The sequence below is a fragment of the Budorcas taxicolor genome, chromosome 2 (assembly GCF_023091745.1).
Source record: "Budorcas taxicolor isolate Tak-1 chromosome 2, Takin1.1, whole genome shotgun sequence".
NCBI classification, from domain to species: domain Eukaryota; kingdom Metazoa; phylum Chordata; class Mammalia; order Artiodactyla; family Bovidae; genus Budorcas; species Budorcas taxicolor.
Window position 1 is genome coordinate 179823871 of NC_068911.1, and position 67133 is coordinate 179891003.

General features: G+C 55.2%; 1 protein-coding gene across 2 annotated transcripts; it reads left to right on the top strand.

Moving 5' to 3' along the window:
- Positions 1 to 4284: 4284 nt before the first annotated feature.
- On the top strand, positions 4285 to 59238 carry PADI2 (peptidyl arginine deiminase 2). Of its 2 annotated transcripts, XM_052636368.1 has the most exons (16): positions 4285 to 4444; positions 21190 to 21373; positions 22415 to 22487; positions 30533 to 30594; positions 37129 to 37246; positions 38105 to 38230; positions 43431 to 43609; positions 45712 to 45815; positions 46568 to 46679; positions 47179 to 47286; positions 49447 to 49598; positions 50989 to 51133; positions 51883 to 51976; positions 53594 to 53679; positions 55455 to 55583; positions 56208 to 59238. In XM_052636368.1, the coding sequence occupies exons 1-16, from the start codon at positions 4353 to 4355 to the stop codon at positions 56439 to 56441; spliced, it is 1998 nt and encodes a 665-aa protein (XP_052492328.1). In that variant the 5' UTR covers positions 4285 to 4352; the 3' UTR covers positions 56442 to 59238. The 2 variants fall into 2 exon arrangements, with proteins under 2 accessions (XP_052492328.1, XP_052492329.1); XM_052636369.1 differs by lacking the exon at positions 53594 to 53679.
- The last annotated feature ends 7895 nt before the right edge of the window (positions 59239 to 67133 follow it).

Here is a 67133-nt window from a genome sequence, read left to right on the forward strand (position 1 = left end):
GTTGTCCTGGTGAAGGGCGAGTCCAGCTACTCGTCAGTTGTTGTCAGTTGTCGTTGTCGTTGTCTTAGTCGCTGCTGTTGTTATTGTCACTGTTGTTTAGTCACTAAGTCGTGTCCAGCTCTCTGTGACCCCATGGACTGTAGCCTGCCCGGCTTCTCTGTTCATGAGATTCCCCAGGCAGAAATACTGGAGTGAGTTACCTTTTCCTTCAAGGGATCTTCCCAAGCAGGCATCGAACCTGGGGGCTTCTTTACTGCTGAGCCACCAGAGAAGCCCAAAGAATAACCAAGGTTGCTTACCGCTCCCGGGCCTGTTGCTGTTGTTTGCCTAGCCTGTTCATCATTTCCCTGTTTTCCTTGTTTATTAGAAAAGAAGGGCTTCCCAGGGGGCTCAGTGGTAAGAAATCCACCTGCAATGGAGGACATGCGGGCTTGATACAATGCATTAGATCCCTGGGTCTGGAAAATTCTGTGATGAAGGAAATGGCAACCCACTCCAATATTCTTGCCTGGGAAATCCCATCGACTGGGGGAGCTGGGCAGACTACAGTCCATGGCGTTGGAAAAGAGTCAGCAACCTAGCGACTAAACAAAGTCAGAAAAGTTTCATTTTTGTTTAAGAAAAGTCACACTTCTGTGTTTGCTGCAACAGAATGAATGCATGCTGTGATGCGCTGCAGAGGTTTTCAAAGTGTGTAATTAAATAACATGTACAGCTCGAAGCCAGTTTTTATAAGAACTTAACTATGTACAGGCGTAGAAAATAATTGCCATCTACTGAAACTTGAGTCTGTGGTCCTGATGTGCTAAGCATTTTGCTCGGTATCAGCTGGTTATTCCTCACAACCCTGGGGGCTGGGTCCTGTACAGAGGAAGAAACCGAGGCCCAGAGAGGCCCCCCAGCTACTGAGGCACTGAGCTGGACTTGACCCCAGGTTTGCCAAGTCCAAAAGCCACGCATGCTTTCACCTCCAGGCTGATTGGTGCCTCTGTGCAAATTAGGGATATTATTAGCTCCCAGCTCATAGGGTTGTTGCGAGGATTAAATGAGCTAAGAGGTGTCAAGCCCTTAGAGAAGTTCCTGGCACAGCCTGAGGTCTCAGTAACGGTGATTGCATACAGCAGCATCGCACTGCCTCTGTGTGGGCCCTGTGAGATCACCCCTCAAAATGTTCACAGCAGTCATCCCTGTCCTGGGGTCATGGGGGACCTTTTACAAAACTTTTTTGCAAAATGATCAGGTAGGAGAATTCCCTGGCAGTCCAGCGGTTAGAACTGCGAGCTTCCAGGGCAGGGGGCACCAGTTCAATCCCTGGTTGGGAAACTAAGATCCTCAAAGTGGCAAGGCATAGTCAAAGAAATATTTGACTGAGGCATATAATAAGAAATATGTATTATGTGTTTCTTTCTAAATTCTTGCCTGCGTGATGCCCTAAGTGAACTTGAGGACAAGGCAGGCCTGTGAAATATCTGGGTCATCTCCCAGCTCCTCTCAAGGCCTGGCACACATCGCCCCCCGTGTAGGGTCCCAGCAGGGAGCAGCTCAGACGGGCTTCTCCCAGCCCAGCCTCTCCGGCCACTTGTGCGGCAGGAGCCAGTGAGTCGGGGGTGTGGGGTGCAGGTCGGAGCCAGAACTGGCCCCAGCTAAGCCTGCCCTTCGCTGGCCTTCCCCAAAAGGCACAACGAGGTGCCCCGTGGCTCTTCCTGGCCCCAGGGGAGCAGGGTGGTGGGTGAGACCTCCGGCCCTGAATCCACCAACAGCTGTGGCCACTTCAGCTATTTTAAACCCTTGGGCACCCGGAGGCTCCTGTTCCACCAACCACGCGCTCTGACCCAGCATCACAGGCCCCCAGCCAGGAATGGGAGCCCTGAACGTGGGTCTGCCAGGCCTGGGTGGGATTTTTTTTTTTAAGAGGGAATTTGATTTCTTGAGCACTCGCCTTGTACCAGAGACTGTGCTGATGTTTTCTGTACATTGCCTCATGTCAAGCCATCCTTATCTAGGCTGAGAGATCACTTTGTTCACAGATCAGGTAAATGAGGAAAATGAGGTCCCAGGTCCCACAGAGGCACGACTGGGGTTAGAACTTGGGCTTCCCCACCCCCCAGGCAGCGGACAGCATCCCTCCCTGCTCTCACCCGCTTTGCCCCGACCCCCACCTCACCCCCACACACCCGCGCAAGCTCCTCTCCTGTGCTCTTAGCCGCTATGAGACCAACCAAGGGCAAACACTTGACCGTTTCTGTGGCTCGGTTTCTTCATCTGTAAAGGGCGGGGTGATTGGGAGGGTATAATGATCTCATCCTAACACATGAAAAGTGCCGCCGGAGCAGCGCCCAGCACGCAGGAGCACGCTCAGGGCCCGCTGTCCCCCGTCTCCTGGCAGCCGCCCCCTTTGCCTGGTTTTCTCTCTCCCCTGCACCTGTGATGACCCGTCCAGCCTCGGTGGGGGTGCAGTACTTCCCCCCCATTCTGGGCCCCAGCAGGTGACGTGAGGGTGCTGGATCCCATGGTCCCCAGGAAGGTGGGTCCCCTGGCATATGCCCCATATCTGCCACATAGTAGGGGGTCGAAACTAATTTTGGTAAAGGAATGCCCAGACAAGAGTCCCCCCTGGGGGCCTCGGGGTTAGTTCTGAGCTGCACGAATACTCCGCCATTTTGGCAGGTGGCCACCCTGCCTTCTGACTGGACGGTGCACTCAGCAACTGTGGGAGCCTATCAGAAGTTACCAGGTCTTCCTAGGTGTGTGCACCTTGGGGGCAGAGGCACCCCCCACCCAGCCCGACTCAGGCCTTCCCCCTTCCCCAGCTGCGTGCCTCCTCCATCTCAGCTACCCAGGAGCAGCTGGGCTCTTGGCCGTCTCCTAATGTGGGCTCCCTCAAGGAGGCCGCTGGGGTCAGGCATCTGGGTGTGTCTCCACTCTGAGCAGTTGTGAGCCTGAACCCTCTTAGTCAGACTCACCCCGTCCCACGGCTCCCATCCCCCAGCAGATTTACCCATTTCCCGTGTAAGCATCCCCTCCAGCCTGCAACCTCTGCCCTCTCAGAAATGCCTCACTTCTGGCCCCTTCTACCAAGGGCCAATCGGCCCTTTGTGAATTATCTGGCTTGGCTTCAGAGCTGGAAGGGTCTGGGATGGGGATCCCACCCAATGCCATCCTGCACCTCCAACGGGCCCACAAGTCACAGGCTGAGCTCTGCAGGGGCACCCTCTTTTGCCCAGGGCCCCAGTGATCCCTCACTGTCCTTTGCATGGGAACATCAATATTTCAGTCCACAAACACTGGTCAGATAATCCCCTTCTCTTCAGAGCTCTCAGCAGCCCACTGGGGGTCTTCATCGACCCTGCCCAGGACACCTCCTGGCATCCATCCAGGACAGCCAGAAGGGCTTCCTTCAATTCCACCCCCAGCCACTCCTCACTCTACCCGTGCCAGGGCTCATTGCCCACCCATCAGTCAACACCTTTCTTGACATTCCAGCCCCACTGCCACCCCCCTCCCCACTTCCCCTCTGTAATATTGACCTGATTGTTGGGGGCTTTAGGGGGGCAGTTAGGCTGTATCTGGCTTCCCGGTTTGGTCAGGAAGCTCCCTCTCTGCCCTTCCCCTCAGTCTGCAAACCCCTCTTTTTTTTTTTAGTTATTTATCTTAATTGGAGGATAATCACTTTAAATACTGTGATGGATTTTGCCATACATGAGTATGAATCGGCCATAGGTGCGCGCGAGTCCCCTCCACCCTGAGCCCCCTCCCGCGTCCCTCCTCACCCTGCTCCTCCAGGTCGTCACGGAGTATGGGCTTTGGTGCCCTGCTCCGCACAGCAAACTTGCCCTGGTTCGGGCAGAAGACCTGAACAGACGTTTCTCCAAAGAAGACACACAGATGGCTAAGAAACAAGAACAGATGCTCAACGTCGCTCGTTATTCGAGAAATGCAAACCCCTCCTTTAAGAAGGCTCACCCCCCAGCCCGGACTGGGTCAGCGCATCCACTCGCTCTGTCCCCGCCCCTGTGGTTTGCATTATCTGCCCGCGGGGCTAGGGGCGCCCAGAGGGGCGGCTGGCCCTGCGTCCTGGCGCCGGGCAGCTGGGGGCCGGCGGAAAGTCTGTTGAATGAAAGAATGACCAACTCAACTGCTGACGTCACCCAGACCAAGCGGGGGCGTGGCCACGCTTGACGGGCGGGCCCGCGGCCCACTGCGCGAGGAGGCCGCGGGCTGCCCCGCCCACCGGCGGCCCGATAAAGGCGGGGCGCGGGCCGCGGGCGGACGGCTGCGAGGGGCTCACCTGCGGCAGGTGCCACGCGGAGCGGCCGGGCGAGGACGCGCACGGGGCCGGGCGCTGCGCGAGGATGCTGCGCGAGCGGACGGTGCGGCTGCAGTACGGCAGCCGCGTCGAGGCGGTGTACGTGCTGGGCACGCACCTCTGGACCGACGTCTACAGGTGAGCCGGGCCGCCGTTCCCCTCCGCCTGCGGGCTGGGCCCGAAATCTGGGCCCAGAAAACCCGAGATCCTCGCCGGACTCGGGGAAACGAATAGGCTGCCTCCAGCCCGAGTCGCCCCTTGTCCGAGGCCCCCGCCCCCAGAAATCCTGAGAACCAGCACCCAAACCTTGTGTCAGACTCCCCCACATCCATAGACCCCCCAGATATGCAGACACAGCATGGGCACCTCCACTATCCCTTACCAAGAACCCCCGCCGCTTCTCCCCAGCCTTCCCGCCCCCGACCCTCTCCAGCACCTCCCCCGGGAAGACCTGGGCACCCCTCGGCTTCCCCAGCCTCTTCTCTTTCCTCTCCCTGCTCTGCCCTCAGCAGCTCCCTGAAGCCCCCAGACTCTCTGGCTCACCTCCCACAGCAGCCCAGACCCTCCCCGGACTCCCAGACCAGCTGAACTTCCCCCTGGATCCGCCTGGGGCATAGCCAGTGGGAATCTGGCCAAGGGGTGGCCTAGGCTCCAATTTCGCCCTGTGGGGGCTCTGGGTGATTGTCTGTCCCCAAGCACTGGCCAGGAGCACCCTGTTCCCAAATGCCTTCCCCTGACTTCACCCTGGGGTCAGGGAGGAGCCTTGTTCCACCAGAGGGAGGGTGTGGACGTGGGGGTCTTTGTCAGAAGAGCTCTCCTCGTTCAGAACCCTGTTCCCATTGGCCCCGTCCTCCCGTCCTCAAACTCTGGTGGAGTGCAGGATTTCTGAGACCGCAGGCCGTGGGATGCGGGAATGGAAGTAAGCACCCTACCGCTCCCGCCCAGGAAGCGGCCAAGTCCCAGACTGGTGCGGAGGAAGCGGTGGAGAGTCCCAGGTGGGACCCTGCAGCCCCCTGCTCCAGGTCCTTGAAGTGCCAGCATTGCTGGCACGGGAGGGGTTGGTGCTGAGAAGAGGGAGCGTGGAGGACTCAGGGTGGGGCCCCCATGCTGATGCCCATGGACAAGTCCCCCCACCTGCTCTGTGCCTTGAGTGGCTGACTGCTCCCAAATCACTCTGTCATCAGGCACCCTGCCTCTCCCAGCCCCTCCGACACTCCATCCCTGTGTCTTCCCCTACACTCTCCCAGCCCATTCCCTGTGTCACCTCCAGTGGCCCCACCAGCCCTGCCAGGCCAGTACCCTGCCCCCTTACTCCTCAGCAGGCACTGGCCGACCCTGAGGGCAAAGAGCCGGTCACCGTGCAGACCGGGAGCCCTGTCCACCCGCGGCCCCTGCCTTCAGTTTCCGTGTGTGAACCTCAGGGTCACAACTCAGAAGTACAGTGTGGCCCAGGCCTCAGTGGCCCTGGGGGCGCTCCCCTCCCTTCCCCACCCCCGTCCTAACTGGGCACTGCCAGCAAGTGGGCCGGGAGCCAGGATGCTCAGGCCTCTAAGCCTCAGCTGTCACCAGACCCGCCTGTTTGTCACTGGGGCGCTCAGTGCAGCCTGAGAGGCTGGCACGATGCCTCTGTTGGGGGGTGGGGAGTCGAGAAGGGGTCAGGCTCAGGCCCACCCTCTGTCCTGACAGAGGCGGAGGGAAGGGGGACTCATCCCCCCTCTAGCAGAGCGCAGAGGTGCAACAGTCCCCTCTGTCCTTTCTCAAGAAGCCAGTCACAGCCCCTGCGACCCTCACCTCCTACCTGCATTTGGCCTAAGACCCTCTCACACCCCCCGCAGAGAAGCAGTACACTCCAGACCCCTGCTGTCCAGTGGAAATAGAGTGCAAGCCACAAAGAGAGCCTTAAGGTTAAAATAGGCAGGTAAAATTAATTATAATAATACATGCGTGCGTGTTAAGTCCCTTCAATCTTGTCTGACTCTCTGCGACCCCATGAATTGCAGCACTCCAGGCCTCCCTGTCCATCACCAACTCCCGGAGTTTACTCAGACTCACGTCCATCGAGTCGGTGATGCCATCCAGCCATCTCATTCTCTGTCGTCCCCTTCTTCTCCTGCCCCCAGTCCCTCCTGGCATCAGGGTCTTTTCCAATGAGTCAGCTCTTCCCATCTGGTGACCAAAGTACTGGAGTTTCAGCTTTAGCATCATTCCTTCCAAAGAACACCCAGGGCTGATCTCCTTTAGGATGGACTGGTTGAATCTCCTTGCAGTCCAAGGGACTCTCAAGAGTCTTCTCCAACACCACAGTTCAAAAGCATCAATTCTTCGGCGCTCAGCCTTCTTCATAGTCCAACTCTCACATCCATACATGACCACTGGAAAAACCATAGCCTTGACTAGACGGACCTTAGTCGGCAAAGTAATGTCTCTGCTTTTGAATATGCTATCTAGGTTGGTCATCACTTTCCTTCCAAGGAGTAAGCGTGTTTTAATTTCATGGTTGCAATCACCATCTGCAGTGGTTTTGGAGCCCCAAAAAATAAAGTCTGCCACTGTTTCCACTGTTTCCCATCTATTTCCCATGAAGTGATGGGACCGGATGCCATGATCTTTGTCTTCTGAATGTTGAGTTTTAAGCCAACTTTTTCACTCTCCTCTTTCACTCTCATCAAGAGGCTTTTTAGTTCCTCTTCACTCTCTGCCATAAGGGTGGTGTCATCTGCATATCTAAGGTTATTGATATTTCTCCCGGAAATCTTGATTCCAGCTTGTGTTTCTTCCAGCCCAGCGTTTCTCATGATGTACTCTGCATAGAAGTTAAATAAGCAGGGTGACAATATACAGCCTTGTCATACTCCTTTTCCTATTTGGAACCAGTCTATTGTTCCATGTCCAGTTGCAACCCCCAACTGTGACACCTAGAAATGTCTCCAGATAACCCAGCTGTCCCTGGTGGGCCGAGTCGCCTCCAGCTAAGAACCACTGGTCCAGTGGAAGGAAGCCCCTCCCGATACTAAGACTGAGCTGCTGTCAGTCCTGATAGCTGTAATGATAAGAACATCTGTCAACACGGCAGAGGATACGATGCCCAGATAGCACCACCAGCTCAAGGGCCCTGAATCTGAGCAAACTGGGGGAGATAGTGGAGGCCAGAGGAGTCTGGTGTGCTGCAGCCCATGGGGTCGCAAAGAGTCGGACACCACTTAGTGACCAAACAACAACGTGCCAAGTGCGCTACCTCCTTTTTCCCTCCCCGCAGACCTTGGAGACTGTGCTTGGATCATCTCATTTTGTAGGTGAGGAAAGTGAGGCTCGGGGAGGTGAGGCCATTTGCCTGATGTCACACAGGACTCAGGTCTAGCCCTGTCTGGCTCAGAACTCATGCCCTTAATCTCCTCTCTAAGCTCTGTGTCCTCAGCCACTTCAGTTGTGTACGACTCTCTGCAACCCCGTGGGCTGTAGCTCGCCAGGCTCCTCTGTTCATGGAATTCTCCAGGCAAGAATACTGGAGTGGGTAGCCATTCCCTTCTCCAGGGGGTTTTCTGAACCCAGGGATAAAACGCGCATCTCTTGGGTCTCCTGCACTGCAGGCAGATTCTTTATCACTGAGCCTCTGGGGAGGCTCCTCTAACCTCCAGTCCAGAAAGAATTAGATGACTCTCTTAGCCTGTGTCCCTCCCAGCCCCCTCCAGGGCCATGAGACACTGCCCCCGGAGACTTCACCCGCCCCCAGCTGACCTTCCGTTTCCCTCCCCACCCAGACACAAGTCCTGACTCGACCCCCACGTGATGCCCCCGGGTCTCCAGTCTCCAAGGAGACACTGAGGGGCAAGGTGGTGGGCCTTAGGCCCAGTCAGTGAGGGAGTGGTGTCTTGACCCCTCAGTCCTGAATCACAAAGATGAGTGAGCAGACCACGACACCCACCCGCTTCCCCACGGGCTCTGGGTCCCCTCTCCTGAGACGTGCACAGACCTCCTTCACCTCCAGACACAAGGCAGGGGCCTCGCCTGCCCCTTCCTCGGCTGGTCCTGAGGGTCACCCACCCTCTCCCAGCAAAACCGGTCCTTTGGGGATGATGACCTGAGCCAGTGACATTCTGAAGGCTGGCCTGCAGCAAGCTAAACAGATGCACAGAAAGAAGGAAGTAGGAAATGTTTCTGTAGAGATTTACTTCGGGATCCTTGTTAAAGATACTTGCTGTTTCCTCTCCCCTCCCTGCCTCCCACGCAGCGCGCTAATCTGAGGTCTGGCGCGCGGGCCTCCTCTGCGCACGGGCCTCGTCTTCGCGGTTTCCACCAACGGTCCCTTCAACCCACAGCTGCTGCTTCGGTGGGCTGGCCTGAGTCCACATCTGATTCTGACTTCTTGTTGGAGAGAAAGCGCTGAGTGAGTGGCACCCCCATGTTAAATTCATCCTGCCGCTCTCCTCCGCCAGATCCCCTGGGAGCCTGGGGAACGAGCAGCCTTGGGATAAGGCGACAGGGTAGTTGCGCTCTGCCTGACTCGCCCCCTGACCCACAAGCCCTGGGTTCATGCATCTGACCGGGAGGGGAAGAGTTCTTGACTGGGTTGCGAGCTCTCTCCATATCCGTTTCCTGAGGTCTGCAGGAGCTTCAGGGCAGAGATAATGTTATCTATCGGTCACCTCTTGCCTCTGTAGGGCTTTCTCCTGGCTGCATTTGACCTCATGATGAGCCCGTGAGGTTGGAAGTAGAGGTGATCTATGCAGCTTCCTCTGATTCCCCAAGGCAGAGGCTGGCCAGCCATTTCTCCAGGAGGGCCTGGCCCATCACCCTCCGACAGAAGATAGGAACGGGGGTGCCAGGAAGGGGTCCCAGGCATCAGCGCAGTGAGACACCGGGCAAGCAGGGCACAGGCCGTCGCGCACCCTGCCTGGGGGCCCTGCGCGCTCAGTCGCTCAGGTGGGTCCAACTCTGTGTGACCCCACGGACTGCAACCCGCCAGGCCCCTCTGTCCCTGGGGTTCTCCAAGCAGGAATACTGGGGTGGGCTGCCATGCCCTCCTCCAGGGGGTCTTCCCAGAGACAGAACCCGCGTCTCCTGCACTGGCAGGCGGATTCTTTACCGCCGAGCCACCTGGGAAGCCCCCAGCCTTGGAGGAGAGCCTGCCAAATCTGAATTCAACCCCACATCACTCCCTCAACTCAACTCAGATCGCCCTCTCTGACTCTTTGTTGGTGTGAGTGTTTTACAAAGTATCCTTAGGATCCGATCGAAGTGCTAGGGCCTACGGTGCCTGAGCGCCCTGCCACCGGGTGTCAGGCCCCCACCTCCTGCTGACCCACCTGCACCCACTGCAGCCTGGCTGGTTTTGTGGACACTGCTCTTGGCCCCTGACCGCTCCTCCTCCTCCCTGCTTCGGGACCCCTGCAGGTGCTGTGCCCTTTGTCTGGCACGTGGCCCCCAGACCTCTGCAAGCCTGGCAAGTCTCAGCTCCTATCACTGCCTCCAAGCAGCTTTCTGAACTCCTCCCCACCCACCCCGCATTCCACAGTGCCGACCCCAAGCCCCAGGCGCTCCCCACCTCAGGACTGTTGCTTTTCTTTGTACATCTTATTATTCACTTAACATTGCTAGCTAACTTACTCTGTACCAGGCAGCCTTATGGGCACTTCGTATACTCATGACATATGTGTTTAATAATTTGAGTTCAGTTGCTTAGTCGTGTCTGGTTTTTGCAGCCTCATAGACTCTGCCCAGGCAGAAATACTGGAGTGGGGTGCCATTTCCTACTCCAGGGATTTGATAATTTATTTGTGTTTAAACCTCACAGCCGGCTTCCCAGGTAGCTCAGTGGTAAAGAATCCACCTGCCAATGCTGGAGACACAGGTTGGATGCCTGGGTTGGGAAGATTCCCCTGGAGAAGGAAGTGGCAACCCACTCCTGTATTCTTGCCCGGGAGGTCCCATGGACAGAGGAGCCTGGCGGCGACAGTCCCTGGGGTCGCGAAGAGTCGAGATGACTTAGTGACTAAAAGCAACTTCGAAACTGGCAACAGCTTAGTGAGTCGGCACCGTTACGGGGAAGTGCGTGGGGGAGCTGGCGCTTAGTGAGCAGGCGCTGTTATGGGGAAGCGCGTGGGGGAGCTTGCCCACGATGGCGCGGCTGCTAGATGGTGGCGCTTAGTGAGTAGGTCCTGTTACGGGGAAGCGTGTGGGGGAGCTTGCCCACAGTGGCGCGGCTGCTAGATGGTGGTGCTTAGTGAGTAGGTCCTGTTACGGGGAAGCGCGTGGGGAGCTTGCCCACGGTGGCGCAGCCGCTAGATGGTGGTGTTGCGGAGCCACCTTTGGCCGCCCTGCCAAGCCGTCTTCTGGGGCGGGTGTTGTAGGTGTGTCCTCCCCCTGCCCGATGTCTTCCTCGTTCCCGTGAGCCCCCTGCCCTCGGGTCACTGATGTCTCCTTGGTTGGCTGGCTGGATGGATGGATGTGGCCAGGGACTGGATTGTCACCAGGCTCCACCACCAGCCTCAGGGATGGGCACCGCTGGACAGAACGGCGGAAGGCCAAGGGCGTGTGGCCGAGCTTGGCCAGGGCAGCGTTGCCCCTGAGGGAATGACAGAGGTGGAATTCAGGCCAGGCCAGGTGGCCTCATAAATTAGAACAACACCCAGGACCCTCAACTCTTAAAAACAAGGAAAGGCTCTGGTGCCAGGCTAGTCCCCGTGGAGTGGCAGCTCCCTGTGGTCGAGCCCACCGCCCCCTGCACAGCTGGGGTCCCCCAGATCTTCTGTCCCGACCCACAGGGCCTGAGTCGGGTGGGAGCACAGCGGCAAGGGCTCACCCCAGTGCCCACCCCCAGCTGGACAGGCACGTGGTTCAGCTTCGCGGGAGGCCAGTTTTTGGCGGCAGCTCTGTTTTGCCCAGCCATGCCCAGCCCCATGCGCAGGACACTGACGGCTTGTCTTGGTCACTTATCCGAAGACCCAGGATAGGATGCCAGCCTTTGGTGTCCCCTCTCTGGACTGATGCCCACCTGCAAAATAAGTGGGGGCTTCTTGTTTGATCCTTTCCTGACCCAGGCCTGGACTCCCCCTCCTTCACCAGGTGTCCCTACCCAGAGGATCTTTAGGGAGGACTGGAACCCCTGGATCCCTCCCAGGACAGGAGAGCCAGGCTTGGAGCTCAGAGAGCTTCAGTTTCCCCCACATCCTGCCTGTCTCGGTCTATCCATGAGACTCAGAGCAAATGCTTGCCCTCTGTGGGCCTCAGCGTGCACCTCTGTAAATTAGGATGACATTAACACGAGCCTCGTGGGGTCATCAAAAGGATAGACTGAGATTACATGGGCTTAGGACTTGAAACAGTATCCCGCACATAGTCAGTCAGTAGTTTTCGTGAATTAGTATTGGGTTTTGTGCGTGCTGAATCGCTTCAGTCGTGTCCGACTCTTTGTGACCCTGTGGACTGCAGCCCACCAGGCTCCTCTGGCCATGGCATTCTTCAGGCAAGAACACTGGAGGGGGTCGCTGTGTCCTCCTCCAGGGGGTCTTCCCCACCCAGGGACGGAACCTGTATCTCCTGTGTCTGCAGCGTTGGCAGGCAGGTTCTTACCACTGCCGCCGCCTTGGAAGCCCACTGGGTTTATTATAAGATTATTAAGACAGGTAATAATGGACTGTGGCCTCAAACAGTTTAGCATGTTCACAGGAGAGAAATGTTGACGATGCGTTAAGTACTGTTTCAAGCACCAGCACCGGGAGGGGGAGGGGTCCTGGCGGATAAGATCTGGGAAGACTTCCTGGAGAGGGTGGCAACCCAGCTGGAGGGTGGACGGGGGTTCACAGTGTGACCCGGACAGGCCATGGGGGAGCAAGGTGCCTGGCAGGAAGGTAGGGGCACTGGGGGGCAGAAAGGGCATAGTTTCTGTAGCCTGGAGTGTAAGCCTAGAGAGTGGATTCGCTTAAACCTGGGCTTTGAACGCTGGGATCAGGCATTAAACTTTGTTCTGCAGGGAGTCGTTGCAGGTGTCTGGGGAGGGAGTGATCGTGGATTAGATTGTTTCTTCCCTAAGGAGAGGGCCCCTGGCAACTGGAGGCCCCAGTGCCTAGTGAGAGAGGCTGCTGAGCCCACCAGGCACAGAAGAGGGCTGGCTAAGAGCAAGAGGCGCGGTCTGTCTTCACGGAGCCCAGTCCAGACCAGCTGCCCACTGCCGGGCTCCAGCTGCCTCCCCTCCAGAAGGCTCCGGGAGGGGGCTCGCCGTGGGCTGCACACCAGGCTGGCACCCACAGACCCCCTCAGATCCCTGCAAAGACCTGGGGACAGGATGTCACACCCAGGCTGCCAGGAGCTGGGTTCACAGTGGAGTCAGCCCCACTGGTGTTAACGAGGCCCAGGGCAGGTGGACAAGCCAGGAAAGCCAGTTGCCAGTGAGCCGCAGGCACGTCCTGCCCTCAAGTCTGGGGCGGAGGGAGTGTCCCAGCCCTGCGAGGTCAAGCTGGCCCTCCCCACTGACTAAGGGAGGACCGGAGAGGCTGATGGCTCCCTCGAGGTCACACAGCATCTGTGGGGCTGAGCAGATGCTAGGCTGCAGCACCCAGAATCCCCTTGGGCCAGGCACAGTGAGCACGCCTCTCCTACACCTGACACTGCTTTCCAGTCCTGCTCCAAGTTCCTTTGTCTGATGCCTGCTGACTGGCCGTGTCCCTCCATTTCCCCAGCCGACACCCCGCCCCGCGCCACCACCACCGCTCCCGTGGACAGCTGCGGCCACCTTCCCACTGGTCCCCCGCCCACCCCTCTCCTGACTCTGCCTCCCACCCTGCGCCCTAGAGGAGCTGTCTGCAGGCAAGGCGCTCGCGTTTCCCTGCGCAGCGGCCTCGGGGCCTGCAGGGGAGCGGCCAGCCCCTCACCGTGGCCTGGGTCCTCCCCCCACTGCTCTCCCCCGTCGTGCTCACAGACCCCAGCCTCGTTAACCTCCTTCCAGCTTCTCAAACATGCTGGGCTCACGTCCGCCTCCGGCCAGCACCCACGCTGTCCTTGCTGCTTGGAAATCTCTGCTCCTCTTCCTCTCGTCGCTTTGGGCAAATTCAGCGGTTCCCACGCTGGTCCCTGGACCAGCAGCTTCACCTGGGAGTTTGTTAGCAATGTAGTTGCCTCTCACAGTGTATGTGTATCACATCTTCCGTTTATACTCTTTAAATGTATGCAATTCTATCTGTCAGTTCTCCAATAAAGTTGCGGGGAAGAAATGCACGTTCCCAGGCACCTTCCCCAATCTGCTGAGTCAGAAACTCGGGGGGTAGCCTGACAATCTGTATTTTAACAGGCCTTTCATGTGGGGCCAGTGCGATTCAAATGTAAGAACCACTGATCTAACAAACTCTAAGCTATAATTTAGAGTGTAAAATTAAAACTTCAACTCAAATGCCACGTCTTCCAGGAATCCTTTCTCGACCTCCAGACCAGGACCTCGTGGAACCCCATACTTTTCCTTCAGAGCAGCTTTCACAGCTCTCATCATAACTGTGCAATCCGTCAAGAGCCTTTTTCTTTTCCACTAGAGTATTTGCTCCATGGCCCCAGGACCACATTTTCTATTTTGCTCTATCCCAGGACCTAGCACACGCCTGACACATAAAAAGTCCTCAATAAATACTGTCACGTGAATGGCCACATACGCAAGTCCCCTCTTCCAGCCCTTCCTGGGGCGAACAGTCCCTTCCCGTGCACCTGTGCTAAGCTAGGTGCTGAAAGTGAAAGAAAATACACTCTCTGCCTCCAAGAAGGTGAGCTGCCACCAGGGAAAATAAACATGGATGGAGCCAAATCAGTTGAGTTGAGTCATCCAGGAAGGCTGAGTGGCCAGGCGGAGGAGTCGGGGGAGAGGATTACGGGTAGAAGGACCAGTATGAGCAAAGCGCGTAGTGAGATGAGACAGTGCCGGGAGTCGGGGCGGTGGGGACGTTGCAGGCAGTGAGGCGGGGAGTCAGTGTGAGACGCGGTGGCTGAGTACCACTGGATGAGTACCAGGCACTGGAGTTTGAATTTTGCTGTTTGGTGGTCATTGAAGAGCCACTGAGTATTTTCTAGCAGACAAGTAACCTGATTTCTTTCCCTTTTTTTAAATCACTCTGATAATACAATTTGGAAAACCAAGAAGGGTGGGTCCATTCATTCATTTACTCCTGAAATATATACATCGAGCGTGGCCGTAACCTGGGTGCTGGGATATGGTGGGCAGTGCCGACGTGGCCCCCGCCTGTCCTTCTGTCCACGTGGCTTTAGCCTCTTTCCCGTAAGCCAGAGGGCATGGCCACCGCGACCCCTGCTCTGGCCCCTCCATAACCCCCGCGCCCCGCCCTGCAGCCTCCAGGGAGAAGTGACATGCCCACAGCCCCTGGCTCTTGGGTTTCTGCAGGGGATTCTAAGAGGTTCTTCCTGGGGAGGGAGGCAGCCAGCAGGCTCCACAAGGAACAATGGGTGCCTTTGTTGCTTCTGCCAGGGCCACTCCAAGAATAGCTGTTTGCTCAGCTCAGAACAGGGCTGGGACGGGAGGGTGTGGGGCTCTAGAGCTCCAGCGTAGGTGGGGTATTAACCCCCAAGCCTCTGGGGCCTCCTCTAGTTTCTCACCGGCTCAGACGGATGAAGGAGGTGGGGAGCATCACTCAGAGCAACCATCGTCAGAATTGGGCCCTAAAAAATCATCCTGCCCTGTGAGTTTACAGAGCAATTTTTCTATAGAGCTGTATGCAGAAACCCAATATATAGGACAAGATGAAATAATAGTGGCTCAGGTTAAAGGGGGTGGGTGTCTAGCAGAGAGACCCCCGGCTAGTCAGCACCTCCCTCGCCACCCCTTTGTCCAGGCCTGCCCCTCTGCGCTCCCCAGACTCCAGCCACCCTTGTCCTGGTCCCATTCTTTCACGTTACTCTTGATGAAACAGAGAGGACAAGCGCTTCACCCAAGGCCACCCAGCAGGTCTATGGTCAAACCCAGGGCTTGCGCTAGGGTGATATTTGCTAGACCTGAGTGCACAGCTCCCCAGACTCCCATGATTTTTACCAAAAGCATATTCTAACTCTCGTATCACTGACTTAAAATTTATCTTTAAACCATCTCATATTTTTCTTATAACTTTAAGTGGAGATCTTATATCATTACCATAAATGCCAAGCCTTTATCAGTTTCCGTAAAAGATAGCACGTTAAATGAATACCTGTCTTTTAAATTATGCATCCATGTGCCATCTAAAAGTATCTCATGGGTACCCACACCTCCTTTTGGGATTTCCAGCCTGGCACATCTAAAAGGTTCACTGCTCAGAATGTGTGAAAATGCTAGTCACTCAGTCACGTCCAACTTGTTGTGACCCCATGGACTGTAGCCCACCAGGTTCCTCTCTCCATGGAATTTTCCAGGCAAGGATACTGGAGAGGGTTGCCATTTCCTTTGCCAGGGGATCTTCCTGACCCAGGGATCAAACCCAGGTCTCCTGCATTGCAGGCGGATTCTTTACTGTCTGAGTGACCAGGGAACTGTGTCCTGCTCAGCTCCACCCCCTCTGCTGAGTGGGTGTGATGTGCTCAGCCCTGTGCTAGGCTCCGGAGGAGAGCAGACCTTGCCCTCGGGGTTTTACAAACCAGAGGAGACAGACATCCCGTGGCAACGGGAGACGCACCCCGCCCCGAGGAGGGAAAGACAGGCCTGTGGGACAGGAGGGATGGGTGGTCATCCTTCATCTTATGGGTTGACAAGTGGATGCTCAGAAGGTGCAAGGGACACACTCAAGTCCCCCTCAGCACGTCACTGGCAAAAGGGGTTGAACCCAGATTTTTGGCACATATCCCCCCAAGCCAGGGTTTCTGCCTTCTGCCCAGACTCTGTGCCGCAGCAGACCACAGCCAAGTGTCCCCATGATGGGCTGAGTGGTTTGGAAGAAGACAGACAAGAAACAGTGATTCTGGAACTTTTTCTCACTCTCTCCTTTCCCAGCCCTGGGCATGGGGCTGCCCAGCCCTTGGTGCTCTCTCCTGACAGTGCCCGGGATCACAGTAGTCTTCGCCGGTAACTCTCACGGCCTGCGGCCTGGCTCAGCGAGGCCCTGCCTGGTGGTCTCTGCAAACTCCCACTCACGGCCTTGCACCCTGCCCCCGGACCCTAAGCGCCAGAGTGCACTGCTGCACATCTAGACCAGTGGTTCTGGAGCTGTGGTCCGTGGACCAGCAGTGCCAGCAGCTCCTAGAAACATGATGAAATGCAGATTCTCAGGCCCCACTTCAGGCGTCGAAGCCCTGCGATCTCCTGGGCTGCAGCACGATGTACTTCTCTGTCCTTCGCTACCTCCCAGAATTTGCTCAAATTCCACTGAGTCAGTGCTACAATCTACCTATCTCATCCTCTGTCGTCCCCTTCTCCTTCCACCTTCAATCTTTCCCAGCATCAGGGTCTTTTCCAATCAGTCAGCTCTTCGCATCAGGTGGCCAAAGTACTGGAATTTCAGCTTCAGCATCAGTCCCTCCAGTGAATATTCAGGATTGATTTCCTTTAGGATGGACTGGTTTGATCTCCTTGCTGCCCAAGGGACTCTCAAGAGTCTTCTCCAGCAACATAGCTCAAAAGCATCAATCCTTCAGCACTCAGCTTTCTTTATGGTCCAGCTCTCACATCCATACATGACTACTGGAAAAACCATAGCCTTGACTAGACAGACCTTTGTCAGCAAAGTGATATCTCTGGTTTAATATGCTGTCTAGGTTCATCATAGCCTTTCTTCCCAGAAGCAAGCATCTTTGAATTTCATGGCTGCAGTCACCATCTACAGTGATTTGGGGGCCCAGAAAATAAAATCTGTCCTGTCATCCACTTTTTCTTCTTCTATTTGCCATGAAGTGATGGAACCAGGTGCCATGATCTTCATTTTTTGAATGTTGAGTTTTAAGCCAGCCTTTTCACTCTCCTCTTTCACCCTCATCAAGAGGCTCTTTAGTTCCTCTTCACTTTTTGCAGTTAGAGTGGTATCATCTGCATATCTGAGGTTGTTGGTATTTCTCCCTGTAATCTTGATTCCAGCTTGTGCTTCATCCAATCTGGCATTTTGCATGACGTACTCTGCATATAAGTTAAATATGCAGAGTAACAGTGTAGAGGCTTCTTTCCCAATTTTGAACCAATTAGTTGTTCCATGTCCAGTTCTACCTGTTGCTTCTTGACCTGCATACAGGTTTCTCAGGAGACAGATAGGGTGGGCTGGCATTCCCATCTTTTTAAGAATTTCCCACAGTTTACTGTGAGCCAGGCAGGTAAAGGCTTTCATGTAGTCAGTGAGGCAGATGTAGATGTTTTTCTGGAAATTCCTTGCTTTCTCCATGATCCAGTGAATGTTGGCAATTTGATCTCTGGTTCCTCTGCCTCTTTGAAAACCAGAATCGGAAGTGCTGAGAAGGGGCCAGACACCCCATGCTCTGACGAGCCCTCCAGGTAAAGGCTCTGCTGCTGCAGCTGCTGCTCCTGAACGCGGAGGACCGCTGTTCCGAAGCTCTCATTCATCCCTGGCCACTGTCCCAGGCGCACTTCCGTCATGCCAGGTGGACTCTCTGAGAATGGCACCCACAAATCTGTAGCCGTTAAAAAAAAGAAAGCAAAGGTTTAAACAGTACCCGCTGATGATTCTGATGCCCGATCATAGTGGAGAACTCTTTGGGAGCCTGAGAGCACCAGGCCTTCGAGACAGCAGCTGTGCCTCTGAGGCAGACACTTGCACCTCTATCTTCATCCTGAACCCCACGAGAATCCGCTTAAATCCCTCTGAGCCCTCTTGAGCTTTTGGGAACCTTCAGACCGTGGGCTGGAGATTTAGCAAAACCGTCAGCCCTGGGCGCCTTCCTCCTCTGTCTCCCAGTCCTTCCTGTTATCGCCCTGTAGGTCTGAGTCTTAATCTGCTTGAGCTGCTGAAACAAAATACCATGGGCTCAGCGGCTTAAAAACAAACGTTTATCTCTCCCAGGTCCACAAAATGCCATGGGCTCAGTGGCTTAAAAACAAACGTTTCTCTCTCCCAGGCTCCTCGGCTCGAGTCTGAGATCAGAGCACCAGCCTGGCTGTCACCCAGGTCTGCACCGAGGGCCTTCCAGCTGTGGGCTCACGCGGCCCATCCTCGGTGCCCGCAAAGGGAGACCGCACTCTCTCTGCCTCTTCTTACGAGGAGACAAACCCTATCGCTTAGACCTTGCTCTCCTGGCTTCATCTAATGTTCAACAACAATCACATTGGGGGTTAGGGCTTAAGACTCAAATATTTAGTCCACAGCAACCAGCTCAAACCAGTTATTTTCCCACCTTGAAACCTTGATGGCTTCTCAAGAATTCTAAGACTATTTCCCATTCAGTAGAAAACTCCTCCAGAACCCCAAGCAATGACTCTCAAAGAGAATTCCAAGCTGTGAAAGCTGTGGCGAAAAGGAGGCGTCTTTGTGAAGAGCCCACCCCTGCCCGGTAAGCTCCTGGTTCACGGCTCCGTCTGTGTGCACACCCAGCACCTGGAAGCCTGCCTCCTCACTGGCAGCCGAGCTCCCCTGGTCTTCAGCTCAGACACTGAACAGGGCTTGGGAGACGAGAGTTCTAGGCCCAGCAAACTCTGTCTTTGCTGCAAACTCGGTCTTCTGTCTGAGCCTCAGACCTCTACCCTTACAGTAGCAGGTGGCTTCCAAGCTGGTTGCCCATCAGAAATACAAGGAATCTTGTTAAGGATTCAGGTCCCCAGGAGGGATGACTAGGTGGAGCACAGGGGATTTTTAAGGCGGAGAAACTATTTTGTACTACACTATGAACGTGCATACTTGACACTGTGCATTTGACAAAGCTCGTAAGACTGCAACACAGAGTAAACTATGGACTCTAGTTAATAACAGTACATCAACATTGCTTCATTAACTGTAGCAAATGTATCACAGGAATGCAAGATAGTCATAATATGGGGACTACATAGAGGAGAAGGGGCATATGGGAGCTCTCTATATTATGCGGTCAACTGTTCTGTAAACCTGATACTGCTTTAAAAGCAAAGCCTACTATTTTAAAAAATAAAAGCAGGTTCCCCAGGCCCCAACCGGGAACATTCTGAGTCAGTGGGTGCAAGATTAGCCCAGGGAATCTGTATGTTTCTTTTCACTCATTTATCTTTGGCAGTGGCGGGTCCTCGCTGCGGCTTGGGCTCTTCTCTGGCTGCGGCGAGTGGGGCCATGCTCCGCCGAGGCGCGTGGGCTTCTCGCAGTGGTGCTCCTGCCGTGGAGCGCGGGACCTGGGCGCGAGGGCTCGGGAGCTTGGCTCCCGGTTCTGGAGCCTGGGCTCAGCAGCCGCGGTGCACGGCCTTAGTTCCTCCTTGGCACGTGAGGTCTTCCCAGATCAGGGGTCGAGTCCACGTCTCCTGCCCTGGAAGGTGGACTCGTCACCACTAGCACCACCTGGGAAGCCATATACACGTACACTCTTTTTCAGATTCTTTTCCATTCAGTCCAGTCGCTCAGTCGTGTCCGGCTCTGCGACCCCATGAATTGCAGCACGCCAGGCCTCCCTGTCCATCACCAACTCCTGGAGTCTACCCAAACCCAAGTCCATTGAGTTGGTGATGCCATCCAACCATCTCATCCTCTGTCGTCCCCTTCTCCTCCTGCCCTCAATCTTTCCCAGCATCAGGGTCTTTTCCAATGAGTCAGCACTTCGCATCAGGTGGCCAAAATACTGGAGTTTAAGCTTCTGCATCAGTCCCTCCAATGAATATTCAGGACTGATTTCCTTTAGGATGGACTGGTTGGATCTCCTTGCAGTCCGAGGGAGTCTCAAGAGTCTTCTCCAACACCACAGTTCAAAAGCATCAATTCTTCGGCGCTCAGCTTTCTTCACAGTCCAACTCTCACATCCATACATGACCACTGGAAAAACCATAGCCTTGACTAGACGGACCTTTGTTGACAAAATAATGTCTCTGCTTTTCAATATGCTGTCTAGGTTCATAACTTTCCTTCCAAGGAGTAAGCGTCTTTTAATTTCATGGCTGATCACCATCTGCAGTGATTTTGGAGCCCAGAAAAATAAAGTCAGCCACTGTTTCCACTGTTTCCCCATCTATTTCCCATGAAGTGATGGGACCAGATGCCATGATCTTCGTTTTCTGAATGTTGAGCTTTAAGCCAACTTTTTCACTCTCCTCTTTCACTTTCATCAAGAGGCTTGTTAGTTCCTCTTCACTTTCTGCCATAAGGGTGGTGTCATCTGCATATCTGAGGTTATTGATATTTCTCCTGGCCATCTTGATTCCAGCTTGTGTTTCTTCCAGCCCAGTGTTTCTCATGATGTACTCTGCATATAAGTTAAATAACCAGGGTGACAATATACAGCCTTGACGTACTCCTTTTCCTATTTGGAACCAGTCTGTTGTTCCATGTCCAGTTCTAACTGTTGCTTCCTGACCTGCATATAGGTTTCTCAAGAGGCAGGTCAGGTGGTCTGGTATTCCCATCTCTTGCAGAATTTTCCACAGTTTATTGTGATCCACACAGTCAAAGGCTTTGGCATAGTCAATAAAGCAGAAATGGATGTTTTCCTGGAACTCTCTTGCCTTTTCCATGATCCAGCGGGTGTTGGGTTTCCGTTATAGGTTATTATTGTCCCCTGTGCTCTTCAGTAGGTCCTTGTTGCTTATCTGTTTGATGTGTAGTAGTCTGCATCGGTTCATCCCAACCTCCTAATTTATCCCTCCCACACTGAAGGAATCTGTATTTTTAGCCAGTGCCCTCTTCACTGCTGGGTGATCACCGGGCAGCTGAGTCCTCTGGGAGCCCTGCAGCCTTGCCCCCCAGGGGTCTCTTCCTGAAGGCCCTCGTCCCGCCCACCCAGGAGTCCCTGTGACTCGGCCTCCTCTCTCCCTGCAGCGCGGCCCCTGCGGGGGCCCAGACCTTCAGCCTGAAGCACTCAGACCGCGTGCGGGTGGAGGTGGTGCGCGATGGGCAGGCTGAGGAGGTGGCCACCAATGGCAAGCAGCGCTGGCCCCTGTCGCCCAGCACCACGCTGCGGCTCACCATGAGCCAGGCGAGCCCCGAGGCCAGCAGCGACAAGGTACCGTGCACGGGCCTGGGGGCCGGGGGCCAGGCCGGTATCAGGACCGGCCGGATCCGCGTGGGCAGGAAAAGCCAAGCGTGGGCCACCCACGCAGTTTCCATTTTTCCACAACCACATTAAAAGAGTGAAAAGCGAGACCTGCCCGGTGGGCCAGTGGTTAGGACTCCACACGGTCTCTGCAGGCTCATGGGTGCGATCCCTCGTCAGGGAACTGTTAATAAGGTTCCCCTATACTGGGTGGCATGGCCGATAAGTAAGTAAATAAAAGAGCAAAAAGAAATAGATGGACTTAATTTTGATGATATTTTTTACTTAACTCCATATATCCAGATACTGTCATTTCAACGTGATATCAGTGTAAAAAACAAGACCAAGGTTTTTTCCACGCCGAGTCTAAATCTTCGGTGCGTTTCACAGCTGTAGCCCATCTCAGTTCAAACTAACCACTTTTCACGTGCTCCGTAAATCGGCTCATGGCTGCAGCCACAGAAGGGGGAATTCATGGCAGGCTAACGTCTCGGGACTCTTAGCACAGACTCTTAGACTCCTGGACGCGATGGCCACGAACGTCCTTGGTTTCATCGTGTATCAGATGGGATGCCGGGCGCCCAGGCGCAAGAGGTAGAGCCGAGACTAGGCCCTTTCTCCCTGGGCTCTCTTCTTATTAACATGAACGTCACGTGTGTCCTGTGTCAGTGACGGCACTGGGCGTTGTCCAGTGAGGACAGCCTAAGCCCCATCGTTGCCGAGTGGGAGCTAGATACACACCGTGGTAGAAGTGGGGACCGGCAGCAGGACTCACCGGGGGGCAAGTAGCAGATGACACCCTGGATACCCTCTGAGAGAAGGGAGCCCCCTGTCTAGTTGGATACTCTGAGAGAGCCAACCAAGCCAAGAGCACTTCCTGGAGGAGAGGGTTCATCTGGTTAGAGCCGATCGGCTTGACAGACTGTGAGGTGGTCCCTGCAGGTCTTCCTGCCTGTGACCTGTGACTTCTGTTCTCTCCCTCCCCGTGTGCCACCCCCCACCCCCGTCAAGGTCACCGTCAGCTACTATGAGGAGGAGGGGATCACGCCCGTCGACCAGGCTGGGCTCTTCCTCACGGCCATCGGTGAGTCTGCGTGGCTCCGGCCTGGGTGCCTTTGTTCCCCTGGGGCTGGCACTGCTGCTCTTCCCAGGCGCTTGGGCTGTTCTCGGTGCTGCCCGCCTGGCACTCGGAGCTTCCTCTAATAATGCAGGTCTGGGGGGTGCTGCGGGGGGAGGCATGCCTTGGTCCTTCAGCAACTCAGCTGGCTGTCACAGTCCCCGTCGCAGGCTCTGTGGACCGTGGGGAGAAAGAGCTGAGGCTGCTCCTCCCCCATCTGCCCTGCAGCCCAGAGAAGAGCTCGCTTGTAGAAAGGAGAATGGCCTGTCTACAAAGCCTGCACTGTCCTTCCCAGCCCCAGCTACACCCCTGCCTTCCCCAGACCCAGCCCCTCAGAGTGCAAAGATGCAGCCTGGGTCCTTAATCCACCTTGTCCTAGCCCAGACATTGAGGCCCAGAGAGGCTGGGGACCTGGTTCAAAGTCACACAGCAACGCAGTGCCGGTTGGGTCCAGAGCTCAGGCTCATTCCTGTGCGGGTTCTTCCCGTCTGCGCCGCACTGCCCTCCCCCGGCTGCCAGGGCGCGTGGGGTGCGAGGTTCTGGGGCTGCACTCCCTGGGCCTTCTGCAGTGGAGGCACTACTTGCCTTTTCAGTCTAGCTCCTATAATGACCAAGCCAGGGGGACATTTCAGTGAGTCCTTAGTTCAGCACTGACAGAGTGGCGACAGGCCAGGGGAAGGTGAGCTGCCTGTTGCTGAGCCTCAGCCATGTCCTGAGGGCGTTGAAAATAACAGTGAAGTCTATCTGCTGAACAGCTGCTCTGTGTCCAGGACTTTGGCGCCGAGGTGGCGTTTACTGAGCACCGCCGGGCTCCAGCGCGAGGTGGCCTAGCTATCATGAGCTCAGTCTATTCTCACAGCTATTCCAAGAGGGCATGCTATTATAGTCCCCATTTTACAGATGAGAAAACCAAGGTTAGCATGGTCTACGGGACACCCGGCCGTTTCAATTATGCCATATTCTCCTAGGGGAGGGGCTCAGAAATCCCCCCACAAAACAACTAGTTCCCAAGCCAGCCCTTCCTTCTCCAACCCTGCGCTTTTAGCCCCAATCAGGCTCGGGAGCATTGCTCTCCCACTTCTGAGCTGATTCCCAAATGGGCTTGACTGCCGGTCACCTGCCCCTCTTTCCACATTGAGGGAGTGAGTGCCCGGCTGGTCCTCAGGACTACGTGGCAGGGAGTGGGCCTCGGGAGATGAAACCGAAGTTTCCAGCGCTGCAGCTGAGGGCTGGCATGTGAGCCTCACGGGTACACAGTGCCCCAGTGTCTCAGGTGACCGTCCCTACGAAACCCAACCCCACAGAGGCAAGGACACTTGAGGACATTAGCGGGACGGGCAGCGGCCCGAAGCCTGGCAGAGGAGGGAGCTGCCAGGGGGCTGACGATGCCACTGACGAGACTCCCACAAAACACAGTGGCCCTGGACGGGCGGCGCAGTGACGCTGTGAGGAGGCCGGCGCGGGCCCAGGACGGATGGTGTAGTAACACTGTGAGGAGGCCGGCGCAGGCCCAGGACGGGCGGCGCAGTGACACTGTGAGGACGCAGGGTCGGGCCTAGGACGCATGGTGTAGTAACACTGTTAAGAGGCAGAAGCGGACCCAGGGCAGGCGGCACAGTGACACTGTGAGGAGGCCGGCGTGGCTTCCCTGGTCCTTCAGGGACAGAGTCTGTCTGCCGATGCAGTTGACATGGGTTCAGTCCCTGGGTTGTTGGGAAGATCTCCGAGAGGAGGAAATGGCAACCCACTCCAGTATGCTTGCCTGGGAAATCCACGGACAGAGGAGACTGGCAGACTACAGTCCGTGGTGTCACAGAGTCGGACCTGACTCAGCGACTAAACAACAAGAACCACGAGGCAAGCGAGGGTGCCATAGGGCTGAGACTGGGCAGAAGATACCGAGTACGTGATGAATGACTGGGCTCGTCCTTCCGGGGTGCTGACGCTCTCACTGAAGAGATATTTCTTTAACTGCCACAAGTTCCAGATATTTAGGCTCCATGGGTCAGTAATAAAGGCCCCTCCTTTCCCCACCAAATTAGTAAACGGTTTTGAAGCTTGGCCAAAAAGAAAAAAAGACATTAATAAAGCAGTTTACCATCAATTATCACCATCTTGTTAACATGCTAGCACCTAAAAAGTAGGCAAGGCGTAATCTCAAACTACCGCACAATTGCACTCATCTCACACGCTAATAAAGTAATGCTCAAAAGTCTCCAAGCCAGGCTTCAGCAATACGTGAACCGGGAACTTCCAGATGTTCAAGCTTTTTAAAAAAGGCAGAGGAATCAGAGATCAAATTGCCAACATCTGCTGGATCATGGAAAAAGCAAGAGAATTCCAGAAAAACATCTATTTCTGTTTTATTGACTATGCCAAAGCCTTTGTGTGGATCACAATAAACTGTGGAAAATTCTGAAAGAGATGGGAATACCAGACCACCTGACTTGCCTCTTGAGAAATCTGTATGCAGGTCAGGAAGCAACATTTAGAACTGGACATGGAACAACAGACTGGTTCCAAATAGGAAAAGGAGTACGTCAAGGCTGTATATTGTCACCCTGGTTATTTAACTTATATGCAGAGTACATCATGAGAAACACTGGGCTGGAAGAAACACAAGCTGGAATCAAGATGGCCAGGAGAAATATCAATAACCTCAGATATGCAGATGACACCACCCTTATGGCAGAAAGTGAAGAGGAACTAACAAGCCTCTTGATGAAAGTGAAGGAGGACAGTGAAAAAGTTGGCTTAAAGCTCAACATTCAGAAAACAAAGATCATGGCATCTGGTCCCATCACTTCATGGGAAATGGATGGGGAAACAGTAGAAACAGTGTCAGACTTTATTTTTCTGGGCTCCAAAATCACTGCAGATGGTGACTGTGGCCATGAAATTAAAAGATGCTAACTTCTTGGAAGGAAAATTATGACCAACCTAGATAGCATATTGAAAAGCAGAGACATTACTTTGTCAACAAAGGTCCGTCTAGTCAAGGCTATGGTTTTTCCAGTGGTCATGTATGGATGTGAGAGTTGGACTGTGGAGAAGGCTGAGCGCCGAAGAATTGATGCTTTTGAACTGTGGTGCTGGAGAAGACTCTTGAGAGTCCCTCAGACTGCAAGGAGATTCAACCAGTCCATTCTGAAGGAGATCAGCCCTGGGGTTCTTTGGAAGGACTGATGCTAAAGCTGAAACTCCAGTACTTTGGTCACCAGATGGGAAGAGCTGACTCATTGGAAATGACCCTGATGCTGGGAGGGATTGGGGGCAGGAGGAGAAGGGGACGACAGAGGATGAGATGGCTGGATGGCATCACCGACTCGATGGACATGAGTTTGAGTAAACTCCGGAGTTGGTGATGGACAGGGAGGCCTGGCGTGCTACAATTCATGGGGTTGCAAAGAGTTCAGACGCGACTGAACTGAACTGAATCTCAAAACAGAAGACAGTCATTCACATGCAGAAATAAAACTTTATGAAAAACTCACCCCCACTGAACTTATGTTTCACCAGGGAGCCTGGTAAAAACTAGGTTTCCCTTGAGACCCATCCACTGGTCTATCTGACCCATCCAGGTCTTGTCTTCCCTCAGAGATCTGCCCCAGGATCATTTGGGGGTGGTGGCTCAGAGGCAAGAATGCTTTTAATGACCCAGGATGGTGGGACTGTCCCCCAGGGATGTATTAGTGTCCATCTCACCCTACCTCTGTCCTGAGTCCACACTGGGTAGAAAGAACCTTGGCCTCAGAGTGAACAGAAATACAATAGGTCTAAGTTCTGGCTCTCCCCCCTCCAGCCACATTATGACCACCATTCTGCTGAGCCTCAGTTTCCTCTTCTGTAGAATGGGTTTCCAATGTACTCTTGCACAGTGCTTTTAGGGGTTCAGTGGGATGGGGCATCCCCAGGCCTGGCAGGGGCTAGGTGCTCAGGTAATGCTCTTGGCTTTTGTCCCTTCCTCTTGGGGCATGGGGCAGCCCATTTTCTCTCTGCCTGTGTGATGCTGAAGAACCTTATGATGCCTCAGTCTTCCTCCTGGTATTGAGAACAAAATCATGATGCCCTTGGTCAAATCAGGCTGTGGTTCTCGGTCCCAGTCTCGCCAAAAACCTGTGATATGCCGTCTCCCTGTAGACCTCACTTTTTGGGGCGGGGGGGACTGTGCCACTTGGCTTGTGGGGCTTTAGTTCCCCAACCAGGGATCAAACCCAGGCCCTTGGTCATGAAAGCACAGAGTCCTATCACTGGCCCACCAGGGAGTCCCCTGGACCTCACTTTTTCGAGGCTATAAAGGGAGTTTCGAGCTCATTGATCCCGGAGATCCTCCGAGCCCCTGGGTAGGGCTGATTCGCAACGTCCTCGCTGTTAAGGGGATTCGAGGGGAAAATGGCGGAGAGAGGCATAGCTTCACCCTCTTTGCCGAGGTCCTGCCAAGGGAGGAGCACGTGGACATGACCCTGGAGGATTTTTTGCATCAACCTAAGGCCCTCGTTCCTTGCACCCCCTCCCAGACCCAGGATAACCACCCTCGGTGACTGTCGGGGACAGTGCCCTCCCTGCCACACCCCAAGCTGCCCCGTCAGCCAAGAAGGCCTGGCGCCCCGCCACCGTCCAGGGGCTGGTGGCCGCCAAAGCGCTCGTGCGGAAGCTGAGGCTGGTGTCTTGATTCCCCGGGGCAGACTGCCTTGAGCCCAGTCCTGGTGACATTTCCACTTAATCTGCCCCACACCCTGGGTGCCACCTGACACGTTGGGGCTATTCTGGGGAGCTGAGACAGGATTTGGAACCTCCGGGAAGTGTCTGGAGCCCAGAGGCCCTGAAACAGATGCCACCTCCCCCTCCTCAGGAAAGACAGAGCTGCTTCAGGAGGCAGAGCCCTGGGCGGCCCGCAAGCCTGTTCCCATTCCCTCGGGAGCATCCCATTGGAATCCAGTTAAACTGGACCTTGAGGGAAGCTTTGAAAGGGAGAAGTCCTCGAGGAATGGCTTGTAACTTGGGGGAGTTTCCGAGGGAGGGCGGAGGGGTAAGGAGGCCGTTCCCACTGACCATGAAGTTTTGTCAAGAGTCACAAGAGAGAAGGTGTGAAGCACCGTGGGGTGTCAGAAGGTGGATGATAAGGGAGCCGATTATGTGATTTTATGGGAAGTCAGTGAAATTTGTCCCAGTTGAATAAACCGAAGAAAAAATAATAGGCATATTGTTTGGTATTATAGAGCTTGCCTCAGGCGGTGAGGGGACAGGCTAAACAAAGAACCCCTGGGTTTTTTTAGAAGCTGTTTGGTACTCTTTTTTTTTTTTTTTTGGCACTTGTGCAAATATTACATTGATAACAAAAATTAAATGTAAGAAATTCATAATGGGGAGTTCCCTGGCGTTCTGGTGGTTAGGACTTGGCGCACAGCGCAGGTTCTGTCCCTGGTCAGGGAACTTAAGAGCTCGCAAGCCACGTGGTGCAGCCCAGAATAACAAAAAGTCCATAACGGAGCACAGGGAAACGGTCCTGATTTCTCTCCTGTGGCCGCTGCTCTCATGGACCACAGGAGCCGCGGTGCGGTGGCGCCTTGCAGCCTAGAGACCAAAGCCACAGGGTCGCCAGGGTGGGGAGTTGGCCCCTCCTCTGGGAATGACCTCTAGAGAAGGGAGTCCTGGGTCGTGGAAGGCGGGCTTCGGTTTTGGAAACAACCCAGGATGGAGGTCAGCCTGAGACTGTGGAGGAAACAGCCAAGGGCAGGGGTCTGGAGTCTGAGACCCGAGGGCGACCTCTGGCTCTGCAGGGTCTGGGCTCTTCATGGTCACTGCCCTGCTGGGTGCCTCGATTCCTCCTATTTATGGCAGGATGGCTGGGAGGGTGGTGACTGAAGGGAAAACACCCATGGGAGGTGCTCTGTCCACAAAGAACTGTACACCCAGGAGAGAAAAGCAAAGAGTGATTCCTGGAGGGGGCTGGGTCTGCAGCAGGTCCCCTGGGAGAAGCTTCAGGAAGGCTACCTCCCCAAGCAGCAGCATTCCCTGGGAGTGTCCCGCTGGAAAGTCCGTGGCTGTCTGGGAGCCAGTATCAATATTGGTCCTTCTGAGCTTTCCATCTCCAACAGTAGCTGGAGGGGCCGCCTTCTCCGCTTTCTCCCTAGAAGTCTTACCCCGAACCAGCCCCTCAGATCATCAGTGTGCCGACCAGTAACATCTCCGAGTCTGAGTTTGCTTGCTTATAAGGTGGAAACAGTCATATTTATCTCATAGGACTTCCCCTGGTTGCTCAGATGGTAAAGAATCCACCTGTCAATCCAGGTTTGATCTCTGGATCAGGAAGATTCCCTGGAGAAGGGATAGGCTACCCACTCCAGTATTCTTGCCTGGAGAATCCCATGGACAGAGGAGGCTGTGGTGTACAGTCCATGGGGTCGCAGAGTTGGACACGAATGAACTAACCACACACACATGAGACTGGGGGCTCCTTGGGAGCAGGCACTGGGGGCCAACTGCCCACGCTGCTCCCCATGTGTGAGGCCTAGAGCCCAGTCGATTCTCAGTAGTGATTTGGTGTGTGAATGGGATCAATGGGAGTTTATATAATTATTTCCTACAGCACCTAACGCGGGGCTGCAGAAGCGGGGAGACTGCCTCCCTCTCCCAAGGACTCAGTGCCCTTAGAACCCCCTTCCTACCTCCTTCCAGACCTGGAAGAGCCGCATTCAGGGTGAGGAGGGAATCGGGCTGTGGGCAAAGGGAGGCCCTCCGTATAATCCCTGACCGAAGAGATAGGAGGCACGCTGCCCCTCCAGGGAGACAGCTCGGCTGCCAGCGGGACCAACCAGAAACCCGGTTGTTCTCACCCAGCTCCGACCTCCGTCCAAGTCATGCTCAGCCTAAAACCGAGCCCACGGGCTGTCCGCAACCTGGACCCAGCTCGCCTCACTCCGCGTGTCGCTCCCACCACCTTCCCAACAATTCCCCTGCCTCACCCTCTTTGTCTCCAACTCAGGGGGCCATGTTGCCCCCGGGGGACCTTTGGCAATATCTGGAGACCTTTTGGTTGTCTCAGCTGGGGGGATGTTACGGGCTTCCGGGGGGTAGAAGCCAGCGATGTGGCCAACACCCTGCAATGCACAGGGGCAGACCCACAGCAGCAGCAGCAGCAGCAATCTGGCTCAAAGCGCCAGCAGTGCCCACCGTTGCGATTAGGGCAACTCATCTAATGGGAGAGCGCCTCACTTTTCAGGTAGCGTGACCGGGGCTCAGAGAAGCTAAGCTGCCCAGCACCACACAGCTTACAAGGTGGAACCACAGTTCAAGCTCAGTCCTGTCTGATGCTGAACTTTGAGCTCATTTCACTGCCCCACGTAGTCCCCACAGCCTACGAACAGAGAAGGTCCCTCCCCCAGAGGAGACACAGCGAGGACCCCATCCTGGATCCTCTGTCTGGCGGCTTGGCCTCTTGGGCACAGTCAGATCAAGAGGAGCTGACGATCCAGTTTCCCACCCAAAGTAAGACCCTCAGTCCTTAGAGGTGGAGTCTAGACCCCCGGGAGTTCTGGAAGAGAAACCCACAAATGCGCATGTGTACACCCACCAGGACAGGACAGGAAGGCAGGTAGGGAGTCCCGTGAAAGTTTCCAACATCTGAGCTTTGATTCACACCAAACGCGGTGTATGCTTCAGATCTCCTCGTGTGACCCTGTGACCTTGTGCCCCGGGCACACGCCTTGACCTCTCTGAACTCCAAGATCTGGTGCGGCTCATCCCACCCCCCACCCAGAGCTGTAGAGGAGCAGCAAGGGGGCGGGAGACCCCAGACCCACCTGACAGCCCCTTCCTGAGTTTCGCAGTCTGCACGGTGTCCGCTTGTGACTCCATCCAGCAGTGCAGTGTTGAGGCAGGGGGTTGGCTAAGGTGACCTCAGCACAGCTCTTCCCTCGGGTGAGCTGCACCCTAACCCCATAGGTCCCCCTCCTGCCCCCACCCCACCCTCTCTGGCCAGCCCAGCAGCTCACCCACGTGTCTGTCCCCAGAGATCTCCCTGGATGTGGACGCAGACCGTGACGGCGTGGTGGAGAAGAACAACCCAAGAAAGGTACCTCACCCGCAGGGCAGGCGGCCCTGAATGGGGGGCTTCCGGGGCCAGAGCCCCAGGCTGGGGCCTGCAGGCAGCCACGGTCCTCCCAGCAAACTCCAACAACTCGCACTTTACAGATGAGAAGACAAGTTCCCAGACACACACACCATTGACAGAGCCCAGCCGGGAGCAAGCTCCTTAGAGGAACAGCCACGGAGCTGGTCCCCAAGTCTCAGTGGCCCGTCCAGAGGGTGGGGACACCCAGTTCATGCAGCTGGTGTGAAGGAGGAATGTTCTGCCACAGAGCAAGTGCCGCCAAAGCATTTGCTCTTGTTGTTTGGCCTTTTGGGGGTCTTTTTGGCCATCAGGAGCAGAAGATTCCAGTAATCATTCCCAATTCCAGGCGCGTCCTCGCTAATGATGCACGCACACCCTCTTCCCGGTTTTGTGTATCACTTATTTGTCCATTCGGGCTTCCCTGTGGCTCAGACGGTAAAGAATCCGCCTGCCGTACGGGAGACCTGGGTTCGATCCCTGGGTTGGGAAGATCCCCTGGAGGAGAGCATGCAACCCACTCCAGTATTCTTGCCTGGAGAATCCCACGGACAGAGGAGCCTGGCGGGCTCCAGTCAAGGGATCACAAAGAGTCGGACACGACTGAGCACATTCGTCCACTCATCATTTCCTCTCCTCGATCCTACATTCCTCGCCCCCATTCTGCTCCCCTGCAAAGGACCGCTCGAATGGTTTTAATGTGTCACTTTCCGTTCTTGTGATTCTTGCGAAACACGCGGTGTGGTTAGGGTGTGTGTATTTTTAACTTGTGCAGACGGCACTGTGTTCTCCACGTCGTTGTCCTCGCCCCCGTTTTGCTTTGTTTTTAATCTATGTTTAATTGAAGGATAATGGCTTTACAGTAAGGTGTTGGCTTCTGCCATACATCAGCACGAGTCAGCCACAGGTATAGATATATCCCCTCCCTCTTGAACCTCCCTCCCACCTCCCACCCCATCCCACCTCTCTAGCCCTGGTGTGAGTTCCCTGAGTCATACAGCAAAGCCCCACTGGCTGTCTAGTTTATACATGGTAGTGTGACTCTCAACCCCATTTTAAAGTTCTGCTGGTCTCGCTCCGTGCACATCCTGGCTTCTATTTTCTATTTTCTGCTCTTCTAGCGCACTTAGATGTTTGCCATGGGCATACACTACTGTTATAATAACAACCTGTATGCTGGTTTAAATTATATGGAGATGAATACTTTAAAAAGTAAGTAAATACAGCCCAGTGAGAAGCCTGGGGCCTGGCAGCCAGCTCCAAACTCTCCACACGCCTCTGGGGGTTCCTCAGTGCTGTAGGGGAGCCCGCTCCCCAAGGTTCCTGCTTGGGAGGGGCGTCCGCCCAGCCCTGCCTTCCTGAGGCCGAGTCAGCCCCACAGATCTGTGCTCAGTGTCTGCAGCCACACGACGGCAGGCCCCAGGGCAGCCCCTGAGGCGTCCTGCTTCCCCGAGGAGCTGGGGGCTCACCCAGCCCCTGTGGGCCTGGACTTGCCCTGACTTCCTTCATCTGGGCCAGAGCAGTTTAACGTGTTCTTCATTCATCTCATAAATATTTTTTACCTTTATTGAAGTATGGTTGATTTACAGTATTGTGTTAATTTCTGCTATACAGCAAAGTAACTCAGATCTACCTACATATTCTTTTTCATGTTCTTTTCCATTACAGCTTATCACAGGATATAAACACAGCTCCCTGTGCTAAACAGTAGGCCCTTGTTGTTTAGCCGTCCTGTATATACCTGTTTACGTTTGCAAATCCCAGACTCCCGGTCCTTCCCTCCCCACCACCTGGGCAACCACAAGTCGCTCTCTGTATCTGGGAGTCTGTTCTTGTTTTGCAGATGTGTTCATTTGTGTCGTAGTTTAGATTCCACATGTAAATGGTGTCACTGGCATTTGTCTTTCTGTTTCTGACTTACTTCCCTTCGTATGACACTTTCTAAGTCATCCATGTTACTGCCATTCTTTTTGGTGGCTGAGTCATATTCCGTCGCGCGCACGCTCCGCTCCCGTATTCCGTCGCGCGCACGCACCACACCCATATTCCGTCGCGCGCACGCTCCGCTCCCGTATTCCGTCGCGCGCACGCTCCGCGCCCGTATTCCGTCGCGCGCACGCACCACGCCCGTATTCCGTCGCGCGCACGCTCCGCGCCCGTATTCCGTCGCGCGCACGCACCACGCCCATATTCCGTCGCGCGCACGCTCCACGCCCGTATTCCGTCGCGCGCACACACCGCACCTATATTCCGTCGCGCGCACGCTCCACGCCCGTATTCCGTCGCGCGCACACACCGCACCTATATTCCGTCGCGCGCACGCTCCGCTCCCGTATTCCGTCGCGCGCACGCTCCGCGCCCGTATTCCGTCGCGCGCACACACCGCACCTATATTCCGTCGCGCGCACGCTCCGCTCCCGTATTCCGTCGCGCGCACGCTCCGCGCCCGTATTCCGTCGCGCGCACACACCGCACCTATATTCCGTCGCGCGCACGCTCCGCTCCCGTATTCCGTCGCACGCACGCACCACACCCATATTCCGTCGCGCGCACGCTCCGCTCCCGTATTCCGTCGCACGCACGCACCACACCCATATTCCGTCGCACGCACGCTCCACCCCCATATTCCGTCGCGCGCACGCTCCACGCCCGTATTCCGTCGCGCGCACGCTCCACCCCCGTATTCCGTCGCGCGCACGCTCCGCTCCCGTATTCTGTCGCGCGCACGCTCCGCACCCGTATTCCGTCGCGCGCACGCTCCGCGCCCGTATTCCGTCGCGCGCACGCTCCACCCCCGTTTTCCGTCGCGCGCACGCTCCGCTCCCGTATTCTGTCGCGCGCACGCTCCGCACCCGTATTCCGTCGCGCGCACGCTCCGCGCCCGTATTCCGTCGCGCGCACGCTCCACCCCCGTTTTCCGTCGCGCGCACGCTCCGCACCCGTATTCCGACGCGCTCACGCTCCGCTCCCGTATTCTGTCGCGCGCACGCTCCGCGCCCTCTCCGTTCGTCGTTGATGGACACGGAGGTTGTTTCCGTGTCTTGGCGACTGTGACTAGTGCTGCTGTGAACATGGTGGAGCGTATATCTTTTCATATTATGGTTTTGTCTGGGAATGTCTCCAAGTACGGGATTGCTGGATCATGCGGCAACTCTATTTCTAGTTATTTGAGGAACCTCCGCCCTTTTCTCCAAAAGTTTACATTCCCACCAACAGTTCCCTTTCATCCACACCCTCTCCTGCATTTATTATTTGCAGACTTTTTAATGATGGCCGTTCTAACCAGTGTGAGGCACCTCGTTGTTGTTTTGGTTCGTCCCATAAATACTTTTTCAGCATCTCTCATGTTTCAGGACTGGGTCAGGCCTGGGGGAGGCCGGAGCAGGAGAGACAGCAGCCCCTGCCGTCGGGCGCCTGCAGTCCAGGGGCGATGGGGGGCACGGTGAAGGAAGGGTGACTCTGGCGGCGGTTTCAGCACAGTTGCCCTGAGTCCGCCCCAGAAGGAATGCTTACAGTGTCGTAAGTGTGAACCCAGGGAAAGCTGCCTTGGTCTGGAATATCAGAGAGGCTTCCAGGAGGAAGGAGGGGTTATGCTCTGGGACCGGAAGGAGCGGTCGGCTTGGCCAGGTGAAGCGAGACAGGGCCGCTTTCCAGGCAGAGGGGGCAGCGCGCGAAGGCCCGAGCTTGGAGTCTTCTGGGAGCCGGGAGGCGGCCGGCGAGGGGGAGGCAGACGGAAAGGGAGGCCGAGGTGGGCAGGTCTCACGGGGCCCCTCAGCCCGCGGTGAGGGCCAGGAGCTTCATCCCGAGTCCACAGGGGGCCCCTGACAAGGCGTGAAGCAGGGAAGCAACGCGATCCGGTTGGAGTTTGTCCTAATACCGCTCTGGCTGCAGTCTTGAAAAGGGATCACCTTACAGGTCCCTGTTGGAGCACTCAGAGCAAGTTTGAAAATGGCCGGGTACCCATTCACCCAAGAGCCCTGAGCCCCGCTCGGTGCCTCTTTTTCCCTCCAGTGCTGTTGAGGTATAATTGACGTATATCAGCGTGTATGTTTAAGGTATGCAGCAGAATGGCTTTAGTTATTTGTTTAGGCTGCGTCGAGTCTTAGTGGCAGCACTCGGGATCTCCGTGACACCATGTGGGATCTTTCGTTACAGCGCGTGGACTCTCCAGCTGCGGTGCGCGGGCTCAGTAGTTGCGGCGCGTGCCTTCAGTTGCTCTGTGACACACAGCCTAGTGATTGGACTCACATACATCATGAAAGGGTCACCGCACTCAGTTCAGTGTAAATCCATCCTCTCATGTAGATACAGAATTGCTGTTGCTCCGTCACTCAGCCCTGCCCGACTCTTTGCGACCCCATGCACTGCAGCACGCCAGGCCTCCCTGTCCTTCACCAACACCTGGAGTTTCCTCAAACGCATGTCCATTGTGTGGATGATGCCATCCAACCAGCTCATCCTCTGTCGCCCCCTTCTCCTCCTGCCCTCAGTCTTTGGAAATAGAAAACAAGAAAGTTTTCCTTCTGAGGAAAACACTTAAGATTTACTCTCTTCACAGCTTTCATTTATAATATATAGCAGTATTTGTCTCTGACTTATTTCACTTAGGTTCAGCCACGTTGTTGCAAATGGCAAGACTTCTTTTTTTTTGTAGCTGAGTACTATTCCACTGAGTGTGTACCGCGTCGTCGTCATCCGTTCATTATTGATGGGCACTTAAATTCCTTCCATATCTGGGCTGTGGCAGATAACAGTGCAAACACAGGAACACATGTATCTCTTCTAATTTGTGTTTTTATTTTCTTCTGATAAAGACCCAAGAGTGGAATTTCTGGATCGTGTGGAAGCTCTCTTTCTAATTCTTTGGAGGAGTCGCCATACTTTCTCCTGTAGTAGCTGCACCAATTTGTGTTCCTGCCAACGGTGCACGGGGAATGGTGCACAGTCCCCTTTATCCCACAGCCTCGCCAGGGCTATTGTTCGTTGTCTTTTTTTGCGACGGCCGTTCCGACAGGCGTGAGGCACTCCATTGTGGCTTTGATTTGCAGTTCCCGGATGACTAGAGACGCTGAGCATCTTTTTGCGTGTCCGTCCCCCTTTGTACGTCTTCTTTGGGGAGAATGTCTACTCACCTCCGCTGTCCATTTTTAAGATCAGGTTGTTTTTGGACCTTGAGTGGTATGAGTAGTGTATGTTGGGTATTAACCCCTGATCGGACATATCTGTTGCAAATACCTTTTCGAATTCAGCAAGCAGCTCTCTTATTTTGCTGACAGTTTCCTTTGTTGAGCACAAGCTTTTTAGTTTGATGTGACCCTGTTTGTTTGTTTCTGCTTGTGTTGCACTTGCCCGAGGCGATAGATCCAAAAACACTGTTACTAAGACTGATGTCAAAGAGCACACTGCTTGTGTTTTCTTCTAGAAGTTTAAGTCTTTATTCTACATTTATTGCTGTGTGTGGTATTTGTAAGAAGGAAGCCCAGTTTGATTCTTTTGCACGTAGCTGTCCAGGTTTGCCCGACACGATCTGTTGAAGAAGCTGTCACTTCCCCTGTGCAGTCTTGCCTCCCTTGTGGACGGGTGGCCCGTGTAAGTGTGATCTCATTTCCGGGTTGAGGAGGCTGTCATTTCCCCTGTGCAGTCTTGCCTCCCTTGTTGTGGACGGGTGGCCCGTGTAAGTGTGACCTCATTTCCGGGTTGAGGAAACTGTCATTTCCCCTGTGCAGTCTTGCCTCCCTTGCTGTGGACGGGTGGCCCGTGTAAGTGTGACCCCATTTCCGGGTTGAAGAAGCTGTCACTTCCCCTGTGCAGTCTTGCCTCCCTTGCTGTGGACGGGTGGCCCGTGTAAGTGTGACCTCATTTCCGGGTTGAGGAGGCTGTCATTTCCCCTGTGCAGTCTTGCCTCCCTTGTTGTGGACGGGTGGCCCGTGTAAGTGTGACCTCATTTCCGGGTTGAGGAAGCTGTCATTTCCCCTGTGCAGTCTTGCCTCCCTTGCTGTGGACGGGTGGCCCGTGTAAGTGTGACCTCATTTCCGGCTCTCTGCTCTGCTCCGGTCGTCTGTGTGTCTGTCTTTGTGCGCTCGCTGTGCTGGTTTGATTACTGGAGCTTCGTGGTGTGGTCTGCAGTCAGGCCTTGTGTTGCCGTCCCTCTACCTGAGAGCCTGTCATAAAATGTCTGCCTGTCCATTTCTCTGGACCCTGTGTCCCCCACCCAACTCCAGGCACACCAGATGGGAGGCTCATACTGCCGAGTCAGCCTTCTGTGTCTGTCTCTCTGCCGCTGTCCGTCCCCACCCTGGACCTGCCTTTGGTGCTAACCCCGGCTCTCTCCAGGCATCAGATGTAGGACTCATGTTTGCCAGGTCATAGCTGCCCCCGTGGCTGCTCTTGAATCTCACCCTGGGCAGTCTCCCCAGTGTCCTGCGGGGTCTGCACTGAGGTTGGGAACATCTGCAGATGTAGAGACCACAGCGTTGCCCTCTCTCCTCGCCGACGCAGGCATCCTGGACCTGGGGCCCTGAGGGCCAGGGCGCCATCCTGCTGGTAAACTGTGACCGAGACACACCCTGGTTGCCCCAGGAGGACTGCAGTGATGAGAAGGTCTACAGCAAAGAAGGTGTGTGGGGTCTGCACTCGGGGCTGCGAGGAGGGGCAGGGAGGGGCAGTGGGGACATTCACGCCAAGTCTTGGGCAAAGCGGGAGGCCAGTGTGACCTTGGCTCTCCTGAGGATTGGACTCAGGTATCCACTCTTGCTAAGAACAGCTGGCGAAACTATCATTACTGTTTGGTTGGATTGGAACCACACTTTTTACGAAGCTGCACATATGTTAAAAAACGGAGCAGAAGGATGTTCCAAAAGTGTTACGGGAGGTCCTCGGTGGTATTGGAGATAGCAACTACTTTTTACGCTTTACTATAGTCTCCATAATACATACGTTTGGGGTTTGCTTTCTCCTACTTATGAAAGTAACAGGCCAACATTCCAGCCAAACTCCATAATACATACGTTTGGGGTTTGCTTTCTCCTACTTATGAAAGTAACAGGCCAACATTCCAGCCAAACTCCATAATACATACGTTTGGGGTTTGCTTTCTCCTACTTATGAAAGTAACAGGCCAACATTCCAGCCACAGTTCTTTGTTTTTCTTTTTGAATTGAGATATGGTTGACATAGGCAGTATGTAAGTTTAAGGCACACAGCATAGTGATTTGATTCCCATACATCATGAAGTGAGTATCACAAAAAGTCCAGTAAACATCCATCATCTCATATAGGTACACAATTAAAGAAATAGAAAAAAAATTCTTGAGAGGAGCCCTCTTAGGATTGACTCTCTTACCGACCTTCATGTGAGACACGCAGCAGTGTCTGTGAGATGAGCCGTGTTGCTCCCTCCCGAGTGCCGTCATCCGGTCCCCTGCGCCCCAGAGCGGTCCTCTCAGTCCCAACCGCCTCTCGCCTCCGCCCCCAGACCTGAAGGACATGTCCCAGATGATCCTGCGGACCAGAGGCCCCGAGCACCTCCCCGCCGGCTACGAGACCGTCCTCTACATCTCCATGTCGGACTCGGACAAAGTGGGCGTGTTCTGCGTGGAGAGTGAGTGTCCCCAGCCCGCCCTCCAGCCGCTGCTGCCCCTCGGGGAGCAGGCTTCACCCTCTAAGGCTCCCCAGGGCCCCCTTAGTCGTCACGGGGGCGGGTGGCTTGAGCGGTCCAGGACTGGCCTCTTGGTAATGGGTCAACCATCATCCAGGGTCACCGCGGCCCTGTGAAGTCAGGGCCCCAAGGGCGCGACCTCTCTGCCCTCAAGGAGTCAGCGGTGACAGTCACAGGGCTGGAGGCGCCCAGCATGAGCCTGGGCAGGAAGGGCTTTGTGAGTCATCCTTCACAGACTCACGTCACCTTCGTGACACCTGAGGCAGGGACCCACCCTCTCCCCGGCCAGGTGTTTCTCGGACTTTCTGAAAATGAAAAACTGCCCCTTTTTTTTTGGCGAGCCAGGTCTTCATTGCAGCATGGGGGATCGTTAGTTGCGGCACGTGGGCTCGTGGGCTCACGTGGGCTCATGTGGCCTCTGGTTCCCTGACCAGGGATCAATCCCGGGCCCCTGCAGTGGGAGCGTGGAGTCTCAGCCACTGGACCCGCCGCCCTGACTTTGAAAGAGCCCCTGATGATGCTGTGCGCACCCTCAAGGAGTAGACCCCTGCTCCTCTTGCCAAGGACAGGGCGTCCAGGCCCCCCTGTGCGGGAAACATGCTTCTGCGAGAGGCTAGTGCCCGCAGCTGCCCGCTCTGTCTCATGCCTTCTGTGGTTGGCTGTTGAGCCCCTCCGTGGGATCCCTGGGTCAGCACCCTGGCCTCAGGGAGGGGACAGTCTGTGAGGGAGATGTCACAGGGAGCTTGACGAGGCAAGGACACAGAGCAAGTAGTAGGGGACAGCAGGTAGAGGCGGGAGCCACCGGCCCTGAGGGTCGGGGGGCGTCTCCAAGCGGGCGACGTCTTAGTCGAGACCCAAACCAGCCATGAGAAGTGCTGAGTGCTCAGTCGTGTCCAGCTCTCTGCAACCCCGTGGACTGCAGCCCACCAGGCTCCTCCGTCCATGGGGATTTCCCAGGCAACAATACTGGAGAGGTTTACCATGCCCTCCTCCAGGGGATCTTCCCACCCCAGGGAGTGAGCCCAGGTCTCCCGACAGTGAGAAAGCATCAGCCATCCCTGAGCCGAGGGAGGAGTGTTACAAGCAGCGGGAACTGGTCTGGAGCGCTGGGGAGCAGACAGCAGGCCGCAGCAAGGGTTGTGCTGGAGTCAAGGTCAGCGGACTGGGCAGGGGCCAGGGCAGAGAGAGGGCTTGGATTGACTCTAAGTGCAGCCGAAAGCCATTAGAGGCTTTTAAGCAAGCTACTGTCAGGCTCTGATTTATGTGTTAAAAAGCTCTCTCAGCAAAATAGTCCGTGATTTGCCATGGTGTGGGGTGGAGCTGCCCTTCGTGCCTGTCTCTCCTGGAGCCTGGGGTCTCCTAGCTCTGGAACCCACCTCACGGAACAGGCCCACTCAGAACCGGGGCAGGTCCCGGTGACCCTGAGCCCTCACCTCTGGGAGGGGTTCCACCAGGACCGCAGTGGACAGCTGCCACCTGAAGCCCGTTCTCCTGCTGATCCGCCCCGGGATCGGGCAGTGACCGCTGCGGGCTGGAAGGTCCCCAGTCAGGCCGGCTCCACTGCCCCAGGGGGCCCGAGCCGTTGCTATTTTCCCCATCCAGGCCGGGGTTACCACAGTGGGTGGGGCTGCTGGCCGGGCAGGAGGGGTACGGGCAGCCCCTGAGGTCACATTGTGACACTCAGCCTGCTCCTACCGGTGGCCCCCGGCCTTGACCTGGAGGCCTTTCTGAGGGTGGCGGTAGGCTGAGGTCTGGCTCGTGATTACGTCCGTCCCCTGCCCAGCCTTCCGAGCTGGGCCCCGAGCAGACAGGAGCCACCACTGGGAGCGCTTTGCTGCACCACCATCCCCAGGCTGTGTTATCAGGTTGCCATCCTGCAGAGGGGCACGGCCTCACTGACGCAGCGATGAGCCCAGGAGAGTCCGTCTCCCCCAGAACCGAAGCCCCAGGTGAACACTCGGCACCGAGGAGCAGGCTGAGAGGGATTCATTGGTGGCACGGTTTCCTTTTCTTCCTTTTGTGCGACACCTTGAGATCTCTGTCAAACACCAAGTGCACTGTGGATGAGGCTGTGCGGTGTTACACGAATGTCACGTGTCACTCATGTACCCAACGGCCAGGGGCCAGGCTGGGGGCTCAGAGACCCTGAGAGGCCGTTCTGGAGCCCAGGGGGTTCAGATCCCAGGTGTGGGCAAGTCTCCTCAGCAGGCCAGGCCTTGGGTACCTCGTGTGGGATGTCACTCGTGGCTAAGGAGAGGCCTGACTGTCCCCTTGGCAACAGAGATCAAATAAGAAGCATGTCAGCACTCAGCAGCCGGTCCGTGGAACGCTCTCCGTGGATGACAACTGCTTCTTTCAGGGGGCTGTTATTGTGATCGTTAATTATAGTCATTGACGTGGACAGGCGTCCCCAGTGCTGTTAGGAAGACCCAGGAATGTGTACCCCAGCCTCAGATTCTGCCCTTGGATCTCAGAGGTCAGCACCTCACCTTTCTCTACAGGGCTACAGTGACCAGCTTGTCCCAGTTTGCCCAGGACTTTCCTGGTTTTTGCACTAAAAATCCCTCATTCTGAAAAGCCCCTCAATCTCGGGCAAACCAGGACAGTTGATCACACTATCAGAGTCTCCTTGGAGGTGGAATGACTCCACACTGACTGAAAGGGTGATGCCACGTGCCAGCCCCTCCTGGGGCTAAGGAGAGGTCAGGGTGGCTGGCGGGGCCAGCCCGAGGCGCGTGGGCCGCGCCATAGAGGGGCATTGTTGGTTCCTGCAGGGGGAGCTGGCCACGCGGAGGCAGGCCTGCGTCCAGCTGGGGATGGGAGACGGGGGAAGGAGGCTCCGGGGACAGTGGCTGATTGTTCCCACCGAGCGATCGATCTGCCCCGAGCTGGCCTGAGATACTGTGGGCCACAGACAGGAAAGACCACACTCAGGTGGGCCAAAACGCGTCCGTGTACCCCACCCGGCTCCCCTGCCAGAGCCCCACCCTCCCAGGCCCCGGGGGAGCTCACACGCAGCCCTGAGCCATGGGAAATTTCCGGAGCTTTCTGGAAAGACAAGTCAGCTTCGTGGCCTGAGACCGTTTTCCCAGCATCAGTTCAAGTACAGCCTGGGACTCGTGGTCATGGGAGGCCCTGGGTCCCTGGGGGAGAGTTTTTTTAATGAGGCAGAGCCCTCTGGACCTCCTCAGTGGTTGGGACACAGGGTGCGTGTCTTTTCCGCGTGAGAAGGATGCTGCCTTTCACACTGACCTGTGACAAACCCCTTGGGACACGCAGTCTTGGTCTGCCTTCCTCATTTCTTGGGCCCACCCACAGAAAGGGAGGTGAGGTGTTTTTTCTTTGCCTTCTATTCCTAAACCATTCAACGAGAAGGTCGTGAGTTTTTCACAATAGGGTCTGCCGATACATTCACAGGTTCTCATAACAGTAATACCAGAGGGTCCCAGCTGTGTTACCGGTCATTACCCTTGGTTACCAAGCTTACCTCAGTTCCTGATTTTATCTTGCAAGCACCTTATAGCATAAGTGTTATTGCCTCCCATTTAACAGATGAATAAACTGAGACTCAGGAAGGTTAAGTGAATTCCCTGGGGTTTTGCAGCTTGAAAGCCAGAGAGGTGGTTGAACCCGCATCTCTGACTCTGGAAGTCGCAACCACTAAAGCAGCCTGCCCTCAGAGAGCTGTGTTTATAACCAAGACCTGACCGAGCGCCGTGTCTTGTGTGAGGCGCCATCCTGAGCTCGAGCTTCGCTGGCTCCCCGGTTCACTTTGTGACTTTCGATCGAGCACCCAGTCCATGCTGTTCTAGTTACACGTTGCAGCCCTCGGGCGCCTGCTTATTAACCGTTCCCTTTGTTGTTGACAACAGTCCTAAGCTGAGCCTGACTCTGCCCTTCCAGCTCTGCAGGGCATAAAGAAGCTTCTCCTGGGACTGCATAGGGTCCTACCTCCGCGCGTTTGGCAATGCAAGTATCGCGTCTCCTCGCTGCCCACCTCTGCCACCCCCAAGGGCATCTCAAAGGCTGCCTTTCTCCGCTCAGACGCCTCCCACCCTACTCCCTTCCTCTGCCTCCCAGTAACCCTCCAGCTCACTCACCGCAGAGCTCTTCTGTGATGCTTCCCTCATCTGTGCGATCTTATCATCAGCTGCACCTTGCGAGGGGCCACTTCTTGACCCTCTCTGTCTCCCCCAGAGGTCCTTGCCCATGTCAGAGAGCAGTAACTCTGTATATGTGCTCTGAATTGGCCTGAAAGTGCTCCCATACGGAGTGACATGGGAGCATGGTGCATTCGGCAGATTTTATCAAACACAACCTGCGCTGGGCCCGGCCGGGCCTGTCTCAGCCATCATGCAAGTGACAGGCTCTGGGGGCCAACAGATGAACACTGAGGTCATGCCCGTTTAACGGCTGGGACGAGGGAGGACGGGGGTGCAGACGCTGCAGACAGATGCCTGGCTTGGTCTCTGGGGATCTGGGCGCAGTGCAGAAGCCTGAAGGAGGGAGACAAGCCTTCTGAGCAGAGGGAACACTGCTGCGAGGAGCCAGGAGGTCTCAGTGGGCTAGGAGTGCGGGGAAACTGGCCTTTCCTCCCAGCCGCAAACGTGTGCAACCAGGAAAGAAAAATGCACAGCGAGAGACCCACATGCTGATACGGCTTCCACTGTACGGAGGGGAACTGAGGGCATAAGTGGGTGTTTTCTTTATATAAAGGGGAGGAGAGGTTGGGGTTCAGAATTAGGGATTTGAGTCCCAGCTCAGCTACGTACTGGCTATATGACACCAGACAAGCCATTGTCCCTTCTGGGACTCAGTCTCCTCCTCTGTAAAATGGGAACAGTAACTCCCTTCTTCGCCATCACTGGCTCAGCTTCTCTCATCTGTCTCCTTCCTGGGGAGAGCTCACTCACTTTATAGCTGAGGCAGCGGGAAGCCAGGGAGGGCGTCTGGCCCGGGGCCACAGGGCTAGGGCCCAGCAGGGCTGGGACGGTGACCAGGCCGCGGCCCTTCCGGCAGCGTTTGCCGCTTGTGCTATCCCTGTGTCCAGAGGACAAGGGCTCTGCTGTCGCGCCCCCATCGGCGAGCCCGCCCCACGGTCGGCTGGGGGAGCGGGGCCTGACTAGGGTCCTTCTTCCTCCAGACCCCTTTTTCGGCCAGCGTTACGTCCACATCCTGGGCCGGCGGAAGCTCTTCCACGTGGTCAAGTACACAGGCGGCTCCGCGGAGCTGCTGTTCTTCGTGGAAGGCCTGCGTTTTCCCGACGAGGGCTTCTCGGGCCTGGTCTCCATCCATGTCAGCCTGCTGGAGTACATGGCCGAGGTGGGGGCCTCCGCCGGGAGGGGCTCCGGGGGCCGGAGGGGCTCCCCTTGGAGGAAGTCCAGGTTTGGAGACCTAAGTGCTCCCACCACCCGCACGCATCCGCCAGGGCCTCCGAGCCCCACCCTGGGGGTCCTCCTCACTGTACCTCTTCCCCAGGATGCCCTTCGGGTGTTCCTCTGACCTCACGCCTGTCCCCAGGTCTGCCTGCTCCCTGGAGAGTGTGTGTGTGTGTCTGTGAGTGTGCTCAGCCACTCAGTTGTGTCTGGCTCTTTGCGACCCCGTGGACTGTAGCAAGGTGCCCAGAGCAGAAACAGGAAGGCTGAGTCTGGCTCGATTATCATGTGAGCTGCCTTCAGGAAGAAAACTTCGATGCAACGAGATCAGACGTTAGTTGAGGAGCCAGGCTCCTCTGTCTGTGTGATCTCCCAGACAAGAATATCTGGAGTGGGTTACCATTTCCTTCTCCAGGGGATCTTCCTGACCCAGGGATCCAGCTTGCGGCTCCTACGTTGGCAGGCGGGCTCTTTACCGCTGAGCCACTGGGAAGCCCCCATCCCTGTCCAGGGTGGGTGTAGTTCAGGCACCCACTGGTTGGTATGAGGAGCAAACTAAGCCTCACGCATGTGCCCTGCTCTTCCCTCCCTAACGGGCCCTGCACCCTCGCCATGGGAGCTGCCAAACCCTGAATCCCAGTCCCGACCCACGTCCCCCCGCTGCAGCCGGATGTCTCGCGCACATGCGCTCCTGGTTTGCAGAAACTGAGCAAGGAGGCGAGTACCCGCCCCCTAGGGGAGCGGTGCCCCCAGCCAAGGCTGCGTCCCACTCGTAAGGCCGTCTCACCAAAACTGCAGTCCCGGAGCCCTGGCTCTCAGGCCCCCTTCAGTCAGATAGAGGGAGGGCTCGGCTGCCCCCTCAAACATGGGCTTGCTCCTCTGCTTCGCCTCTAGACCACTTCAAGGCGAGACGTGTGGGCTCCGCCGCAGGTGAAGCTGGCCCTCAGGGTTATGAGAAGGAGCTCAAGTCAGACTGCCCGGGTCTGAGCCCACAAGACACTGGGCAAGTGAACTGACCCCGTGTGCCTTGGTTTCCCTGCCTGGAAAATAGAAATGACAAATGCCTCTGCTTCCTGGCGTGATTGTGAGCATCCGTGCTTGTAGGAACTCATTCACAACGTGCTCTCGAGTCCCTGGGAGGAGGGAAAGGCAGAAAAACGGAGATAACGAGACGGGGCGGGGAGGGTCTACAGCAGCCTGGCCATCAGGGTCTCGGAGCGGCCCCTCCAACGGACACCAGCAGAAGGCAGACCCGTGCGGGAAGGGCCACCTCCATGCTCCCCACCAAGGGCAGGACACGGCTTCCTGTAGCTTTCCAAAGCCAGCCATGCAAAGAAATCTTATCTCATCTTCCCTCAGGTTCCGGACAAGCTTCCCGAACCTTTCCTTAAAGAAAAATCTGGACAGAGCAAAATTTCTCCCAGTAACGTTAAAATGTTCACATGTAGAAAAGAGCAAGGTACCCAGAGCAAAAACCGAGGAAGGCCGGGTCTGACTCAGTCATCATGTGAGCCGATTTCAGGAAAAAAACTGATGCAACAGGATCAGATAGCGGTTGAGATTGGCCTCAACAGCCAGACTGTCCGGGTTTAAATACAGGCTCACCCACTTACTGATCACTTGACCTTGGACAGCTATGTACAGTTTGTGAATCAGAGGTCTATGATTCAGTTTTCCTGTCTACAAAACAAAGATTAAAATAGTATGTACCCCTGAGTATGGCAGAAGTGAAATCTCACCTGTCAAAACAGGACCTGGCATACGTAAGTGCTCCATAATGTACTACTACTGGGAAAGTTTGGGGGCAGGAGGAGAAGGGGAAGCAGAGGATGAGATGGTGGGTGGCATCCCTGACTCGATGGACATGAGTCTGAGTGAACTCCGGGAGTTGGTGATGGACAGGGAGGCCTGGCGTGCTGCGGTTCATGGGGTCACAGAGTCGGACACGACTGCGCGACTGGACAGCAGTTACTGGTCTCACCTACTTTGTTAGACGGGAGTGAGAAGCACCCTGACAGGACTTCCTGATCTCTTCTCTCCCACGCCCAGGGGATCCCTCTGACGCCCATCTTCACGGACACCGTGACGTTCCGTATCGCTCCGTGGATCATGACCCCCAACATCCTGCCTCCCGTGTCGGTGTATGTGTGCTGGTAAGCGGAGGGCACAGTGCAGACAGGCAAAGAGGCTAGAGCCGAGGCTTCGGGCGCAGAGAGACCTGGGTTCATGCTTGTTACTTCTCAGCCGTGTGACCTGGAGCAACTAGCTTAAGTTCTCGGTGCCTCTGTTTCTCTGAGATGGTGACATCACAGAGTCTCTGAGAGGGTTAAGTGGGATGAAGCAGGCAAAGCATTCATGAAGGTCCTGGTGCAGAGTTTTTTGTGCTCTAAAAATGATAGATAGCTGCGTTTTCTTTCCCGTACCTTGGACCCTTACCACATACTTGGGAACCTTCCTCTGTGATGGATATTCAGTTCGTGTTATTCACCCAGCAGCTTTTCATTGAGCGTGTTCTGTGCTAGAGAGCCCCCGTGTGACGAGAAGCAGGTGAAAGAAGTGCCTGCAGGCGATGCTGGCCACAGGCCCCTGTGTCCTGAGCCCATCCCCTGCCTCCGGGTTAGGCTAGCTGTTCCTTGGAAATCTGGGAGTCAGAGGTGGCAGGCTTGGGGGAGGCAGGGTGAGAAATCCCCTCCTCGCTTTGTTTGTTCGTGACTGTGGCAGACACTGCAGGAAGGGCTGAGTTTGCGCGGCCCTTGACTCCAGCAGGCTCTGCACAGGTGAGCACAGAGGGGCTTCAGCTGCCCAGCAGGCCCGGCCCCGGGGCCTGCCGCCGCGCCTCCGCCGTGGCGGGCCTGTGCTTCCTCATGCTCCCCTGTGCTCTCTCCCTCTTGCCCGCGCTTCTCAGCATGAAGGACAACTACCTGTTCCTGAAAGAGGTGAAGAACCTGGTGGAAAAAACCAACTGCGAGCTGAAGGTCTGCTTCCAGTACATGAACCGGGGAGACCGCTGGGTCCAGGTGAGGCCCCCGGGCCGGGAGGGCGCGGCTCAGGACTCGGCAGAGGCGGCTGAGGGCCTGCACCCCGGCGGCAGCTGCTCCGCGGGTGACTCCTGTCAGATCACGTGTGCGTGTGCACCGGGACCCCGACGCGCCAGGCGGCCCGCTGCAGCCTCTCAGAGGAGCGGACGGCTGGAGCAGCCGGGACGTCCACCCGTGGCGGGGGGCGACCGCGTGGCCGGCGGCCTCTCTGTGGAGCGCTCCACAGCAGCCAGGAAGGAGCCAGTCTGTGAATACAGCACGGCTCTCAGGTTCAGGTGCTCCTCGCAGGGAGGTGTACGCAGGGTGTTGCCGGTGTTTAAAGCGGGGTCAGTGTGAGTGCAGGCACGCTGGGGACGTGCAGAGACTGAGGAAGGCTGTATGGGAAGGAAGCCTTGTGTGCGCGGGGACGGGGGAGGTGGCGGGAGGCCCCTGGAGGCCCCCTGGGTGCACTGGATGGCTCTTCCCGCTGTCCCCGCAGGATGAAATCGAGTTTGGCTACATCGAGGCCCCGCACAAAGGCTTCCCCGTGGTGCTGGACTCCCCCAGAGACGGAAACCTGAAGGACTTCCCGGTGAAGCAGCTCCTGGTGAGAGGCTGAGGGCTGTCTTGCAAGATGGGGTCGGGGCGCAGCCCTGGGGCTGCAGGGCAGAGCAGTGAGGAGGCCTCGGGCACCCCTCTGTCCCCGGGAGTCTCAGGAAGAACCCCAGAGCAGGTTGCCGTTCCTTCTCCAGGGGATCTTCCCAACCCAGGGATCGAACCCGGGTCTCCTGCGTTGCAGGCGGACTCTTTACCGTCCGAGACACCTGGGTAGCCCCTCGGCAAGTTAGCCCGCTGCTTCCGTCTTCTCATCTGCGGAATGGGTCATTGGAATAGTAGCCTCCGACATCCCTTCCTGCTCTCATCACTGATACTGCGGGAGGCAGAGGCCTGCCCCTGCCCCTGCCCCCACCCCCAACTTGCAGCAAAATACATTTCAAGGAGGAAACTTTTAAGCCGTTGTTGAAAAGCGTGGTTCCAACTTCAAAGCTCATTAAGGCTGTGATTTTTCAGTTCATGAGTTTTTTAAAAAAGCAATCTAACCCTTGATCCTAGAGGTCATTACCACTCTCTTTTTATGCCCTCAACAACCAATTGAATGAGGACAGAACCAAAATCAGTCTTCTTTGTACTGACCTTCTGCCCTGAACAGGCAGGGAGAGCTTGGGCGGAGCATGAAAGGTAGGCTGGGGATCTTTCCCAAAGCAACATGCAGGACGGCCTCCCACGAGACACCAGAGCTGCTCAGAGGCGGCCCTCTCCAAGTCTGCACCTGCCGCTTGAGAGCAGCCACCAACCTCGTCCCCGCATCGCGGGGAGATGGCAGAGCCAGCGCTGTGAGCACACAGCTCTGGAACGCCAGATGGAGCTGGCCTCGAGTCCCAGTTCCACCCCTTAGCAGCAGTGCGACCTTGGGCCAGCAACTTAACCTCCTCAGGCCTCAGTATGCTCATCTGTGAAACAAGGATCAAAATGGTATCCATCTCACAGACTTGTTGTGAAGATTGAAGGCGTGATCTAAGACACCCGAGCTGCTCCCGACACAAGGACTATTATTAGCTGTTGTTCTGGTTCTCATTCCCCAGCCCTGGACATGGTCCTCGTATGGACTGTCCAGGGGCAGTCAAACCAGTCAGCAGTTGCCACAGGCCTGAGAACCGAGGCCTCTCAGATCCTGTTCTCACTTTCTTCCCGGGTCACCACCTGCCTGCATTGTTCCAGGCTGGCCTGGTACCAGTGCCCTGGGCTGCATTGTTCCTGGAGGCCTGGGCCAAGCCCGGCTCTGTGCTGCGTGCCTGCCCGCTGGTGTGAGGCTATAAAACCCCAGCTGCCCCAGCCTCTGGCAGATCACACCTTGCCATCTTGGGTTCCCAGGAGAGAAAGCGCTAAGCTGCAACCATTTGCCCCTCTGGGCACAGCTGTCCCTTGAGCCTCTGAGCTGGGCCAGGATAAGCCATGTCTTCTCACTCTATGACTTTTATTAGCAAGGATGTTTGTCAGACAAGCCTCGTTCCAGCCCCAGTGCAAGCTCTCAAGCAAGATCCCTACCTTTTTACGAAAAACAAAAATCATCAAAGGAAACGTAAAATTCAGCGAGCCACAGGGGCTTTATCGCACTCATTATGGGGGTTGTATCATGTGATTGCAGTCTGTTAGAGCTCTGTGCTAAGAAGGAGTCTGAGGCTGCGTCTGGGCTCAGTGCACAAGTATGGTTGATTGGGGCTGGGCTGAAATTGTATATATGTTACTTATCTGATGTTCTTGCATGTATTGGTCAGCTTTCACTTGATAAGACTGTAGTAACAAACAGCCCCCATCCATCAATAGCTAACATCAGCAAAGGTCCGTCTGTTTCTTGCTCACATTAACGGAGGAACAGAGATGTCAATGGCACAAAACAAGGACCAACCATGAAATCACCAGTATGTCTCTGTGTTTCAGAAATAGAGACGGATGCAGACTCAGATGTGCGCGTGCACACACACACACACTCACACTCACACTCTTACCGACGTGCTCACAGACAGCCTCCCCGTGCCGAGTTCCTATGCTTCAGCGGGAGCAAGAAGCAAATGGGCAACCCCCAGAAGCTAAGTGCTCATAGGGCCAGACCAAAGGTGGTGAAAAGTGGTCCTCAGAGGGCGGCTGGGCTGGGACTAAGGGCTCCTGGCCGCGGGGGACTAACCACAGGTGTGTGCCCCCTGCCCAGGGCCCAGATTTTGGCTATGTGACCCGGGAGCCGCTCTTTGAGCCTGTCACCAGCCTTGATTCCTTTGGGAACCTGGAGGTCAGTCCGCCAGTGACCGTGAATGGCAAGACATACCCCCTGGGCCGGATCCTCATCGGGAGCAGCTTTCCTCTGTAAGAGAAGCCAGGGAGGGGCTGGAGAAGGGGGAGGGTGGGGGGGTTTGTGGGGGTAGCTGTTGTTTCTGTTGGAGCAGACTGGGTTGCTCAGACATGGAGTGATTGGCTGGGAGAATTAACCTGCCCATGACTGACAAGATACAGACATTCTTGGAAAGAAAATCAAGTTAACCTTTACATCTTAGTATGAATTAGGATCTAGCATGAAGTGAAGTGAAGTCACTCAGTCGTGTCTGACTCTTTGCGACCCCATGGACTGTAGCCTACCAGGCTCCTCTGTCCATGGGATTTTCCAGGCAAGAGTGCTGGAGTGGGGTGCCCTTTCCTTCTCCAGGAGATCTTCCTGACCCAGGAATCAAACCCAGGTCTTCCACCTGGTAGGCAGACACTTTACCATCTGAGCCACCAGGGATGTGAAACTAAGTAAATGACCCTCTTCCCCAAATGGGAGGGTATATAATGAGATTATAAATAAGGCAGGGAAGGGGTGCAGGAGTGAGAGGAGGAACAGTTCTGAGAGAAGATGAGCAGGGGTATTGGCAATACAGAAAACACACATGGAGGCAAGCAGCTGAGTGAGGCACTTCTGGGTGCTGATAGGTGCAGTGAGGAAGGTGGAGTAGGCGCCTGGTAAAGAGGGGTGGGCCAGGGGCACTCTGGCTTTTGTGGTTCTAAGGAAATGACTCTGAAACTGAGGCTTGAATGATGAGAAAGAAGCAGCCATGGAAAGATCAAAGGGAAAGAGCGTTCCGCATAAAAGGGACAGCCGGGGCAGAACCTTGAAGTGGTAACAAGCTCAGCACCTGCTGGCACAGACAGGACAAGGAAGAGTAAGATGAAGTAGGAGAGATGGGCAGGGGCCAGATCAGAAGCAAATTTTCCAGCCACTGTGAAGGTCTCAGGTTATAGTGTGAGGGTAACGGGGAGATTGAAGACCTAGGGAGTGTAGAAGTCAAGAAGGACTTCCTGGAAGAGGTGTCACTTGATTGAAGATTGAAACTGAGAAGTTACTAGCAAAGAGGGACATAGGCAGGGGCAGATTTTGGAACTCTGCCTGAGCCTTAGCCCCCTCCAGCAGTCCAAGAAGGACCCCTGGGCACAGAAGCTGGCCTCCCTCTGCACACTGACACCCTCAGGGCCTAAAGGCCAGGCTCCATGCCCTTCACACAGACCGTGGCTGCAGCTGACACTTCCTTCTTCCCTCTGGACTCAAGTGCCTTTCTTCCTGGGCCAGTGTCTCTGCAACTCAGGCTCCTCCTCATGACTTTTCTGCTGATGCCACGCTGGGTCCTGGCAGGGTTCCAGGGGCTGAGCTCCTGCAAGCCCTCTGGCGAGACAGGCGCCACGGCAACCTTCTGAAGAACTGCCCCCTCCCAACCCCACCCAGGTCTGGTGGTCGGAGGATGACCAAGGTGGTGTGGGACTTCCTGCGGGCCCAGCAGGTACAGGCACCCGTGGAGCTCTACTCTGACTGGCTGACTGTGGGCCACGTGGATGAATTCATGACCTTCGTCCCCATCCCAGGCACCAAGGTGAGCAGCCTCCTGAGGCTGGAGGGAAGAGGCTAGTGTGGAACCCCTGTACTACCAGCTCTTGTCAGCAGGGGGGGTTATCTAGTGGAAGTAGAGGAAGAAGGAAGTAGACTGAAGCTGGTTTGTATGTTGTTGCTGTGGCCAGTAAATGTTTAACCCAATAAATCTGAAATTTTAGCATTTCAACATGTAATCGTTATAAAAATTGATAATGAGAGGTTTTACGTTCTTTTTTCATACTAAGCGTTCAGAATCTGGTGTATGCTTTGTTCTTCACACATCTCCACCAAGACCAGCCAGAGTTCAAGTGTCCACCAACCCCCGAGGGCTGGTGGCCACCGTACTGGCTGTGACGCCCTAGAGCGCAATGGCGTATGGGCCTGGGGCCCTAGAGAGATTCTTTCATTTTCTGAAGTGCAAAGAAATGTCTGCAACTTAATAACCCTGGAAATCTGGAGCAAATGGCCGGGCTTCTTGGGCGCCTTGGAGAAGCTCTCCCTCTCTGTCCAAGGTCACCTTTTACTCTGAGCTTCAACTCGACGGCATTGCTGAGGCAGGAAAATTTCTGTGGCAGGAAGGGTGAGAAATATTCCTCTGAAATAGAGAAATCCTGCCAGGCAGCCTTTGCCACTCAGCGTGGGTGGCCGAGACAATATGCAGGCAGGGCCCCGGGTCCTCAGGGCGGGAGCCCCCCACGCGGCTCAGCCACCTGCCCTCTGCTGACCGGCCGGCTGGACGGTCTCTTGCAGAAATTCCGGATGCTCATGGCCAGCACCTCAGCCTGCTACAAGCTCTTCCGAGAGAAGCAGAAGGAGGGCCACGGGGAGGCCATCATGTTCAAAGGTGAGTGCCCACGGGGCCCTGGCAGCGAGCCGGGCCCCCAGGGGGGCCTGTGGAAGGACGGGCCGGTGAGCGCTTTGTCCCGGACACCCAGCTCCACTTCCGGTCGTCCAGCCCACTCCAAGGCCGTGGGGTCACCCTGGTGGGAGGGGGCCCCGGCCTCTGTGGGCCTCACGGTGGTCACCCGCACCTCTAGCCGCCCACCACCCCTCATGATCATCGACCCGTGGCCCTGCGGGACCTGGTATGCGACACTTCAGACATCTCCAGCCCCGAGGAGAGTTAAATGGTTCAAAACTGAAGTGCGATCTGCACGCGGGGACCTTGGGTTTTGCAATCGAAGCTAGAGAAGAGCGCACGCGCTGCAGTTAGGAGGAAGCAGGAGCTGATGACGCGATGTAAGCGGCTTCCCCGCGAGTCCTGGAGCGAGAAACCGTCTCCTTAATTCAGACCCTTAATTCAGACAGACAGACTGGGAGGAGCTTTGCTCTTAAATGAGTCATGGAAACGAAGGAAGCTGATCAGGTGGATTCAGTGACCCACGTTAGAGACGCGTGACAATTTCTTAAGTGTTTTTCGTAAATCAGTTTTTGTCACTTTTCAGGTTGGCATCTCTAATCCACCTAATCCCAGGAGTCTGACTCCCTCAGACTGGTTGATACTTACTTACATACATGACCACCCTCCATGTCCAAAGGCAGTGTTCCTGATAGTGACCAGTGTCTGGGACGGACAAGATAAACTTAAGACCGCTATCCTTTTTTAATTCCCACTGATAGGAATTTTTTAGGTTGGCAGGCATGAGCCTCAATGTTCTGAAAGCGTCTTTCTATATTAACCCCTCAAAGCTACTCATAGGGTACAGGAACTATTGTCTGTGTACAAATACGTCCAAGGGGTTGGAGACAGCTCAGCAACAGCCCCCATCTGTTTGCCACTAAAAAGCTGCAAAACTAGGAAGCACAATGGACCAGCATCAGACACGGAAGAAGAGGTAACAGCTAGGCTCTGGAGTCTGACTTCCCGGTCTGCTTACGGGCTCAGCCACCAGCTGTAAGGCCTCGGATGAGTCAGGGAGCTTCTCTGCGCCTCCGCTTCTTCGTCTTTGATGCTGGAAGCTACCTGATAGAAAAGGGGGGAGACTACTGAGCTAACGCAGTGAATTTCCAGGAGACTCCTGCTACATAGCGGGTGCTCCCTCAGCGCTGGGGGTCACCAGTCAGAAGCCACACGGGCCACCACGAGGGCACGGGGTAGATGCAGGCCCAGCACGGCATGGGGGCCGGGCATGAGGCGGGCCTGAAGCAGGAGGGTGTCGCCGCCTGGCCCCCTGCTTCTGCCACCCTCCCCCTGGCCCGCTGCTCGTCCTTGGAAGCAGGCCTCCTGTGCCACCCCACCCTCCAGGCAGAGAGAGAGTGAGGCAGCGGCCCCCCGCTTCCCTGGCCCCGGTGACATGACCAGCCCTGGGGAAAGGAGCGTCCGCGTGGGCTGCCCTCCCACGCTCCTGCCTGTCCCTGCTGCAGCGGCCTCGTCCTGAGAGGCAGCCCAGAAGCCGAGAGTCTTGGCAAAGAGGAGCACCAGGCTGGACGTAGACCATCCCTTGTCCTCTGACCCCCACAGGCCTGGGCGGGATGAGCAGCAAGCGCATCACCATCAACAAGATTCTGTCCAATGAGAGCCTCGTGCAGGAGAACCAGTACTTCCAGGTGAGCAGCCGGGCCTCCTGGGAGGGAAGAGGCTGCGCCTGTCACACCCTTGGGGCCGCCCTGGGGCATGGCGGCCCGGCCCTCCTGACTTAACTCCTGTACTGGAAGCTGAACGGTGTGACAGTGGGGGACGTGCAGGCCAGCAGAGGCTGGAGGCAGACAGACCTGGGAAGGAAGATGTATCAAGCGGTGCTCAAGAGCCGAAGTTCCTGTAAGGCTAGAGCCTGCAACGTTTGGGGGAGACCCACAGACACCAAAATATGAAGACTACAGACCTTCTTCCAGGAAAACTCTTACATGAAGATGCGCCCTGAAGTTCTGTTTTTTAGCGGTCACAGCTTCCTGAAGTTTTCTATCTATGGATGAATCCTACTTTCTGAATCCCTAAATCTCAAAATTATATCCAGAAGTAGAAACCAGTCAACAGGGTCCTATTTAGTTGAATTAGATCTCTCTTTGTTTGCATGGGCATATTTAAAGCACCAAGTTAAAAAAAAGAAAAACTCAGACATATTTAAACAAAAGGGCATGACTGGCTCGTAAAGTGGAAAGTTCAGCAGAGGCGTGGATTCCAGGCATAGGCCAGTCCGGGCTCTGGCTCCCTCTCTGCACTTCTTGGGCTCTGCAGGCACCCTTATGGCAGGAGCTTAGTTGCAACAGTTCAAGGTCTTCCATCTACCCCCCCATACCATCCACAAAGAGAGAGGTCTTACATACCACCAACAATTAAAAGCCTTGCATTTCACTCTGATTGTGCCAAACTGAGCCAATTCTTGTAGCCAGAGGAATTTCATATGCTGACTGCCTTAATCCTGGTCTGTTGCCCACCCTTGAACTGACCCCTGGATCAAAGAGGCAGGGGCACCAGCTGTCTCCAGGAGGTGACAGCTCAACCCAGCAACTGGCTGCTGCATTTCAGAGGGATGCTGGAGAAGCAACCCCAAGTTTCCCCGAGTTCCCCGACCGTCTCACGGCTGGTTGAAAGTTGACTTTATCACGACTCCTCTCTGTTTCACTTTTTGGCGTCAGGTAGATCAGAGGTCAGACCGTGACCCCTCGCTTTCCGCACTGGGGCTTTGGGCCACTCACTAAGGACTCTGTCTTAGCTTCCCTCGTCTCTGATACTCAAGATGTGTCTGCTCAGTCATGTTCGGCTCTTTTGTGACCCCGTGGACTGGTCCAACGGCTTCTCCGTCCATGCGATTTCCCAGGCAAGAATGCCGGAGTAGGTTGCCATTTCCTTCTCCAGGGGATCTTCCCGACCTGGAGACTGAACGCAAGTCTCCTGCGTCTCCTGCCTTGTTAGGCAGATGCTTTACCACCAAGCCCCCTGGTCTCTAATAAGGGGACACCAAGTGTCCACCTCATGAGGTTGAGGTTGAAACAAGGAACGTACCTCCAGCACTTAGAGCCACACACGTAGGGTACTCGTACGTATTAGCTTTTATTATTATTAATCAACTGTCACTGATATTGCTCCCACTGGGGTGGCCTGAGGATTCGGTGAGGCGCTGCATGGTGAGCACCTGGGGTCTGACCCGTAGTTGGTGGTCAGTGAGTGAGCATGGGCATCATTTCTGTGAGCTTCTGGCAGGGATTCTGTCCCTTTCTCGCTCACTCTCTGTTACTCCAGTGCGGGTGGGAGGGCACGGGAGGGGCCCTGCCAGCTCCCTGGGGTGCTGGGCCCAGGTCTGATGCCTCAGGCAGGGGTGAGGTGGACAGAGGTGTCGGGGTGCCCCTCACTCTCCCGCCCTCCCTTCTTCCGCATCGCCCAGCGCTGCCTGGACTGGAACCGCGACATCCTCAAGAAGGAGCTGGGGCTGGCGGAACAGGACATCATCGACCTGCCTGCCCTGTTCCAGATGGACAAGAGCCGCCAGGCCAGGGCCTTCTTCCCAAACATGGTGAGGCGTTCTGGGCTCTGGGCCTCACCCAGACCATCAGGGGGGCGGGCCAGACCCGGAGGGGCCCCTCAGCTGAAGCTGGCCGAGCGGGAGGCCCAGGCCCCGGGCCCAGCTGCTGTGCGGCCTCTCACCCCGGCGCTTACCCTGCCGGGAGAACTGCTCATCCTGGTTGCCCCCTGGGATCCTGGGGGAGCCTTCACCTTAACACAGTGGAAAGTGCTTTGTAAATTCAAAAGGCCGTTAGAGACAGGAGAGATTCTTGTTACAGAGGAGAGCCTCCTATGAGCTAGAAAGAAGACAGAACACACACACAAGAAACATAGATGAGTATATGAGCACATGAAAACACACGGACGTGCGTGCGTGCAGTGCGCACACCGATGCATACGTACACAGCTGCGTGCTCATGTGTGTCCACACACATTCATACGGGGCGGGTTGCTAGGTTTTCCGCTTAGCTCTGCCGTGTGTGGAGTGCTTAGCCCCCTCTGAGCCTCAGTTTCTTCATCTGTAAAGTGGGGATAGTCGCAGTCGCTAGATCGCAGGGTTGTTGGAGGGTTTGGAACAGGGCGGGTAGAGCAGGCGCTCAGTAAAGGTAACTGCGGCCCCGCCTGCCTGTCCCAGGTGAACATGATCGTGCTCGACAAGGACCTGGGCATCCCCAAGCCGTTCGGGCCCCAGGTGGAGGAGGTGTGCTGCCTGGAGACGCACGTCCGCTCCCTGCTGGAGCCCCTGGGCCTCTGCTGCACCTTCGTGGACGACATCTCTGCCTACCACAAGTTTCTGGGCGAGGTGCACTGCGGCACCAACGTGCGCCGGAAGCCCTTCGCCTTCAAGTGGTGGCACATGGAGCCCTGAGCCGCCCAGGGCTGCCGTGCGCGGGGCGCAGCCCGACGGCTGCCGTGCCGGGGCCGGACCAGCCTCTGTGGTTCTTAGTGTGATTGCAGGGTGCCCTTCAGCGATAGCCATCAGGGAACTTGGGGAAAAACGTTTCTACTTTCAATTTTACTTTTACTTACAGGACCTGGAAGTTGCCTGGCACACCTGGGCCACACAGCGAGGTCAGGAGGAGAGAGAGAACCCAGGAAACTGAGCCTCTGCTTGTATGGGAGTTGGCGGGGGGGTCTGGTTTTTCGAGGGCTTTCTCTTCCTTGGTGAATTTGAAATGGAAGAGTGGAAATTTAAAGCAAGGGGTGGGGGGAAGGTGGCCCCAATTGTCAGTTATCAGAATCAACTAAGATCTCTAGAAGAAAGGGCCTCAGTGAGGGGAGGCGGCCTGGCCCCTTACCTAGTTGCGTAGCTGGCACTGTATTTACTCAAAGTCGCCATGTTTGAAGTGAGTACTCAGCAACCAAAGCTGAGTCAGGCGCTTGTATAACAAAAAGGAGGAAACCCAGCTGTCGGGGCTGACACCACAGGGGCCCGGGTGCCCCCCTCCCTCCCTGACTTCTCCAGACTCTCTGTACCCCCAGAGCACCCCGCTGCCTGGACTGGACTGCGGGGCAGCACTGAGGGCCTCCAAGCACTGGGGAGGGATGTGGGATATCCGTGCCTTGCCCTCCCTCAGAAGGGCCTCAGCATCCACAATGTCACCTCCCCCTGTGAGCCTCCACGCTGCCCTCCCTGAAAATAGCTGAACATTTGGCCAGAGTCTGTATAGCCCTGATGGGAGAAGCAAAACAAAACCCCAGGACCCAGAACCTTCCCCCAAAGGCTTTAGTCTGTTGTCCAAAACGGAATGAGAGGAGACGGGAAGGAGGCTCTGGGATGACCAGTTTGCCCGGTAGCAATGCCCCGAGGGTCAAGGCAGCCGGCATGGAGAAGAATTCTGGACTCCAGGTGTACCTAGAACTGCCATCATCCTTTGAAATTCACTGCCCTTTGTCCAGGGGGCCTCCCCATTTATCCATTCCTCTCCAGCCTGCCGCAGAGCCCCTTGGCTTGCCCCCTGCAGTGTAGACAGCACTGGCAGCTCCCCGCTCCCTGAGGGTCCAGTCATCGAGCTTAGACGCTTCGCTGGCAGCAGATTTTATCAGCACACCCGTCTCCACTTCTGAGATGCTCCTGCCTCATCTTTCTCGTGGACCCAGGCTCTCCCAGATGTCCGGGAGTCCCCCACACACACACCAGCATCCTCGTGGCCCGAGAGTTCCGTGTGCAAAGATGCCCCAGGGTGAGCTGTGTTATCCATCTTCTCTGCCGGGTTCTCGATTCTCTGGCTGCCCCAACCCCTCTCCTCTCACGGCCTCCACTTCTGCTCTGGTGCCGTCTCTCCAGGCAGCTAGACAAGGACTTTTTCCCCACCAGCCACGCTCAGACCTCCCTGCCACAGGACACAATTAAGACCCACCTCTCCTCTCCAGATGTCAGGCGCAAGACATAAAGACCCTGCCTTAACCTCCAGCCCCAACAGCTAGTTCTGGGCCAGCTGCTGGCCTTAGAGATGGACCGATGAGCCCCACCGAAGTTTCTTAGTACATTTGCTGAAAATCCTCTCATTTAGACATAATCAGATTCATTCTCTGGCTCGCACTGCAAAGAGTTTCAGCTTTAAAATTTCCTTTAAGGGCAGCTGACTTCAGAGAATAAGTGAATTATAATTGCACTTCGAGGGTTAAAAAGGAACTGATTTATAACCAATGAAAAGGTTGTAAGTTTGGATTCCTGAAGAATGAGATGATCTTCTTGGGTTATTCACTCATTGAACAAACCTGCATTGTTGCCTGAGTGCCAGGCACGGTGGTGGGCTCTGAGGGTACAGGGCCCAGTAGCAAATGGGGTGTGGCCCTTGCCCTTGCCTCCAGGAGGCAGCCACCTGTATCTAAATGGCCGGCGTTTGCCCTTTTGGGGATACACTCTTTAGAAGTACCAGTTCACTATATTCAGGGAATGCACGGGGTGCAGAGCTTCCACAAGTCACTATCGCAGTGAAATGAGGCGGGGGGGTCTTCTTTAAACAAGCCTCCTGCCCGTCCAGCTGGGCCAGTGCCCCCCAGCAGATGGGACCCCAGTGCCTTCAGAAGCTGCTGTTCCCGCTTTGGGAACAGCGGCTCCTGCCTTTGGGAACCCAAGCCCCAGGTTTCTCCAACCCCAGAGCTGAAGACACCAAGTGCCTATTTGTGAATCTGGAGACGTAGAGTTTGCTGTGTGTTTTTGTGCCTGGTTAATGTGTGTTTTGGGGCTTTCTTTCATTTTTTCTTTTTTTTTTTAGTCTGCCTTAAGGGGAAGTGAGCACTTCCCATGTGGAGATGGTGTGTATTTCTAGAATTTCCTAAGGCTCTCTCCATCAATAAGTCAGCAGTTTCTGATGATTCTGAAGCCCCCAGGCCTCAGACAGCCTTCCCCATCTTGCTTGCCCACCCATGTGACTACCCTTGCCGTGGATATCCCCCCAGCATCCCTGGACTCATCATTCTTTCCCACCCACCACTTTCTATAAACGTAGGCCTAGAATACACTTCCGTGTTGCAGAACTCAGCCAAGGTCCTGTTTCGATCTTTACTATGAAATATTTTAAATAAGAGAGCAGAGGGTATTGTGAAGATGACGAGAAGCGGGGCATGGTTTCAACTTTCTGGACGAGAAGCAATGCTGGAGATCACGACATGTTTGGGAAAGAGCCTGATTAAACAGCAACAAAATAAAAGGTCAGAGGGAAGTCATGTGGCTGTTGGTGTGGTGTTCATGGTTGCTTCAGAGCCATGGCCTGGAGTGAGGCAGGCCACATAGAGGCCCTCTCCTGGCCCTGCGGTCCCTGCCCTTCTGCACACACAACCGGGGCTCTCAGCAAGAGTATCCCAAGGGTGTGGAATCCCACACAGTCAATGGATGTGCATTACCTGGCCACCGCCCAGGGTCAAGACCAACAGCCACAATAAAGTCTGACTGTTTTCTGGTGGGGTTCTCTAGAAGGAAAACCGAAGGTGAGCTTTTGGGAGCAAGTGACTTATTTAAGGAAGTGACTCCAGGAGAAACCAGGAAGGGAGTGCAGGGAGCAGGACCAGAAAAGGGAAGAAGCTCAAGAGTGTGATTTCAGACGCGGCCTCAGCCTGGTCACAGGAGCGCTCTGAGCAGAAGTGGCAGCTCAGTCATTCCGTCTGGGGCCAAGTCTCATGACCTGCAGCAGCCAGTCGCTGGCTGTGGGGACTTGAACTCTCTGAACAGGCAAGGGATACCTGTAGCCCACAGGCAATCATCTAAAGGGATCACAGCTGTAGCTCTGTGTTTTGTCGTCCTCTCGGCTTGTGGGATCTTAGTTCCCTGACCAGAGATTGAACCCACAGCCCCAGTGGCTGTAAAAGCATAGGGTCCCAAACCCTGGATGGCCAGGGAATTCCCCGCAGCTTGTGCTTATTAGCAGAAGAATCCCGGGAGCTGGGGAATGGGTTCCCAGAACCAGAAAGGGATCTGGGCAAAGCACTGGTGTGCCCACTGCTCTGAGTGAAAGCATATTCTCATAGCGTGGAGCTGCTGCACGGGATGTACGATTTAACCCATGGCATAAAACCCATAGGCTTCCCTGGTGACTCAGACGGTAAAGAATCTTCCTGCAATGGGGGAGGCCTGGGTTTGATCCCTGGGTCGGGAAGATCCCCTGGAGGAGGGCACGGCCACCCACTCCAGTATTCTTGCCTGAAGAATCCCATGAACAGAGGAGCCTGGCAGGCTACAGTCTGTGGAGTCGCAGAGTCAGACATGACTGAGCCACTAAGCACACACATAAAATCCATAGCCGTGATCAACAAGGTCTTTGTGAATAAGCTCCTAAGGCCCTAAAATAGAATCACCTGGTCGGTTGCTGAAACTAGAAGCCACTTTCAAGCTCTTTGGGATGCACCTGGGAGTTTCTTACCTCTCAGCCCCATCTTGGGTTTCTGGACAGCTGTTCTGGTGCAAAATTAAAATCTCTGGTTCTCTTACTCCTGGACTTCACCCACAGGTCCAGCCCTCTGAGGTCATTCTTCCCTTTTATACCCAACTAACATGGCCTGAGCCCATCCTTGGTGGGGGTTTCCCGACTCACCTATGTCTGGAACTTCCCAAGGGACGCTAGTGTGCTGAATCCATCCTGCTGGTGTTTTCACATCTTGGCCACTCACTCACCTCAGAATTCCTGAGTCATCCGGATGCTTCTGGAACAGCACCTTCCAATAGAAACACAGTGCAAGCCACATATGTAATTTTAAATTTCCTGGTAGCCACACTTTTAAAAGTGAAAAACAGGTGCAGTTAATTTAATAATGTCTTCTTTATAGCAGTATATCCAAATTATTATTTCAATAGGTAATCTAAATTTTAAAATATTAATATTTCATGTTCTCTTTTTTGGTAGTAAGTCCTTGAAAGCTGATATATATTTATATTTAAATCACATCTCTCTTTAGCCACATTTTAAGCATTCAGTAGCCACAAGTGGCTACCATATTGGGCTTCCTTGGTAGCTGGGGGTAAAGAGTCTGCCTGCAATGCAAGAGATGCGGATTTGATCCCTAGGTGGGGAAGATCCCTGGAGGAGGGCATGGCAACCCACTCCATTATTCTTGCCAGGAAAATCCCATGGATAGGGGAGCGTGGTGGGCTACAGTCCATAGGTTTGCAAAGGGTCGTACATGACTGAGGTGACGGAGAACAAGCTTGGGCACAGCCACCACACAGGATGGCAGAGTTATAGAGTCATCTCTACCAGGCTGAATCCCAGCTGTAGAAATAGGTACACTCCTTACACCCTCAGAATCCAGCTAGACTGACGGCAATGGCTGACAAAAGCCGATTGCATAATACCGAAAGGAGGAAGAGGGGATAGCCACCGCCCTCCTTGGCCCTGATGTGCAGCACCTCGCCCCTCCAGAGGCTCTCGTGCCCGAATCGTGGCTGCCGCCGCGTTGCCAGGACTGGCCTCTTGGCAAAGGGAGTGCCTTTGGCCAAGTCCCCTCTGCTCACTTCAGGAAGAGAATCCCCTTCGGCACCATGGGAAGGGGAAACATAACTCCCTCACCTCCAGCCTCCTTCCTGTCACCATTCCCTGGGATACAACTTGATTCTGCATTTTAATATGTCTTCTGTTCCCAGGCAAGGGGCATTGGGGTCCTCATTACATCAGCCTCTTCATTCCAGATGGGATCTAATCCACACCCTGGCATAGCCAGAAGCCTGTGGAAGTGGAATCCCTCCTCCCCAAGCAAAAGAGCAGCCAGGGATAAACTCTGCCTGCCCAGGAGGACTTATCCAGGATTCTTGTCCAACGGGCATCAGCTCCAAGGGGCTGATGGCAATGTTACTGATAATTCAATACATTGTGAAAGGTGATACCAAATGATAGCATGTGGTACCTCTCCTCCAGCTGGACAACCAGATAAAAGACATATTCAGGCAGAAAGCCCAGCTCCGCAGCCTTCTCTCAAGCCTGGATGATGTGAGCAATGTGGTTTTCACCTGCGGCTCACTCCCCAGCCAGCTGGGTTCCTGTTCAGCCCTGACCTTGTGCGCACCAGGACCCAGAGGCCCCACAGAGACTGAGCCAGAACTGAGTGTGAGTGTCTCCTGAGGAGGTGCAGGTCGACAGTGGCCTGCTGCAGGGGCAAGGGCCCTGGGCGCAGCAGACCTGGGCGTGGCATAAGCCCTCTTGGAGGAGGTCGCCAGTAACCCCACCATAGAGCCGCCAGGACTTACACAGGACTGGGGACACAGACTCTTAGAGGGCACAAACAGAACCCTGTGTGCACCAGGACCCGGGAGAAAGGAGCAGTGACCCCACAAGAGACTGACCCAGGCTTCCCCGGAAGTGCCCAGGAGTCTCCGGCGGAGGCGTGGGTGACGGTGGCTGCTGCAGGGTCAGGGGCACTGAGTGGAGCAGTGCTTCTGTGGGACCTTCTGAAGGAGTTGCCAGTGTCTTCATTATCTCCACCATAGTTTGAAACCTGAAGTCACTCCGTCGTGTCCGACTCTTTGTGACCCCGTGGACTGTAGCCTACCAGGCTCCTCCGTCCATGGGATTCTCCAGGCAAGAATACTGGAGTGGGTTACCATTTCCTTCTCCAGGGGATCTTCCCGACCCAGGGATCAAACCCAGGTCTCCCGCGTTGGAGGCAGACGCTTTAACCTCTGAGCCACCAGGAAAGCCCATAGTTTGGCCTCAGGTAAATAACAGGGAGGGAACACAGCCCCGCACATCAACAGAAAATTGGATTAAAGATTTACTGGGCATGGCCCTGCCCATCAGAACAAGACCCAGTTTCCCCCTCAGTCAGTCTCTCCCATCAGGAAGCTTCCGTAAGCCTCTTATCCTGCTCCATCAGAGGGTGGCCCTACATGGCATGGCTCATAGTTTCACTGTTAGACAAGGCTGTGGTCCATGTGATGAGATTGGTTAGTTTTCTGTGACTGTGGTTTTCATTCTGTCTGCCCTCCCAGTTCTACCTCTGAGGCGGGGTGGAAATGCCCCCGGGGTAGCCCTGATGGCAACCCAGACTGACTGAGTTCCATAACACCAAGACCTTGGTTTGATTTGCCCTTTTCTTCTGATGCCTCCCGGGGTGGAGCAGAGTAGCTTTCTCAGAACGTTCCCCAAGCTAGGACTCCTAGGGGAGGCGTGTGAGTCGTAAAGGGACGCACAACAACCAGGATGTCCCTCCTGAGTGTCACCACGCCAGTGTATGTGAGAGCAAAGAGGTGATACAGGGCTGGCCAGCAAGGGAAAAGTGATTTTTGTTTTCGAACTATTAGGGCTAATCCTTCCAGTTCATTTCCACAGATTCCACAAAAGGACTATCTAAGGAGTCGAGACAAAAGCCGTCACAGAGCTTCCCCCGGCCCACTAAGAGCTAGCGCTACCGAAGGAGGAAGCCCATTGCACTTCCAGCCTGACCAGACCCTGCAGTTCCCGAGCTGTGTCCTCAAAAGCCTCACGGTCGCCAGCAGTGCTTCTCCCCACGGACAGGAGACTCGGCCGCGACAAAGACTCCCCCTCAGGTCTCTGGCCCCCAGGGCAGGCAGCCAGGAGGGTGACATCCAGGCTGAGAGGCGTTCCAGGAGCCGGAGCTCCTCCTCGCTCCATACGTGCGCCTGCAACTTGCGGCTCCTAGCAAGGCCGGGCGCTTCCATACGTGGGGTCCGAGTAAACGTGCACAGTAACAGCGCGGATCACAAGTCCCGTGACAGTCTGTGGTCCGACAGATTAGGTTAATAGTTCTAATTCCCCACGCAATTACAAAGTGGTCAAAGAGACCAGGAAAAGCTGACCGAGAAAGGAGAGTTCGGTGCACACGCTTTGCCCGTCTCTGGCCGCTCCCCTCGCAGGGACCTTGGGTGTCTCTTGGCCTTGGCAGGTTGGCACAAACCCCCGACAAGGCTCCCCTTTAGGAGCTGCCTTCAGTCATTATGAGGCACCACAAAACCGCAGAGCAGGGCTCATCACCTGCTTCCCACAGGGCGTGCCATTCATTCACACAAGGACACCGAAGAGCTAACAAGTGAAGCAGAACGTGTGTACTGAGAAAGCAGAGAGGCTAGAGCTCTGAGTGTTCACCTTGTCCTGAAGATCCCGGACGAGCCCTCAAGAGGACAGCTTACGGTGGCCGGTGGCCGATCCGTGACCTCCAAAGAAGATTCAGCTTTGGGACCAGGGACCAGGTTTGATCACTCAAGAGCTTTTGTGTAGCAGAGTTTTATTAAAGTAAGAAAATGGACAGAGGAAGCTTCTGACACAGACATCAGAGGGGGGATGGAGAGTGCCCCCCTCACTAGTGTGAGCAAGGGAGCTGTATACTTTTAAATTAGTTATCATGATAAATCAAAAGTGTTTCAAGTTTGTGAAAATTTTTCGAGACCCACTCCCACAGTTTACATTTTAGGATAACAGGATTAGAACTCGACAACAGAAAGATCCTACCAGACCCACTCCCATAATATACATTCTGAGACAACAGGATTAGTCTAAGGCTTTCAGGAAGGAGAGACTGTCCTCAAGCATTGCTGTTGTATAATCCCTAGCACAGAGTTTAAACCAAGTGTGTAATCATCACTTTCAGGCTTAAAGGAAAAAAAGGTTTTATGTGGCTAAGACTAAGGAATGTAGAGTAAAAAAGAGTTTGCCCTTTCCTCCTCCTTGAGAATTCCAGACCCCTATCTCCTCCTAGAGAACCACAGACCCCTTTCGCCTCCTTGGGGACCCTGGACTTCTTATCAACCTGCCTAGGCATTGATTCACATCCATACATGACCACTGGAAAACCCATAGCTTTGACTAGATGGACCTTTGTCAGCAAAGTGATGTCTCTGCTTTTTAATATGCTGTCTAGGTTTGTCAGAGCTTTTCTTCCAAGGAGCAAGTGTCTCTTAATAGTCAGTGCTCAGAAAATGTTTTGAATGAAAGAATGAAATGCCTGTTCAGTTAGGCCACGGAAGCCGAATTATCAGTCCAATCAGATTGATAACGACCAGGGTTCTTAGCCCTCTCCAATCGATAGAAATTGACTAGAAGTCAGAGGAGAAATGCAGGCAAGGCTTTACTGAGACGCGTGTGCTGACTGCAGCAGGGAGTGAACAGAAGCGCCTTCCTTGCTCCCTGAGGGGCCGCGCTCTTCCTTGCACAGTGGTGTGAGGGTTGGGTGTGTCCAGGGGTGGGCCGGGGGCGCCGCTCAGGTGGCTCGCCCACCCCTCTGTGGCGTTGAGCTGGGGGCGTGCTCAGAATCCTGCTTTGGTTCCCGACACTCGGCTTTTGTTCCTTGCTCTATCAGGAATGGCAGCTGGGTTTTTTGGGGGGTTTTGTATCTTTGGGTACAGAATTTCCCCCAGCTGCACGCGCACACAATTTTTAGTTCCATCCCGTTGCTTTGTATTTTATAACTGGAAGAGAGGTGTGTCCAGGTGCAAGCTTTACAGCAAAGGGTCCCAGGTCCCAGGCTTGCGGTATTAGCCACCATTTCTCACGTGCTGATTGCCTGCCAGGCACCCGCCATGTTAAACTATGTGACATGCCATTTTAAAGCTGATAAGGGTCAAATAGAGATGGTTTCATATGGTTCAGCCTAATAGTTCACGTTCATTACCTCGTCTAATTCTCACAACAAAGCTGTGAGGTTGATGCCAGAATCTTGGTTCACTGTCCACTGATGCCAAACAGAAACACAGAGATGGAGTTTGGAGCAAAGAAGAGTAGTAACTTTATTCTTTTCCAGGCAAAAGGGAAACACAGCCGGCTCGCACCTCAACGACTCTCCCCCCACTCCCTGGTTTCATATCCTCATGAAGGTCTTGCATTTTTTTTCTTTTGCAAAATTTCAAAACAGCCATGGTTGGCGTCGGGCAGCTTGGTAACTGGAGCTGGTCTTTTCTGAAGTTAGCGGCCTGTGGTCTTCTTTCTGAAATGAAGCCTGCTGCAAGAGAGTGCAGGCCGAGAAGAATGTCAGGTGCAGAGCTCAGCTCAGGTGCAGTCAGAGTAATGAGCTCTGGGAAGGGCGAGTCCAGCAGGAAGCCTTTGTTAGTTGCTGCTGTGCGGTCATCCACTCGTGTCCGGCTCCATGTGACCCCGTGGACTGCAGCGCAGCAGGCTTCCCTGTCCTTCACTATCTCCTGGATTTGCTCAAACTCATGTTCATTAAGTTGATGAAGCCACCCAACCATCTCATCCTCTGAGGCCCCCTTCTCCCTTGCCTTCAGTCTTCCCCAGCATCAGGGTCTTTTCCGAGGGGCTGGCTCTTTGCATCAGGAGGCCGAGGAACCGGAGCTTCAGCTTCAGCATCAGCCCTTCCAGTGAGCACTCCGGACTGCCCTCCTTCAGGACGGGCTGGCCGATCTCCTGTTGGCAGCAGCAGCTGAACAGTAACCAGATCGCCTGACCCTCGGGCCTGTTCGTGCCGTTCCCCAGCCGGCTCATTGTTTCCTCATTTAAAGAAAGTCTCATTTCTATTTGTGCCGCAGCGAGGTTATCATCCCCACTTTATAGACGAGGAAACGGAGGCTCAGCGAAGAAGTGACTTGTTCCAGTCTACACAGCAGGACCTGACGCACTCAGGTGTCCGACTCCAGAGCCCACAGGCTGAACCGCTGCACTTGCCTATCGCATCTTAGGAACAACTTTCTAACTGAAGTTCAATGAGTCATTCTTTAAAAAAAAAAAAAAAACTTTTTAATTTTGTATTGGGGAAGAACCTATTAACAATGTTGTGATAATTTCAAGTAAACAGTTAAGGGATTCTGCCATACATATTGGAGAAGGCAATGTCACCCCACTCCAGTGCTCTTGCCTGGAAAATCCCATGGATGGAGGAGCCTGGTGGGCTGCAGTCCATGGGGTTGCTAGGAGTCGGACACGACTGAGCGACTTCACTTTCACTTTTCACTTTCATGCACTGGAGAAGGAAATGGCAGCCCACTCCAGTGCTATTGCCTGGAGAATCCCAGGGATGGGGAGCCTGGTGGGCTGCCGTCTATGGGGTCGCACAGAGTCAGACACGACTGAAGCGACTCAGCAGCGGCAGCAGCCATGCCTACACATGTATCCATTTCTCCGCAGACGCCCCTCCCATCCAGGCTGCCACATCACACTGAGCA

Bases quoted from the DNA above. Each gene is read 5' to 3' on its own strand.
- PADI2 (XM_052636368.1), top strand. From the start codon at position 4,353: ATGCTGCGCGAGCGGACGGTGCGGCTGCAGTACGGCAGCCGCGTCGAG. The intron at 21,374-22,414 runs GTACCGTGCACG...ACCCCCGTCAAG, and splicing joins CCGAGGCCAGCAGCGACAAG to GTCACCGTCAGCTACTATGA. The intron at 51,977-53,593 runs GTGAGTGCCCAC...TGACCCCCACAG, and splicing joins GGAGGCCATCATGTTCAAAG to GCCTGGGCGGGATGAGCAGC.